This window comes from Hibiscus syriacus, unplaced genomic scaffold (assembly GCF_006381635.1).
Source record: "Hibiscus syriacus cultivar Baekdansim isolate YM2019G1 unplaced genomic scaffold, ASM638163v2 tig00110503_pilon, whole genome shotgun sequence".
Lineage (NCBI taxonomy): Eukaryota > Viridiplantae > Streptophyta > Magnoliopsida > Malvales > Malvaceae > Hibiscus > Hibiscus syriacus.
In genome coordinates this window covers 3,746,121-3,818,209 of record NW_024062764.1, presented here as the reverse complement: position 1 = coordinate 3,818,209, position 72,089 = coordinate 3,746,121, and the positions used below count along the sequence as shown (strand labels likewise).

The 72,089-nt window shown below is 34.4% G+C and overlaps 2 protein-coding genes and 2 pseudogenes across 3 annotated transcripts; 3 read left to right on the top strand and 1 right to left on the bottom strand.

Annotated features, from left to right (window-relative positions):
- Positions 1-16,922: 16,922 nt before the first annotated feature.
- Positions 16,923-36,327, top strand: LOC120129716 (annotated as a pseudogene).
- Positions 36,328-39,676: 3,349 nt separating this feature from the next.
- On the top strand, positions 39,677-40,000 carry LOC120129715 (non-specific lipid-transfer protein 1-like). Its single transcript, XM_039147153.1, has one exon. It carries the CDS (start codon positions 39,677-39,679, stop codon positions 39,998-40,000), a length of 324 nt encoding a protein of 107 aa, XP_039003084.1.
- A 4,476-nt stretch (positions 40,001-44,476) lies between these two features.
- On the bottom strand, positions 44,477-54,191 carry LOC120129714 (annotated as a pseudogene).
- On the top strand, positions 47,588-48,713 carry LOC120129826. Of its 2 annotated transcripts, XM_039147233.1 has the most exons (3): positions 47,588-47,742; positions 48,038-48,556; positions 48,671-48,713. In XM_039147233.1, the coding sequence occupies exons 2-3, from the start codon at positions 48,039-48,041 to the stop codon at positions 48,681-48,683; spliced, it is 531 nt and encodes a 176-aa protein (XP_039003164.1). In that variant the 5' UTR covers positions 47,588-47,742; position 48,038; the 3' UTR covers positions 48,684-48,713. The 2 variants fall into 2 exon arrangements, with proteins under 2 accessions (XP_039003164.1, XP_039003163.1); XM_039147232.1 differs by lacking the exon at positions 48,671-48,713 and having other exon boundaries at positions 48,038-48,659.
- Positions 54,192-72,089: the final 17,898 nt, after the last annotated feature.

Here is a 72,089-nt window from a genome sequence, read left to right as displayed (position 1 = left end):
ATGTTTATATTGAAAAATGCATGAATAAGATAATGTTGGTCACTTTGGTGGAGTTAAATAATTTATACACTTGATATGATGTGGTAGAAATTCAATAACTGATTACGGATCGAATGACTAATATAAGAGATTGAGAAATTGTTAGATTAAATTACAAGTTTGTGATTAGTGATAAAGAAATCAGCCCTGTATCTGCAACTTATAATTTATTTCATCAAAGGTTAAATGTTAAAGGTACTTGGATGAGAAATTATGAGAATACTCTGGTAGGGTAAAATTACGAAAATACCCTTATGTTATAAAAAGACAAGATTTGAATATGGAAGTTAAATAAGAGGATTTTACAGACATATTGATCTGATAAAATATTGATGTGAATAAGAAATGTTAGTTTTATTTGGAAATTATGGATAACCGGTTTTTAATCATATGAGAGTTTGTGAAGAATACTAGAAGTTTGTTAAGAGAACCGTTTCAAGATCAGAGAGTATTCAAGAAAGCAATTAATCATAGGATCTCTGAATTATATTATTTTCGTTAAGAGCTAATATCGAAATTATCTGGTTAAGAAATTACGAAAATGCCCTTGAGAGGTAAAATAGTCAGACTTGACCCTGAAGGAGAAAGCACTTTGAGGATTTGTACTTAACTCGATTAAGTACAAAGTTAATTATTAATATTCTGTCTTTGTAAAGAAAAATTCATAATATTGCGTTTGTAAAATACGAGAAGGCACTTGACCCGAAAATATCCGAGTTATGAGTAAATACCTGAAGAACAATTTATCGGAGGGTGCTCTTTTATCAGAATTGTTCGAACGGACTGGAATAGATGATAAATTGGAATTAAATAATAAGACCGGATGGAGGAAAAAGATTGAAATACAGTGGATCTGTAAAATAACCAAATTACCCCTGTAATGGAAATGACCCATGAATATCACCAAGCTCAGGAATGATGGGATATCCTTGAGCTCTGTTATGATTGGAATAAAACTGAAAACCAAAATGACCAAAATACCCTTATGGCCTATATTAAGTAAATATCTTGGATTAATTAAGGAATCCAAGTAAGCATAGGTATTAGACTACCTTTAAAGGTAATGGAAAAAATAGTTTAAGTGAGTAGATCAACCCTAAAGCTATGTCAATACCTGAATGGCATAGATATTACTGGAACATGTATTCGTCTTCTCAAGTTTGGCTCGATGATAAATTTTGAAAGTATTCAGCTCAGCTCAGCTCTAGATCGTATTCAATACTAAGAATTGGACGTTTGTTCGACAAATCAACCACGAAGACCAAATTAAATGGAATGGAAGTACAACATGTATCTGAAATTCAGGAACGTTTGAATTACTCTGGAAAATACTGAAGTAACTGGAATGGACATGACTGCTAAATGAACTAGGTAACCTCAATGACTGAGGATTTAATAAGTGATTTGGATAAGTCTGGAAACTCTGATGAGTTTACGTAGTGTACAATTACAATGGGTTATGAACAAATTAATCAAGTACGTCAGCATTCCATGATATTGTGGAAACGTGGAAATGAAATAAAGACATTGGAAGATTTATTCAGCGATGATTCCGAAAATGGTCTACGGACAAGAATTTGTGGTATTAAAGAGTAAATACCTTAGAAGGAAAATGAATTGACCAGTAGACATAGATTGTTAAGGTTCTGAATCTTTGTTCTCAAGTTGTTCGATTATCCAATCAATTGACATGGATGTATAGGATTTTGAATACCCTTCTGATTACGTACAACTTCTGAAAACTGTCTGAATAAGATAATATCCTGATAATTCACATTCTGAATAACTGATGATTCTGTCTGTTAATGAACTCTTCCAATAGTGATTCTAAATTCCAACATTCTATCGGCATACTGAAGAACTGTGTTTCTCTGCCTGATACGGTACCTCTAAACAATACCTGTAAACTCTGGTGTGTTCCCTACTCACATGAATATTTTATCTGATTTTCGATTTGAATTATGATCTGATACTTGACATGGATTCTGATCTGATATCTGACATGGATTCTGATCTGATACTTTACTTGGATTCTGATCTGTTACTTGACCTGATTTTTGATATGATACTTGACCTGATTTATGTTTTGATTTTTGATATATCCGTTTACGGACGAAAAATGTTTTAATTGGGGGGTATTGTTGAAGGAAGAAGTTTCGCAGGTTCCTCGGCTTTGTGTTCAGGGCCTTATATGATGTGTTGGGTTGGGTGTATGGTTCTGGGGAACCTACACATTATGATGTGTTGGGATGGGGGTATATATATATATATGTTTTAAAAGATCTGAAAAGTTACATGGTTTTTGGGAACACACTAGATAACCTATTCTGATCTCCTGAACTCAGTCATCCGAAATATTTGTCTGAACTGAAAGCTCATTGTCCGTTACCATCTGAAATATCAGTAGAATCTCTGCTCAGTATAAAAATCTATAAATGTTCAGAAATAATAAGGATATGTATGTTTATCTGTATCTGCACGTTCTTCAACATTATCTGGTAGTTCTGTATTACTGAGCTTTTCAAAGCTCACTCTATTACTCACATTTTCAGGTTAAAAGAATTGTACCAGTGCATCTATCGACTTCAGTAAGGGAGTTTTTCCGGCGTTGTTGTAGAGTATGGTACATGTGATTAGGGGGCATGTAATTGTATTTTGATTTATATACGAGTCTGGAAATCTGTTTTATTTTTAAATAGTGACAACTGATTTTATTAGTTTACATGTAATTTAAAAAGTTTTAAATTTTCCACTATTTTTACAGTGGGTCACTCCGGTGGCCCAAATGTGACACCCCGGATCGGATCTGGTTACCCTTATCGGTCTCTGGAGGGTTACATTTAGTGGTATCAGAGCTTTGGTTTGAGTCAAAATTTTCAAGTTAGACCGGCCGGTCGAATGTCAAAATATGTCTGATCAATACATGCCCCTAGACTGCAATCGTACCTCTCTGAGCCGAAACTCCAGGCTGAGTCCCTATCTGTAACGAATAAACCGAAGTCTCTATCTGTTAAGGTTATACTTGTAAAAAAAGGAATACCAGTAACATCTGTCTAAACGCTATGAAGTACCTCACGAGCCATATGAGAGTTATTCATCTGAGAAATTTTGACCCGACTTCGGAAATGAAATTGGGATATGCTACTGCTTTATGAGCCGATTCTCGTGACAAAGACTAAATTGATTATTCAAGGAATTTTTTGTTCGGATTCTTTTATTGAAATAAGGAAAAGTTCTGATAAGAATGTATGCTCAGCTGATTAAGGATTAGTAGAGAACACGTACTTTTGTAAAAGCTACTTGAAGATATGAAAGAACTGATGGAAGTTTCATTTATGCAATTATGTGACACGAATGAATTTCAGGGACGAAATTCTTTTAAGGAGGGGAGAATTGTAACACCCCAATTTAGGGGCTAAATTTAAGAAATTATAAAGTGGTGGATTTAATTTGGTATTTTGAAAGAAACTGTGGGTTAAATTACAAAATTTTAAAGTTAGTAGACCGTTTTATGAAGTGCAGGAAGTTCAGTGGCTAAACTCTTGGTTTAGCCATTTTTAATTATGAGATGATATAAACCCCCAATCTCCCGTATGTTTCTGGAAATTTTTTCAGTTTTCCCTCTCCCGTCAACCCTCCTTCCAACTCCGATCTACTCGCCGTCTGACCTCCGATCGACGAGCCGAAACCACCATCGTGCTCGTTGTCAACCGAGGAACCAAACCCCTCAAACCTTTCGTCGTGAATCATCACCGCTCGTCGTGAATTTCAGTCAGAAGTATCGTCGGTAATAACTCAGTTTTTGTTGGTTTTTCATCGATTCACGACGATCGGGTCATCTGTTTACGACACCTCCCGCACCATCATGTTCCTTGTGCCGTTCCGAGTCCACCGGTGTCCTCCCTTTTCTCCGGCGGCGGTGGCGCGTGTGGAGGTGAAGCGGTCAAAGTTTCCGATTCGTTGAAATCGAGCCCTCCGCCGTTCAAAAATTTGAACCAAGCTTTGTAAGTATCTCGAAATCGCTTAAAATAATTTTTAGGAATTTTTCCAGGAATTTTCCGATATCAGTGCACTGTTCACGCGCCCCCACGCACCGCCACTGCGCGTGGGGAAGGAAAAATGACCGGTTTGATCGGTTTTGTAACCCATTTGACCGGTTTGACCGGTCACAACCCGACCCGACCTGTTGACCCGACCCGTTAACCGTTGACCAAAAGTTTGACTGGATTTGACCGGGCATTAAACAACCTTTGACTTTGACCGAGTATATCTATCCTGACATTTTTCAACGTTCCAAATTCAATTTCGTAGTCCGTTTCTCGAAATTTGAACCCGAAGGCCTTGAAATTACCGGTCAAACCCGTTGACTTTGATTTTGATCGAAGATTCCAAATTTTCGAAAAGCCATATTTTATGCTTTTGACATCTTGAATCCGAATTCGAAGTCGGTTTTGCCAAATTCGAACCCAATAATCTATTTTTGACTGATTTATCATCCGATTCGATCCGTTTTTCAGAATTAAGCTCCGTTTTTGATGTAATTTCTGTTTATATGGATCCGAGGAAATATTGGAAGTTGAATTGAAGATCAAAGATGTTCGAATGGAATTTTTATGGTCGATCAGTATTGCACGGAAATCGAGGTAATACTTTACTACCTCTTTATGCTTTATGGAACATGTTTATATTGATAAATTCATGAACAAGATAATGTTGGTCACTTTGGTGGAGTTGAATAATTTATACACTTGATATGATGTGGTAGAAATTCTGTAACTGATTACGGATCGAATGACTAATATAAGAGATTGAGAAATTGTTAGATTAAATTACAAGTTTGTGATTAGTGATAAAGAAATCAACTTTGTATCTGTAACTTATAATTTATTTCATCAAAGGTCAAATGTTAAAGGTACTTGGATGAGAAATTATGAGAATACTCTGGTATGGTAAAATTATGAAAATACCCTTATGTTATAAAAAGACAAGATTTGAATATGGAAGTTAGATAAGAGGATTTTACAGAAATATTGATATGATAAAATATTGATGTGCATAAGAAATGTTAGTTTTATTTGGAAATTATGGATAACCGGTTTTTAATCCTATGAGAGTTTGTGAAGAATACTAGAAGTTTGTTAAGAGAACCGTTTCAAGATCAGAGAGTATTCAAGAAAGCAATTAATCATAGGATCTCTGAATTATATTATTTTCGTTAAGAGCTAATATCGAAATTATCTGGTTAAGAAATTACGAAAATGCCCTTGAGAGGTAAAATAGTCAGAGTTGACCCTAAAGGAGAAAGCACTTTGAGGATTTGTACTTAACTCGATTAAGTACAAAGTTAATTATTAATATTCTATCTTTGTAAAGAAAAATTCATAATATTGCGTTTGTAAAATCCGAGAAGGCACTTGACCCGAAAATATCCGAGTTATGAGTAAATACCTGAAGAACAATTTATCGGAGGGTGCTATTTTATCAGAATTGTTCGAACGGACTGGAATAGATGATAAATTGGAATTAAATAATAAGACCGGATGGAGGAAAAAGATTGAAATACAGTGGATCTGTAAAATAACCAAATTACCCCTGTAATGGAAATGACCCAAGAATATCACCAAGCTCAGGAATGATGGGATATCCTTGAGCTCTGTTATGATTGGAATAAAACTGAAAACCAAAATGACCAAAATACCCTTATGGCCTATATTAAGTAAATATCTTGGATTAATTAAGGAATCCAAGTAAGCATAGGTATTGGACTACCTTTAAAGGTAATGGAAAATAGTTTAAGTGAGTAGATCAACCCTAAAGCTATGTCAATACCTGAATGTCATAGATATTACTGGAACATGTATTCGTCTTCTCAAGTTTGGCTCGATGATAAATTTTGGAAGTATTCAGCTCAGCTCTAGATCTTATTCAATACTAAGAATTGGACGTTTGTTCGACAAATCAACCACGAAGACCAAATTGAATGGAATGGAAGTACAACATGTATCTGAAATTCAGGAACGTTTGAATTACTCTAGAAAATCCTGAAGTAACTGGAATGGACATGACTGCTAAATGAACTAGGTAACCTCAATGACTGAGGATTTAATAAGTGATTTGGATAAGTCTGGAAACTATGATGAGTTTACGTAGTGTACAATTACAATGGGTTATGAACAAATTAATCAAGTACGTCAGCATTCCATGATATTGTGGAAATGTTGAAATGAAATAAAGACATTGGAAGATTTATTCAGCGATGATTCCGAAAATGGTCTACGGACAAGAATTTGTGGTATTAAAGAGTAAATACCTTAGAAGGAAAATGAATTGACCAGTAGACATAGATTGTTAAGGTTCTGAATCTTTGTTCTCAAGTTGTTCGATTATCCGATCAATTGATATGGATGTATAGGATTCTGAATACCCTTCTGATTACGTACAGCTTCTGAAAACTGTCAGAATAAGATAATATCCTGATAATTCACATTCTAATTAACTGATGATTCTGTCAGTTAATGAACTCTTCCAATAGTGATTCTAAATTCTAACATTCTATCGACATACTGAAGAATTGTGTTTCTCTGCCTGATACAATACCTCTAAATAATACCTGTAAACTCTGGTGTGTTCCCTACTCACATGAATATTTTATCTGATTTTCGATTTGAATTCTGATCTGTTACTTGACATGGATTCTGATCTGATATCTGACAAGGATTCTGATCTGATACTTGAGTTGGATTCTGATCTGTTACTTGACCTGATTTCTGATATGATACTTGACCTGATTTATGTTTTGATTTTTGATATATCCGTTTATGGACGAAAAATGTTTTAATTGGGGGGTATTGTTGAAGGAAGAAGTTTCACAGGTTCCTCGGCTTTGTGCTCAGGGCCTTATATGATGTGTTGGGTGTATGGTTCTGGGGAACTTATACATTATGATGTGTTAGGATGGGGGTATATATATATATGTTTTAAAAGATTTGAAAAGTTACATGGTTTTTGGGAACACACTAGATAACCTATTCTGATCTCCTGAACTCAATCATCCGAAATATTTATCTGAACTGAAAGCTCATTGTCCGTTACCATCTGAAATATCAGTAGAATCTCTGCTCAGCATAAAAATCTATAAATGTTCGGAAATAATAAGGATATGTATGTTTATCTGTATCTGCACGTTCTTCAGCATTATCTGGTAGTTTTGTATTACTGAGCTTTTCAAAGCTCACTCTATTACTCACATTTTCAGGTTAAAAGAATTGTACCAGTGCATCTATCGACTTCAGTAAGGGAGTTTTTACGGCGTTGTTGCAGAGTATGGTACATGTGATTAGGGGGCATGTAATTGTATTTTGATTTATATATGAGTCTGGAAATCTGTTTTATTTTTAAATAGTGACAACTGATTTTATTAGTTTACATGTAATTTAAAAAGTTTTAAATTTTCCACTATTTTTACAGTGGGTCGCTCCGGTGGCCCAAATGTGACACCCCGGATCGGATCTGGTTACCCTTATCGGTCTGTGGGGGTTACATTAATTTTGTTACTCATTTGGTAAACCGGAGGTTAAATATTGCATCATTTGTAGCTTTCACTTACAGATTTTTGAGCAATAAGCATTCATAGACTTTTGAAAACCTTCGTTATAATTTTCAAATTTCAATATATTTTATGTAATCGCCAAGTTTCAGCCACGTACGAGGCCTAAGGTTCGACCCGAAATTGACCCGACCCGATTGGCCACCGATTTCTCCAAGCCACCAATTTCTACACCAACCGACATCCACAATTGGATCCACAAGGCACAAGTCAAAAAATACACAATAATTTCAAACATTTTGAAAAAAAACAAGGAAAACAATATGTAAATCGGGCTATATAAATTCGAATAAAAAATGTAAAAAGGGACTCCAGATCCAGAGAAAAGCAATAAAAATTAGATTATTCCAAGGTATTTCGAGTATTTTTTCGTTTTCGAATCGAGTATAATTTGTTTTCGAGCTTTGCGTGTAAAATAAAACAAGGGAAAGAGAGTGAGTAGATCCTTACCTTAGAAGAGTGTCGATCGGGGCGGTTCGCGGTGGTGGCCATGGTGGTTCATGGCCACCGATAGTTTATCTTCCACAAAGTAAAAAATGGAATAGAGAAAAAGAGGGAGAGAGTTGAGAGAAATAATAAAGAGAAAAGGAAGGGGGAAGTTTTTTTTAGCTTTATCGTGTTTATGGAAAATTTAAAAGGGATGATTTCATTTTAAGTTCTTTTGGGTAAATCAAGTTTTAGGTCCCTTTGTTTTATTGTTCATGATTTTGTCACTAGACTTAAGGGTTAATTACCCACAGGTCCCCATATGTTAGGCTTTTCGTGTTCTGGTCGCCCAAATAAGATCTAATTTGGGTTTCGATCTTCCTTTTCAGCCTGTTATGTGTTTTAGCCATTTGTTTAAGGAAAAATATGCTTAGACTCCCTTAGATTTAACGTTTTTGCATTATGGTCACTTGCAGTGGTTATTTTGTTTTATTTTAATTTTTTTTGAGTTGATTCTGTTTTTTTTATTTAAACTTGAAAAATGAATAATTGTCGTTTAATTACTGTAGTTTTAATGTGTTATGGATTTTAGTCACTAACTTGCTTTTTTTTTTGTTTTGGATTTATTTACTTAATCTTTAATTTAGTCATTTGTATTACATGTTTTATTAATTTTGTTTTTAAACCCCTATAATTTAATTGACAATATGATTTAGTCCCTTTATATTTAATTTGTGAGACCTCAATTAAAATTAATTTTCGCGTACTTATTTTTTTTGGTTGTTTTTTTTTAATATTTTTACTATTTGTTGTTTTTAATTATTTTAATTTAGTTCATTGCTTTTAATAATTATTAGGGCTTAAACCTATAGATTAATACTTTAAACTTTAATATTTATAGGTTTAGATCTTTAAATTTTAGGATTTTAATTTAGGTCTCATAATTGTAGTTTTTTTAAATCCTTTGATTATTTAGTCCCCATGCTTAATTAGAACTTTAACATTTACATAATCAAATAAGATTAATATTAGAGTCTACGTTTTTAGATCTGAACCTCTAGGTTTCTTAACTTTCATAATTTGATACTTTAAGCGAGAAAAAGCCTTAATTTACTTTTAGTTTAATTAGGATAAATAAAATTGATTTGATCACATTTTATTTTACAAGTCAGACATCTGCCTACTGAGGTAACAAGTTGGACTCGAGACGATTCGACGCTGAAGCCAACAATTGAATATCATGAACCAGCTCGAAATATTTATGGAAGTAGTAGATCGAGTAGCGTCAATGAAGAGTTTACATACTGAGAAGTCGAACGTATACCTGCTGAGGTAACAAGTTAGACTCGAGACGGTTCGACGCTGAAGTCAACAGTTGAAGATCATGAACTGGCTCGAAAGATCTCTGGAAGTAGAAGATGAAATAGAAGCTTTGAAGATGATAAAGTACCCAGATGCTCACAGGAGCTAGGCGACATACAGATGGTGTAACATCTTTAATACCGGGTTAGTGATCAAATTATAATATTTCAGAATTTGGTGATTAAAGTGGAATTGTTGAAAAGTTTAGTGATTTATTTGAAAATATTATATTGCAGATGTTAGTAATTATTAAAGGTATTAAAGGGAAAAATGGTCATTTGACCAAGAGATGAATAAAATAATGATATATATATATATATATATATATATATGGATAAGGATGAGAGATTTTTCCAGAAATCTCTTATCTCTTTTTCTTCTTCATCTTCTTCTTCCTCCCGTGAAAGCTCCAAGGCAAAGGTAAGATTCCTTGTAGCTGATTATTTGTTAATTTTAAGAGTGAGTTTTGATCCTTAGGTAATATTTAAGCTTATGGAAAGCTTAGGTTGTCCTAAAATCAAAAGATGAAGAAGTTATGAAAGATTAAAGAAAATGAGTTTTTAAAGGAAATGTTGGAAAAGAGTTAATAAGTGAATTTTGAGAAGGAATTTGACTTGTTATCAATAAAAATAAGAGATTTATGAAGTTAGAAAGGATTTATGAAGTTAGAAAGGATTTATAACAAAGTTGAAAATTTAGTAAGATTCTTAATTTTAAGAATCATGATGAGATATGGAAGATAAATATGGTTTATATGGATATAAGTTGGTTTAAGTAATGGTAGTTGAGTTTAAGGACATGATAGGGGCTTAAAATAGAAGAATTGAATGAAGAGTTGAATAATTTCGTGCTTAAAATGGAATTTCTGGGTTGTGTGCATCGATGCATATTCAATGTGCATCGATGCACTCTCAAAATACAAACATCGAATGTATTTTATGCACCGATGCACAAGTAGTGCATCGATGCATCGTTAGGGAATGCATCGATACACTGTGCAGTGCATCGATGCATACCTTCATTAAAAGATGAAATTGGCTTTTCTCTTAGCCTAAGGAGTGATAGTTTCGAATATATCAATTAGTATACTGATAAGTATAAATGTATTATTATGTAGATATAGAATGAAAGCTTGTTCCAGAACAAACTAAGGATTAGGATTGATTCAAAGCAAACGAGGCCCAGGTGAGTGCAAACAAGTTAGTTTATGATGTTTAATGGAAATAAGACTTGCGACGAGTCTATTTCCTATATTAGAATATATGAATTTATGATCATATATATATATGTTTAATTTGAGTATATATGATATAAATTACAGTAGGTGTTAAATGATTTGTGTGAATACATGTAGTGTGATTAGTTATATGATCTAATATGAATGATCTATATGATTGCATAGGAAGTGAAATAAGTTATATGATGGATGACCATACATGTTACAGGGTATAAGTGATTAATTATGAGAATCAGTATAATATATTTATGACTACATGAGATGGATGATGAGTTAAATAAGACCAGACTATAGAGTAATATGAGAATATTTAAGAGAATAATATATAAATCAGAAGATAATAAATTAAGAGACTTTATGAAAATGATATATATATAAATTAGGGGACATGAGCATAACGATGATACGAACCTATAGGATAAACACTATAGGAAAAAGTGATATGCTTAAAAGAAAACTATGATATAGAAGTTATAAAATGAAGAACTATAAAACCTTATGAGAAGGTTATAGGAGCTATATAGAACTAAATTAAATGGATAGAATAATTCATAATTAAATAACGTGAGATAAGTGATAAGGGTTATATGTTATTGTACATGTTAGTATAATAAATCATGTAAGCTGATACAAAGGGAAAATGAGATAAAGATAAATAGCTTTTGCCTATAGGATTGATATAAGATTATATGCCGGTCTGATAACATGTACAAGGGAACTAAGCTCTATGATATGGATCCATGTGAGTATAAGTAACGTGATTGCATAAACTATATATATATATATATATGATTTGGTATATGCCATTTGATTCCTGGGTATACATGTAGATAATATATGTGGATATAAGCTATGCAAAAGTGATCTATGTGACTAGATGTATATGAAATCTAAGTGATATGACTTATAGGTATTTCTATTATAATGTACATGATATGTATGCATGTTAAATGAATTATGTGATGGTATAAGAAATGATATGAATTATATAGGCGAAAACATGTATATGTTATGAGATAAGACATATGACTATGAGTTATGTGAAAATCTATGTGATACGTGATATGTGAAAGTGAATTACATGTTTATGGGAATTTTTGAAATGAAATAAATGATAATGCCCATGTTATGTGTCATGAGAGCTAGGAGTATAGTTGGCATGCCAAGAGTCGAGGGTCTACGCGGTCCTTCGGGACATATGTATATTCTTTGGAATATTTATGAGGTCTTTGAGACACATACTTGGTCCTTGGTATATGTATATGATTCTTAAGGAATTTCTATGTGGTCCTTATGGATATTATATGGCACTACGGTGCATTTCTACGCGGCACTTCGGTGCAATTCTACGTGGCACTACCGTGCATTTCTACGCGGCACTTCAGTACATTTATACGAGCTGTGGTGACAACATTAGTGCACAACCTATATAGACTCACATATCTATAGTTCTCACAAGTGTACCATGGGCTAATCAAAGAGATAACATGAATACAATATATATATATAATGTATGTGCTTTTGGTTACAAGAACTATGATTTATGGGTGTTTCTTGGTGAAATGTTATATGTGTGATATGATATACATAAATGATAAGTACAAGATCAGGTGATAAATAATTGGATGATAATGATAGAAATAGTTATAATAATATATATGATAATGCTAAGAAAGTAGATGATGATATATGTACATGAGTGTATTTGTTATATAAAAAGGTGTGATTTTGTATGAAATTGTTATATGATATTGTATGGTAAGTTAGTATTAAATGTTCATGTGGTTTGTTATATGGAATGTTTTATGATTTCTATTATATGTTTTATTTACCTCACTAAGTCATTGACTTAGCGTGTGATTGTTTCACACGTAGGTTCGAGAAGAATATAGAGAGCATTGGGGAGCAAGACAGGTCAGTATCTCCTTTACAAAGTTCAGATCAGAAAATATATGTATTTGGCATGTAAATAAAAATTTGAATTTGATGTACTCGAATTGGTTTTATAAAATCATATGATACTAATTTATATAAATTAGTCAATTGTATTTATTAAAAGTTTTAAAATTATTCACTATTTTGTTCAAGTAAAGGTTTTGAAAAGTCAATGTGACATCTCAGACTCGTAGCCGGGTTGGGTACGAGTTGGGGGTGTTATAGATGGACCAGATTTTTACTTCCCTAGTGTACCGAGACATTCTCAGTTTTTCGAGAATTGTTCTAGGAACAATTATTTTGGGATCAATTCCTTGTTGCATATGCATCTCGCATTATGCACTCCCATTTTTTTCATCTTTGCATTTTCATGTACATCTTTGCATCTTTTGCATTAGTATAGACACATTATGCATTACATGGTATATATTTCATCTCAACATTTGCATTAATCACGGATCCCGAGAGTAATTCGTGGAGAATATTGTGATAAAGGTTTTGAGGTGAGATGAAGTCACCCCATTTGTTCCTAGAAAAGAATTGAAATTTATGGACATGATGCTATCACCATCTGAAGATCAAGGCACCTCACTAAGAAAATGGGGCATTGAAGCGCAGGGTTCAAAATTTAATCGATTCAGGGGCATGGACATTCGAAGGATAATAGGGCATTCTGATGCAAACCGAGAAAAATCACTACAACCACTAGAAACTTTTGATGCACTTGCATATTGTCTTGTTTGAATTTCTTTTCTTTATCTTTTTGTTAAAAAGTTTGTAAGTTACTTGACAATCAAACATTTTATGTAAAATGCTACCTTCTGAGGTTATGAGAAATGAATAATTTTCAGACTCAAATTTTTTTAAATATCTACTAGATTAAAAGCTCTTTTAAGAATCGGAGTTATAGATCTTTGACAAAATGAAAAGATTTAAAACTGATAAAACAAGGACCCTTGACCTTACCACAGATGATACATTCGAACCCCATACCCTTTTCTTACAAGGACCACTATAACCCTCTCCTCTCATGAGAAAACGACCAAAGGCTTGACATTTAGGTATGAATAGGAGCAGACAACATGGGGCATCTCTTGTGTATGACATTGTAAAACTACCTAGACTACACTTCTGTTGAAGACGTTCAGTGATGATATTAATCTTCGCAAATGGAATGGTGGAGTAGATGAATTTAATTTAGGTTAGTTTGTTTGGGGAACTGAACTTTAAATGTGAGATTTTCTGACCATCAAATACACCTAGACTATAACAGGTTCTTCTCGATGAGCTTAAGAAATTCTAAATCTGAATGCTCGAAAGGCTAATAAATTATTACTATATATTATAAAATAAAGTTGAGCTATTTTGCTAAAGCAATTGGTTATAGAGACAACTCAAAAACCCTAACTTTATGAATAGATTATGAATATATCTTGTGATGAAACGAACCCTTCAGCTAGCCCAATGAGGGCGATTATAAGGTATATACAATAAAGCTAAATTCAGCTAGCTAGGCAATGGAAAATTAAATCAAATTGATATAATAATGAGTTTCGATGAAAATGGACTAAGGGAATCGAGGAACACTTGTTATAGTCAACCTCACACAAGCACACAAGAATTTTTTGTTTAGACTGATGTCCCTGCACTACCTTTGTTAAAGGAAGTCTTTGAAACTTGAACAAATGAAAGATTTCAGAGAACCGAAACAGAAGTGTTCTAGAAAGTCTAGTGATTGATTATGCTAGTTGCGTCATTTTGTCTGCATCTGATTAAAATGACAAGCCAAAGAAGAGGGACATGTTGTAAGGTTCACATGGACCGAAAAAGAAATAACATTTCGATGACTGAAACCTTAGAAACTTTAAGGAGCTAACCTGAAACCAACCCATCAATTTTGACACCTGTCAAAGAGGTATAACTTTGAAAGATTAAAAGAGTTGTTGATTCTCTTGATATTTACCGAACTCATGTTCTGTGATTTGCTTCAATTGTGAGGCTAAAAGAATGATGTTTTTCTTAAACGAACTTTCCATGTTGAAAATAAAAAGAAAGAAAACATTTTCAAACAGGACAATCTCTCTGAAGAATTTAGCCTGGAAATTGACGGAGGTCCCTCAGACCTAGAAGCTCAGAATCAGAAACTGAGGCAAAGAATTTGATTGTCAGGGAGCCAGGAGAGCAGATGTTTGCAAAAATACGATGGTACACCTAGGTGTGAGAGAAGAATGAAGACGAACAAATCAAGAGGAGAACTAAGATTGCTTGAGCACATTTTTCACTACTATTAATCAAGAAGAACATACATTATACATACATGAATTTGTATCTTTGCATCAAACATCCATCATCAGGATAGTTACATCCAGTTACATTTTATAGATCTTTCAGGAGAAGATGAGATTAAAAGACAACAAGACGTCCTCAATAAGAGGGAACAATCATCTTCAGATTCAATATTTCCAAACAAATTTTGCCTCACTTGAGACAATCTCATTTAATACAGAGGATTTATCTCACTTGAGATTATTTTTCTTAAAACAAACTTTGTCTCACTTGAGACAGTTTTACTCAAAAGAAGATATTTCACTTGACTCAAGATTTTTTTTCTTAAAATAATATTTGTATCGCTTGGGACAGTTTTTACTCGAAACAAGAAGATTTATTTCACTCAAGATTATTTTTCTTAAAACAAGATTTATCTCGATTGAGATGATTTTTACTCGAAAAAAGACATTTCATTTCACTGAAGATTGTTTTTAAAGAGGATTGTATCTCGCTTGAGATAGTTTTCCTTGAAACAAAATATTTTGTCTCGCTTGAGATAGTTTCCCTTGAAACATAAGATTTTATCTCGCTTGAGATAGTTTCCCTTGAAATATAAGATTTTGTCTCGCTGGAGATAGTTTCCATTGAAACATAATATTTTGTCTCGCTTGAGATAGTTTCCCTTGAAATAGAAGATCTTGTCTCGCTTGAGATAGTTTCCTTCGAAATAGAAGAGTTTGTCTCGCTTGAGACAGTTTCCCTTGGAATGAGTTTTGTCTCTTTTGAGACATTTTCCCTTGAAACAAATTTTGTCTCGCTTGAGACAATTTCTCTTGAAACATAAAATCTCTGAATATGTTTCTCTTGAAAAAAATTTTGTCTCCCTTGAGACAGTTTCTCTTGAAACAAAAATCTTTGGGATCATTTCCCTTGAAACGAATTTTGTCTCACTTGAGACAGTTTCCCTTGAAACACTGATCTTTGAGATCATTTCCCTTGAAATGAATTTTGTCTCCCATGAGATAGTTTCTCTTGAAACACAAAAACGTTGATTATGTTTTCCTTTGAAATAAGAAATTTCATTTCACTTGAGATGGTTTTTCTTAAAACCAACTTCGTCGCTTGAGACAGTTTTCCCTCGAAATAAAATTTATCTCACTTGAGAGAGCTTCTCTTAAAACAAGTTTCTTATTCATTTTCATCTAGATGTTGAATATTTGACAGGAATTCCAAAGTTAGCAGAGGTTTCATTTCACAATTCCATGATTGAAGAAGAAGATTTCAACAAAAAATAATTCACGTCTTCATTTTTGAAAGAAATGGATCTCAACAAAATTCGATGACCTTTGGGTCAATACCTTCGGGTACTTCAAACACAAATTACTGACACATGATAATCTTTTGCAGGTTTGAAAATCTTCAAAGAAAATATAAACCGATCAACATTTCTAGTAGAGAATTCATAATGAAGAGATTATTCAACGTTTTGCTCGATTCTATCACATAAGGAGGTAGATCAACACTGAGATCTTGTTCGATTCCATCACAGAAGGAGGTGGATAGACATTTTCATCCAGCACATAAGGAGTTGAATCAACTTTAACTTTTTGCTCGATTTTATCACAGAATGAGGTAGATCAACACCAACATCTCGTTTGATCCTATTACAGAAGGAGGGGGATCGACATTTTCATTTCACTCAAATCTATCACAGAAGGAGGTAAATCAACACAAACATCTCGTTTGATTTCATCACAGAAGAAGGGGGATCGATATTTTCATTTCACTCGATTCTATCACAAAAAGAGGTAGATCAACACCAACATCTTGTTCGATTCCATCACAGAATGAGGGGGATCGACATTTTCATTTCACTCAAATCTATCACGGAAGGAGGTAGACCAACACCAACATCTCGTTCGATTCTATCACAGAAGAAGGGGGATTGACATTTTCATTTCACTAGATTCTATCACAGAAGTAGGTAGATCAACACAGACATCTCGTTCGATTCCATCACAGAAGAAGGTGTATCAACATTTCAATGGAATGGTTCATGATGAGAAGAACTCATCTGAACAGAAGAGTGAAAAGTTCTTAATGAGAAGAACTTGGACCTCAAAATTTCACTGACGGACCAAACAGATGAAAATTGGTGCTTTACGTCTTTGCTCTATTCCTGTTTCACAGCAATAAGCAAAGAGGGGCAGTTATAATCACTAATTTTCAGCCCCCGTACCAGGCCCAAGGTTCGACCCGGATTCGACCTAGAACTTACCCAACCTGGTAGGCCACTGATTTCTCCAAGCCACTAATTTCTACACCAACCGACATCCACAACTGGATCCACAAGGCACAAGTCATAAAAATACACAATAATTTCAAACATTTTGAAAAAAAACAAGAAAAAATATGTAAATCGAGCTATATAAACCTGAACAAAAAATGTAAAAAGGGACTTAAGATCCAGAGAAAAGAAATAAAAATCAGATTATTCCAAGGTATTTCGAGTATTTTTTTCGGTTTCGAATCGAATATAATTTTTTTAGCTTTGCGTGTAAAATAAAACAAGGGAAAGAGAGTGAGTAGATCCCTTACCTTAGAAGAGTGTCGATCGGGGCAATTTGCGGTGGTGGCCATGGTGGTTCATGGCCACTGATAGTTTATCTTCCACAAAGTAAAAAATGAAATAGAGAAAAAGAGGGAGAGAGTTGAGAGAAATAATAAAGAGAAGATGGAGAGGGGAAGTTTTTTTTAGCTTTATCGTGTTTCTGGAAAGTTTAAAAGAGATGATTTCATTTTAAGTTCTTTTGGGTAAATCAAGCTTTAGGTTCCTTTGTTTTAGTGTTCATGATTTTGTCACCGATTTCTCCAAGCCACCAATTTCTACACCAATTTCTCCAAGCCACCAATTTCTCCAAGCCACCAATTTCTACACCAACCGACATCCACAATTGGATCCACAAGGCACAAGTCAAAAAATACACAATAATTTCAAACATTTTGAAAAAAAACAAGGAAAACAATATGTAAATCGGGCTATATAAATTCGAATAAAAAATGTAAAAAGGGACTCCAGATCCAGAGAAAAGCAATAAAAATTAGATTATTCCAAGGTATTTCGAGTATTTTTTCGTTTTCGAATCGAGTATAATTTGTTTTCGAGCTTTGCGTGTAAAATAAAACAAGGGAAAGAGAGTGAGTAGATCCTTACCTTAGAAGAGTGTCGATCGGGGCGGTTCGCGGTGGTGGCCATGGTGGTTCATGGCCACCGATAGTTTATCTTCCACAAAGTAAAAAATGGAATAGAGAAAAAGAGGGAGAGAGTTGAGAGAAATAATAAAGAGAAAAGGAAGGGGGAAGTTTTTTTTAGCTTTATCGTGTTTATGGAAAATTTAAAAGGGATGATTTCATTTTAAGTTCTTTTGGGTAAATCAAGTTTTAGGTCCCTTTGTTTTATTGTTCATGATTTTGTCACTAGACTTAAGGGTTAATTACCCACAGGTCCCCATATGTTAGGCTTTTCGTGTTCTGGTCGCCCAAATAAGGTATAATTTGGTTTTCGATCTTCCTTTTCAGCATGTTATGTGTTTTAGCCATTTGTTTAAGGAAAAATACGCTTAGACTCCCTTAGATTTAACGGTTTTGCATTATGGTCACTTGCAGTAGTTATTTTGTTTTATTTTAATTTTCTTGAGTTGATTCTGTTTTTTAATTTTTATTTAAACTTGAAAAATGAATAATTGTCGTTTAATTCCTGTAGTTTTAATGTGTTATGTATTTTAGTCACTAACTTGCTTTTTGCTTTGGATTTATTTACTTAATCTTTAATTTAGTCATTTGTATTACATGTTTTATTAATTTTGTTTTTAAATCCATATAATTTAATTGACAATATGATTTAGTCCCTTTATATTTAATTTGTGAGACCTCGATTAAAATTAATTTTTGCATACTTATTTTATTTTTATTTTTGGTTGTTTTTTTAATATTTTTACTATTTTTTGTTTTTAATTATTTTAATTTAGTTCCTTGTTTTTAATAATTATTAGGGCTTAAACCTATAGATTAATACTTTAAACTTTAATATTTATAGGTTTAGATCTTTAAATTTTAGGATTTTAGTTTAGGTCTCATAATTGTAGTTTTTTTTAAATCCTTTGATTATTTAGTCCCCAAGCTTAATTAGAACTTTAACATTTACATAATCAAATAGGATTAATATTAGAACCTATGTTTTTAGATTTGAGCCCCTAGGTTTCTTAACTTTCATAATTTCATACTTTAAGCTAGAAAAAAACCTTAATTTACTTTTAGTTTAATTAGAATAAATAAAATTGTTTTGATCGCATTTTATTTTTAATCATAAGACAATGTTCACTTATTAGGAAATTAATGGTATATCTCTCGCGATCATGCTCACGGGGTGACTACTGGTGATTACCTAAATAAGTCGACATCCTTTTCAAAAGAACACCATGTTTTTTTCTAAAAAGGAGGCAATGTTCGGTTATTAGGCACAATAGCTGATCTCCGTATTTACGCTCGGGGGCGGATGCTATCAGTCTTGATAAACGAATACCCTTTTCAACTTTGCATCCTTAATGATTTTTAAATTAAATAAAGATTGAACTCAAAATTTCTGATTTTAAATATAGGGTAATCAACTAAATACCAATTTTTGGGCGCTTGTGGGGGTGTTAATCCTTCCCCACGCGTAACTGACTCGCGAACATGATTTCTGGATTTTTTGCAGACCCCAAAACTTGGTATTTTATTAAAATAAAATATTTTATTAAAATCACCTGGTTTTTACGGTGTTCCAATCGCACCTTAAATGATTGGGGGTGACTCCTCACATTTCGAAATATTTTCAAAGAAAAAATCCTCGAGTCAGTATTGATCTTTCCCGCCCGGGCGAAAAACGGTGTTGACATTTTCCATATTCCTTTCTTTTTTCATTTTTTGGGGAAGTAGAAGGTTAGGTTTCTGTTATTCCGTTAAATTTTCTTAGTTACCAAACACGTGCTTGACATTAATCTCCCTACAGTGAATTCAATTCTGCTACTCATTCCTTATACAGAAAGTTAAATTTTCTAGTTTGTACGTATAGATTTTTGCTCAAAACAGAAAACATCTCTCTTAACATTTCAATTCTCACATATTAATTATGTCAAGTGATTGCTTTTAGTCAAGTTTATATATCATTTTGGGTTTGTTTTCTCAGCAACCAAACACATTATTTGTTAAATTTATACCACAAGGAGTTGGTTAAATCGATAACCTCTTATTCATATATTCTCAAAAAGGTATGAACAGGATCTATGGACATACATAGCCAGATTTTTGGATGGACGATCGTTAGTGATGCTGTCAGCTACGAATAAACGGTTCAACAATGTTATCATGCAAAAGTGTATATGGAAGTTCACATGCTTGCGGGACCTTCAGGGTCCTGATCCTGGTCACGGCATTCAGTTGGTCCAAGCTCTACGGTTCAGTTGTTGGGAAATATCAAATCCCTTTCGATACCTTACACGTGTGAGCATTAACTTTTTGATATTAAAATTCCATTGGGTTTTGCAGATGGAAGTCTCTCCTACATTTTCCGCCAGCAGCAGAAACATATTGGTTATTTGTCTATGTTACTCAAAATTTAGAATTTTCTTAGTTTTTGCACATACTTGGAGGGATTTTAGATGGTCATATTCAGTGATGGACCGAGGCCCGACTGTTTTTTAAAATTTCAAAATTTCATATACTTTAGATATTTCTTTTTATATTTTCTATTGATAATATGTTTTCTTTATTAAAATTTTATAAGTTCATCCCGTAAGATAGTATAGTTGACTCTCTAATATAAAAATCATGTGCCCGTCATTTATGCATGTGCTGAATATTAAGTGCTGATCTTAATATAGTGATAATTTCCTAGTGACTGTATTTTGTTTGTTCTTGGGGAGTAATCAGATTGGATGTGTATCGGTGCGTTTTCGTTCGATTCAGAAGTAGCATTTCTTTCCCAAAGGATAGTGAATCCACCTGTGAAACCCCAGAACTTGGAAACATAGATGACATGTTGTAGTCTTGCGGCTCATGTTTGCTAAGGAAAATCAAAACCGGAATCTGGATAGATGGTACAGTTCAAATCTTATAAAATTTTGCCTCGCATTTTATTTAAGTTGTGATCAAATTTCCAACTAAACTCGAGGTTTAACACGGATGGTTTTCTTTTTAGATTTACAACTTGTTCGATGTCCGGTATGTGACCTTGAAAAATGTGAAGGTGAGCTCTTATTTGGTAGATGCAAGTAAAGATTTAAGATATGGGTCTATTCAATTTTCTTGAAATTCTTCTTGTATTTGAAGGGTTCTTAAAGAATCTGTCATGGAAGGAGCTGAGATAACAGCATCAAGGAATGAGAATGAATATCTAGGAGGAGCTGGCAATGCAGAAGCAATAACCAAGGACAACTGAGAAATTCGCAGAAGTTTGAGAGAGAGAAAGACACCCCAGGCGTTAACATATTTTGTCCGCTACCGAGGATTTTAAAAAATATAAATAAAGCAGCATGTAAAACGTGAAGGCATCTGTAATCCTTGAATTTTATTTCCAGCTTAAATCTACTTTCAATTCCCTCTCTTCCTTCTCTAGTTTGATTCATAATAATTTGGTGCTTTCATTGAGTTCAATACCATGGTGAGTAACACTGAAGCAATCAAATCCTTGCAGGAGACATGTGCACGTCACGATCAACTGCTGACCTCTATTCAAGATGATACAGAGGAGCAGAAGAACTGGAACGCCTCCACTCAAAAAAACCCTTCAGGAAGTCTTGCGACAGTTGGCGATGATTTCTGCACGGTTGGGCACTACGACAACTACTTTTGCTGAAGGCGACGGTTCTATGGATATCGGGAGTACCCGAGGCAAATCGAAAATACGAGCTGAATTTGAGGACATATTTTCTTTCTCGCCAAAACCGGTCCAAGTAGAATTACCCCTATTCAATGGGAAAGACCCAAAGGAGTGGTTGGCATCTGTAAATGACTTCTTTGAATTTTATGGCACTGAAGACCATCATCTGGTAACAATGGCGTCCTTCAGAATGGAATGAACTACCAAGAAATGGTTTCGTTGGGTGCAACGCCAAAGACAACTGGTGGGTTGGCACCATTTAGTCGGCACGATTCGACGACGATTCGGAGTAATGGAAATCGAATCGCCAGAAGGGCAGTTGTCCAAGCTGGTTCAAATCACGACAGTGGAAGATTATCAAACACGCTTTGAAGATATGGCTCTGCGCATAACCAACCTCTCGGATGAGTTCCTTACACAATGTTTTGTGTCTGGGCTTCATCCAGATATTAAAAATGAGGTCTTGGGACATCGTTCTAATTCAATGAGTGAGGTGCTAGCTTTGGCTCGATTTCATGAGGCCAAGTTCAATGAGACACGGAAGGTAATGAGCCGCATGCCAAATATAAAACTACCTCCTCTTTTACCTACGCCAACAACATGTCCATCAACGTCTAAAGCACAAACAAGTCGTTCACTACCATCAGAACACTATACAGTGTCTTCTACTCCTATGCAACCTCGTCGGATTTCTGCCGCTGAAGCTCAATCACGGTGTGAGAAAGGGTTATGTTATTATTGTGACGCTAAATTCGTCCCAGGCCACAAGTGCAAAGATCTTCAGTTATTCTTGTTGGATGATGAACTGGAGGATGAATAACCAGTTCAGACCATTGTGGTGATGAAAAATGAGAGCAATGAACTAGAAAGCTCCAATGATACTACAAGCGAACAATCTTTAGTTTCCTTCAATGCTCTTGCAGGCTACTTAACTCCTAATACTCTTCGCGTTATGGGGGAAGTTCATGGACGCCAGGTGTGAATTTTGATTGACGGTGGAAGTACCCATAACTTTAACCAATCTCGAGTAGCGAAACATTTGGGTCTACCAGTGACGAAAGCGTCGAATTTTAGGGTATTGGTGGGAAATGGAGAAAAATTACAGAATGAAGGTTGTGTTCGCGATCTCAAATTGCGAGTTCAAGGTACCGAATTAACAACTGATTTCTACGTGCTACCATTGGAGGGTACTGAAATGGTCTTAGGCGTCGCTTGGATGGCCACTCTAGAACCGGTGACTATGGATTTTGCAACGTTTTTAATTTCGTTAAGGGGATAAGGAACATCGTTGGCAAGGGGACACGGGGTTAGCTCCTCAATCCATACATTTGCATTTATTACGACGTATGACAAACACCAAAGCTATTACTGAGTGTTATTTATTGCAAAGCGATGTACAACTGGCTACACAAAACACGTACAACATAGAGGATATGGAAAAACTATTGTCTGAATTTGAGAAGGTTTTTGTAGCTCCACACGGTTTGCGCCGATGAGAGAAATCGATCATGCTATTCACCTGCAACCTATGAGTAAACCGGTTAATGTCAGACCATACAGGTATCCTTATTTTCAGAAAGAGAAAGTAAAATGTCAGGTTCAGGACATGTTGGAAAATCAGTTGATTTGAAAGAGTAATAGCCCTTTTTCTTCCCCAGTGCTGCTCGTAAAGAAGAAGGATGGAACATGGCGGTTTTGCGTGGACTATCGTGTTTTAAATGCAATTACAGTTAAAGATAAATTTATGATCCCTACTGCCGATGAAGTATTTGATGAACTGGGTAATGCTCACTTCTTCTCTAAGTTAGATTTGCTTGCTGGATATCATCAAATCCGAGTCAAAGCTGAAGATGTTTCGAAAACGGTATTCCGAACATATGACGGACATTACGAATTTCTCGTACTGACATTCGGATTAATAAACATGCCATCCACTTTCCAGGTAACAATGAATGATCTTTTTCGCCCATTTCTACGTAAATTTATTTTGATTTTTCTGGATGAAATACTTCTGTATAGTCGAAATTGGCAGGAACACTTAAACCATGTATGACAAGTTCTACAAACGCTGCAAGATAATGGTTTTGTTGCAAAATGCAGCAAATGTACATTCAGACAAACCTCAGTTGAGTACCTGGGTCATATAGTTTCTCGAGAGGGTTTGTCAGTAGATCCTTCAAAGGTTGAGGCAATAAAAGCATGGCCGATACCTACAACGATCAAGGATGTGTGAAGTTTTCTGGGCATCGCAGGATATTATCGCAAATTTATTAAAGGATTTGGAACCATTGCACCGCCAATCTCTGATTTGCTTCGCAAAGGACAAACATTTGAATGGACTACAGCAGCTCAACACGCCATGGATAAGTTAAAATTATGTCTTTGTTCTGCTTCAGTGTTGGGATTACCACAATTTGACAAAGAATTTCATGTCGAAACTGATGCTTCTGGAACAGGGATAGGAGCTGTTTTAACCCAAGAGGGTAACCCTTTGGCATATTTTAGACAAAAACTTAGCCCAAGAATGCAAGTTGCTTTCACTTACAACCGTGAAATGTTTGCCATCACCTAGGCAGTAGGGAAATGGGGACAATATCTGGTCGGACGAAAATTCAAAATCATTACTGTTGAGTTAATCGATCGACGAAATCAGCCAAGAGGGGGTGAATTGGCAATTAAAATTTTGGTGGAAGCTTTTGCAGAAAATTGAAAGTAATTGCACAACGATTTAGAGTGGTTCGACTTTCTCAATCAAAGTCTACGTCCACTACCTTAGCTATCCACACTAAGGATTTTCCAACAAATTCACTAATTTGTTCTTTCTTTTGAGGCCAAAGAGATAACCTTATAACTCCCTCAAGAATATACCCCAATTCTTGAGAACACTCTTTCTCAAAGAGAAGATTACAAATTTGCAAACTTACAAGGAAATCCTCACAAGGTAGATTGTTTGCACAATTCTAGAACAAAGAAAATAACATTAAAAAATGAATACAATTGAGTACAAGTAGTGTTCTTGAAAGAAAAATGAATATTGAATGAAAAATAGGCTTGAAATGCTCAAACTTGAGGTTTGATGATTTCTCTTTGATTCTCTCTTGATTCTAGTTGCTTGTTGTTTCTTGTTGTTGATCAATGGCTTCTAAGCTTGTTTAAATACACCTTCAAATGATTCTGAACGTTGGGGATGCTTATTGGAGTCAATAAAGCTGTTTAAGTGTGAAAACAATTAATAAATTCAGTTGGGAGCGTCAGTGCATCGATATATACCCACGGTGCATCGGTGCATCAGTGTAAAATTCAAATATTTTGACTGTTGAACCCTTAGTGCATCGGTGCGCTAAGAGTGCATCGATGCATCAAGTGCATTCGATGTTTCAAAATAGCCAGAGTGCATTGATGCATGGCTGGTGCATCAAATGCATTTGATGTTTTCATAAAATCCTCAGTGCATCGGTGCATGGTAAGTTCATCGATGCATGAAATGCATTCGATGTTCAATTTAATTCATGGTGCATCGATGCATGGATTGGTGCATCAGTGCATCACTTTGATAAATTGATTTTAGGCTTGATTTTGGTTCAAAATACTTTATGAAAATTGTTTCAAAAATAGTTTAAGTATAAAACACAATTTTACACATTTAGTAAGGTTTGAATTTGAACTTGAAAGACTTTGAGTAATAATTTGATATTCAATTAATTAAATCGAATATTCTTAGAAAATCATTTGTAAAATCTTAAAATTCATTTAAACTTAATTTGTTATATCGAAACACAAAAATGTTTTCAACAATCTCCCCCTTTTTGATATAACAAAACATTTGTGTTATTTTAAGATTTTCTAAAAATTTGAAATCAATTTTGAAAAATTACTCCCCCTTACTATAACACTTCTCCCTTTTAACACTTAATATTTCTCCCTCTTTTTGTTAAATCAAAAAGATTTAAAAATTGATTTAAACAAGGTTTTAAAAAACATAGCCAATTGATTAAATATATATATATATAGCTTAAGCTGCTAAGATCACAATCAAAAGGGAGATTAGCCATTAGTTTCATAAACAATATTCATAATTAAATGTGAAATGGCATAATTGGTCAACATGAACTAATAAGATGCAAAAATTAATAATCATTAAGCTCAAAATAATAAAGATAAAATCAAACTAAATATATATATAATAAGTTAAAAATCCATAAAACATCCAACTCCTAACAAATTCAAACATTTATCAATTCAAAACAAACAATTTAGAAATATCAAAAATTAATCCAAGTTTGAAAATCCAAGAAAACATAACAAGGAAACAAATTCACTCCATAGGAGGATCGGGAGAAGGAGGATAATGAGCTCGAACTTCAAGAGTGAGAGTGTCCATGCGCTCACACATCTCCCGCTAAAACTCAGTAATCTGAGACTCCATTGAGGCAAACCTCAGATCAAACGACTCCAAGAAGGATCAAAAATATGGTGGCATTTGATCTTCTTGCCGTGCCGGTTCCGGTGCAGGCTCATTGTCTGGAATGTGATCGTCTATATCTTGCATAAGTTGTTGAAACTGAGGATCATAATCAGCAGCCGGAGGAGGAAGAGGAGCACGAGAAGAGCTAGGAGCAGCTCGTGAAGAGCTAGCTCCCGGGGTTTGCTTATCGGGTCGAAATACCCAAAGACCAGTTTCCTCGTCTTGTTTCCAATCCGCTTTCTTCAAGGAAGTAAGATTGATTTGGTTTTGGAGTGGGATAGGATTGTCGAGAGAGATGTCTAGACCAAGTTTGATAAAGAGGTTACTAAGAAAACATCCATAAACTAATGTTTTGACATGTTTTGAAGGAACAATGTTTATGACATCAACTATTTGACTGAAGATAATGTGGGGTAGATTGATTTTGATCTTATTCTTGAGACAGTGCATCCACCACAAATCCCTAATACAAAGAGTGGAGTACCTACCTCCGGATGGTCTAAACCACCAAGAGATCATCAGATGAAGAAAACGATCGTGATGAGATCGTAGAGTACTAACACTAGCGTTTGGAACATAGGGATAATCTACAGTTTCATTCTCATTATATAACCCATCATCATCTAATCCAAAACGTGAAGTTATAATCGCGGGGTCAATATTAATATATTGGCCTAAAAGATATGATCTAATGGCTATAGTCCCACATTGAGTTTCGTTTTGAATACATACCACATTGGAATAGAAAATGCGGACTAACTGTTGGTAAACGATAGGTTTGAGCTGAAACATTTTATCAAACTTCCAAGCTTTAAGAATCAGAAGGTATTCAAAGTCAATATCTATCATAGCTTGAAGAGAAGGAATACGCTATTCCATGATTCTATAAGTTTGAAAAGAATTTCTGTACCTAGAGTACAATTCGTCTCTACGATGCTCAGGCATGTTAACACAAGATCCTAATAGAGATGAAGGTGGAGTAGGAACGTGATTAGGAGGTTGGTTTGAACGAAAACGACTCGATGAAGTTCTAGAGCGTTTGGGATTAGACATAGTTTAGGAATCGGAAAAAGGAATATAACTTGCATATTGAAACACATGTATGCAATTTAATCAATCCCAAAACTCAAATGAGTCTGGAATAATTCAAGGTTCTCTAAACCAAATTCTAATGGGCATAGTTTTTGAAAAACTATTTAGTAAACAATGTTTGAAAATTATAATATGTATAGTTTTTCATGAAGACAACATAATTAAATCAAAAACATCAAATTTAAAAACTAAAATCAGATTTTCGATTTTTTTTTTAATTTCGAAAATTCAAAAATTTATTGAAAATTTGTGAGTTTTTGATGAAATTGGTTGCAAAATCTAGTTTATAATCATCAAACAATCAATGCCCGATATAATGTTCATCCTAGAACTAATCTAAACTGGTCCTAAGATCAAAAATCAATGAAATAGAGTTTTTGAAATATTACCTTGAAAATTTTTGGATTTGAGGGAATGTGATGTTTTGCACGATTTGATGATAAAAGAAGGATTAGGAGTTGAAGAGCTCGAAGATTCTGACAAAATTTCGTTGATTTTGAGCAAGAAGAGAATTTAAAGAGTGAGAGGGATGAGTGGCTAGAGAGGTTTAGTTTTTAGGGTTTAAACCAAATAAGAAAAATAAGCCTTTTAAACCCAAAACCCAACGGATGCATCGATGCATGGCCCTGTGCATCGATGCACATTCAAGGCGTGCATCGGTGCATCAACATGATGAATTGATGCACATTCAAAGGGATGCATCGATGCAATGTTAGGTGTATCGATGCATGAAGCACAAAAATGTCAAAAAATATGTTTTAAACACTCAAAATGCTAAATTAATTGGCTCTAGTGGTATTGGTAACTCATATATTGAAAATTAATCATGTTCAATCAATCAAATTAATCCTTAAACTACTTTTGAACATAAAATTAATTTTCATCAAGCAACATAAACTCCCCCTAACTAATAGTAAAGAATGCAATCAAAGATTATTATTATAAGCATTTTTCATTTATACTTAAAAGTGATAAGATTATTTTAAACACTAAGTGAAGATAGATCAGTTAAACCTAATTCTCTCCTAAGTGTCCAAAATCTTTCTTTGTCTAAAGGTTTTGTAAAGAAATCCGCTAATTGATGCAAAGTATCAACAAATTCTAGAACATCTTCCTTAGCGACATGGTCTCTAATGAAGTGTTGTCTAATTTCAATATGCTTATTTCTAGAGTGTTGCATGGATTTTTAGTGAGACAAATAGCACTAGTATTGTCACACTTGATAGGAATGGTACCTACTTCAATTCCATAATCAAAAAGTTGTTGTTTCATCCATAAAACTTGTGCACAACAACTACCGGCTGAAATATATTCCGCTTCAGTGGTAGATGATGTGACACAATTTTGTTTCTTTGAAAACCAAGAAATCAGCATATTTCCAAGGAATTGGCAAGTAGCGGAGGTGCTTTTCCTATCTAATTTGCATCCTCCATAATTCGCATCAGAGAAGGCATGCAAGCTAAAGCTAGAGTCTCTAGGATACCAAAGTCCTAAACTAGGAGTGTCCTTAAGGTATCTAAAGATCCTCTTAACAACTAGTAAATGTGATTCCTTAGGGCATGATTGAAATCTAGCACATAAGAAAACACTAAACATAATGTCCACTCTACTTGCAGTTAGATAAAGCAAAGAACCAATCATTGACCTATATAATTTAACATCCACACATTTACCTCCTTCATCTATGTCAAGCTTTATCGATGAGCTCATTGGAGTGTTGTGTGGCTTCCCATTTTCCAGTCCAAACTTCTTGAGCATATCTTTGACGTACTTAGCTTGATTGATGAAGATGCCATCTTTTCTTTGCTTGATTTAGAGTCCCAAGAAAAATGAGAGCTCCCCATCATGCTCATCTTGAATTCACTTTGCATTAACTTAGAAAATTCTTGGCAAAGAACATCATTAGTATAACCAAATATTATATCATCAACATAAATTTGAACTACTAATAATTCTTTACCTTTATGCTTTAAAAACAATGTAGTGTCAACATTCCCTTTTGAAAAGCCTTTTTCAATTAAAAAGTTTGACAATCTTTCATACCAAGCTCTAGGAGCTTGTTTTAAACCATAAAGTGCTTTTGTCAATTTAAGAACATGATTTGGAAATTTTAAATTTTCAAAACCTAGAGGTTGTTCCACATACACTTCTTCCTTTATAAAACCATTTAAAAATGAACTTTTAACATCCATTTGATATAACTTAAATTCATAAAAACATTCAAATGCTAATAACATTCTAATTGCTTCCATCCTAGCTACGGGAGCGTATGTTTCATCCTAATCTATGCCCTCTTCTTGAGTATAGCCTTGAGCAACAAGTCTAGCCTTGTTTCTCACTATATTACCACTTTAATCAAGCTTATTCCTAAATACCCATCTAGTGCCTACAGTAGATTTATTACTAGGCTTTTCAACTAATGTCCATACTTTACTTCTCTCAAATTGATTTAACTCTTCTTGCATAGCCATAATCCAATTTTCATCTTTTAATGCTTCTTTAATATTCTTAGGCTCTATGCATGAGATAAATGCAACATAATTACAAATATTTCTAAGAGAATATCGAGTTGTTACCCCTTTTGATGGATCACCTATAATCTCACCATCCTTGACATAGTTGTACTCTCTTAGGTAAGATACTTCCCTTTCTTCAATGGTTGGATTCTCGAAAGGATCTTGAGTTTCCTCATCTTTCGTTTCTTCATTTGATGATGGTTCTCAAACGTCATGTCCAACGTCATTTATATTTATAATACCTACATCATCATTGAAACAAGAATCCTTCCTCGGAAGGGGATTATCATCAAAAACAACATGTATAGACTCTTCTACAACTAAAGTTCTTTTATTAAATACTCGATAAGCTTTAGAATTTAAGGAATAACCCAGAAAAATTCCTTCATCACTTTTAGCATCAAATTTGCCAAGATTGTCTTTACCAGTGTTTAAAACAAAACATTTACATCCATTAGTTTCAAACATGACATTGAATCCTTTATCACATAATTGACTAATACTTAAGAGATTATGCTTTAATCCATTCACATATAAAACATTTTTAATTTGTATGGAAGAGGTATTACCTATGGTACCTATACCTTCGATGTGACCTATTGAATTATCACCAAAAGTCACTTCTCCTCCATTTTTGGCGTTAAGCTCTATGAACCGGCTTTTGTCTCCGTTCATATGTCTTGAGCATCCACTATCAAGGTACCATGAGTTTGAATTTATTTCTCATGCCTTGTAGCAATGCTCCTTTTCCTACAAACATAGATTAATTTCTAATTTTTGGTACCCAAATTCTTTTGGGTCCATATTCATTAGTTTCCAAAATCCGAGTCCCCTTAGGTATCCATTTGTGTAGGATATCTTTATCTTTAGTAGTAATGAGTCCTTTAGGAACCCATATACTTCTAATGATTTTTTCATTAGAGGTTCTTCGGGGACCTCTATGATTGTAGTTTTTAAAACTTTTTCTAACAAAGTTGGATTTTGAATTTTCTCCACTTTCAAAACGTTTTGTTCCAACTTTATCAAAAGAAGCTTTAAGATCATCAATTTTCTTTTGATGATCAATATTGACCTTTGAAAGTAAATTTTGCAAATCCAAAATTTTCTTTTCAAACTCTTCTAGTTTGATTTGCAAATCTTTGATTTTACTTTCAAGATCGTTGTTGGTTTTGGATATGAGTTTATTTTCATTTTTCAATTTTGAAACATCATTTTTATATTTTAAAAACAATTTCTCATAATCCGAAGCCAACCCATTATATTCCTCTAATAGCTCATCATAAGATATATCATCAAATTCAGATGAGTTAGAGGTTACATTAGAATCTTCCCCGAATGCCAACAAGCACAAGTTTACTACTTCTTGTTCCTCTTCATCGAAACCCTCTTCATCGCTCCATGTAGCCACATGAGCCTTGTGCTTATTTTTTGATTGACCCTTTCTTTTCAATTGTGGGCAATCATATTTGACATGCCCCAGTTTTTTGCATTCATAGCAAATGATAGGGTCCTTCTCTTTTGGTTCATTTTTGAGGCCTTTATTTCGTTTGAAGGTCTCATCATTTTTCTGAACCGTTTGGCAAACAATGTCATTTCCTCATCATCGTCATCTTCATCCGAATCACTCTCATATTTTGTGGATTTGAGAGCAACTCCAATGTTTTTCTTCTTCTCCTTCTCCTTTGGTGTCTCGTCAATCTTATCGCGGTCTACCTCATCTTCAAGCATCATTTCATGAGTGATGAGGGAACTGATTAGCTCTTCAAGAGTTAAGGACTTTAGTTTCTTAGCCTCGATGATTGCCGTCTTCTTGGATTTCCATGATTTTGGAAGTGAGAAAACTAACTTCCTCACAAGCTTTTCGTTTGGAATGATCTCTCCATATGATTTGAGACCATTAACAATCACTGAGAATCTATCCGTCATAGCTTTGATATCTTTGTTTGGTTTCATCATGAAATTTTCATAACTATATGTTAGAAGACTAATTTTAGATTCTTTTACCTCGTCGGTGCCTTCATGAGTGACTTGTAGTTTATCCTATATTTCTTTGGCAGTTGTACAAGATGAAACTCTTCCATATTCATCTGGTCCAAGAGCACAAAATATGATATGGATTACTTTGGAGTTGAGCTGGAACATTCTTGTCTCTCCTTTACTCCATAATCTTGGATGAGTGAGGGGCTTGATATATTCGTCTTCTACAATATTCCGTGCTCCCATGTCACTTGCTTTAATGAAATACATCATCTTATTCTTCCAATAGGCATAGTTAGCTCTATTGAAGAAAGGAGGCTTGTTGACAGGCATCGAATCGAGACCGGAGTCGACATTTGAAGTATAGGCCATTGATTACTTGATAATCGATGTAACTCTTCACGAATCGACTCAAGAGGTGATTAAACCTTCAAATGAGTGAGGCTCTAATACCAATTGTTGAGTTAATCGATCGACGAAATCGGCCAAGAGGAGGGGTGAATTGGCAATTAAAATTTTGGTGGAAGCTTTTGCAGAAAATTGAAAGTAATTGCACATCGATTTAGAGTGGTTCGACTTTCTCAATCAAAGTCTACGTCCACTACCTTAGCTATCCACACTAAGGATTTTCCAACAAATTCACTAATTTTTTCTTTCTTTTGAGGCCAAAGATATAACCTTACAACTCCCTCAAGAATATACCCCAATTCTTGAGAACACTCTTTCTCAAAGAGAATATTACAGATTTGAAAACTTACAAGGAAATCCTCACAAGGTAGATTGTTTGCACAATTCTAAAACAAAGAAAAGAACACTAAAAAATGAATACAATTGAGTACAAGTATTGTTCTTGAAAGCAAAATGAATATTGAATGAAAAATAGGCTTGAAATGCTCAAACTTGAGGTTTGATGCTTTCTCTTTGATTCTCTCTTGATTCTAGTTGCTTGTTGTTTCTTGTTGTTGATCAACGACTTCTAAGCTTGTTTAAATACACCTTCAAATGATTCTGAACATTGGGGATGCTTAGTGGAGTCAATATAGCCGTTTAAGTGTGAAAACAATTAATACATTCAGTTGGGAGCGTCAGTGCATCGATGCATACCCATGGTGTATCGGTGCATCAGTGTAAAATTCAAATATTTTTACCGTTGAACCCTTAGTGCATCGCTGCACTAAGAGTGCATCGATGCATCAAGTGCATTCGATGTTTCAAAATAGCCAGAGTGCATCGATGCATGGTAAGTGCATCGATGCATCAAATGCATTCGATGTTTTCATAAAATCCCCAGTGCATCGGTGCATGGTAAGTGCATCGATACATGAAATGCATTCGATGTTCAATTTAATTCATGGTGCATCGGTGCATCACTTTGATAAATTGATTTTAAGCTTGATTTTGGTTCAAAATACTTTATGAAAATTGTTTCAAAAATAGTTTAAGTATAAAACACAATTTTACACATTTAGTAAGGTTTGAATTTGAGCTTGAAAGACTTGGAGTAATAATTTGATATTCGATTAATTAAATCGAATATTCTTAGAAAATCATTTGTAAAATCTTAAAATTCATTTAAACTTAATTTGTTATATCGAAATACAAAAATGTTTTCAACAATTTCTGATAAAAAAACATTACGTGAATTAAACCAGCAGACTATACAGACTCCAGAACAACAAAGATGGTTGTCGAAATTAATTGGGTACGTTATCGACCAGGAAAGCTTAATAATGTTGCTGATGCATTGTCTAGAGAAATCGAAGCTACTCTCATGGCTTTCTCTCGTCCACTATTTGGCATTATTGATGATATACGAGCAGCAAGTCGGCAAGATGTTGAATTCAGCATATTCGGGATAACATTCTAAAGGATGGGACTAACTATGCTGGTTATGAAGAACATGAAGGTTTGATGTTGGTTCGAGGATAAATTATGGTTCCTCATGGGGTGGTATTGAGATCTCTATTATTAAGAGAATTTCACAGTTCACTAATGGGGGGACATGCTGGTATTACTCGTACATTTCAACGATTAGTTGCCAATTTCTACTGGAAGGGTATGAGGAGAGACGTTTGTCAGTTTGTCTCTGAATGTCAAGTTTGCCAACGTATGAAAAGCACTAGTTTGGCTCCAGCTGGTCTTCTTCAACCATTTCCCATTCCCAACCAAGTATTTGAAGATATTTCTTTAGACTTCATTGTAGGCTAGCCGAAATCTAATGGGAAGGAGACTATATTAGTGGTGGTCGATCGACTCACTAAATACGAATATTTTTTTGCACTACCGAGGTACTTTGATAGCAAATATGTGGCTAACATTATGGTTCAAGGGATCGTAAAACTTCATGGAATACCAAGAACAATAATCAGCGATAGGGATCGAATTTTTGTGAGTGAATTGTGGACAGAAATAGCCAAACTACAGGGGACTGAGTTGTGTTTAAGCTCATCTTATCACCCACAAACTGATGGGCAAACCAAAGCTTTGAATTGGTGCCTCGAGATGTATCTTCGTTGTATGGCAGGGGATGATCCGAGCAAGTGGGAACAATACTTAGCATGGGCTGAATACTGGTACAATACGACTTATCAGACCTCAGCTGGTATGACTCCTTTTCAAGCTTTGTATGGGCGTGAACCTCCCACCATCGTTCACTACCTAGAAGGAAGTTCTCCTAATGCTCAGGTAAATCGTGACTTGCAAGAGCGTGATGCGTTACTTAGGGTCTTGAAACACAATTTAAGTCAAGCACAAGGACGTATGAAAACTCAGGCGGATAAGCATCGACACGAACTGGAACTAAAAGAAGGTAGTTGGGCTTTTGTGCGTTTACAACCTTATAGACAATTGTTGTTACGACTACGGAAAAATCAGAAGCTTGGTCCACGACTGAGTTACAAAACGCATTGGATCTGTCGCTTACAAGCTAGAACTCCCAGAGTCCGCTCGTATCCATCCAATATTTCATGTGTCCCAACTCAAACCTTGTAAGGGCCAGCCTCTTTAACAAATCACTCCTTTGCCTTTGATAACAAAGGACTTTGTTCCACCTGCACCAACTGAGAACCTTGAGGACAAGGTCATTCTTTCAAGAGGGGGTACTGTATGGAAGGAGTTGAGATAACAACATCAAGAAATGAGAATGAATATCTAGGAGGAGCTGACAATGCAGAAGCAGTAACCAAAGACAACCGAGAAATTCGTAGAAGTTTAAGAGAGAGAGAGACACCCCAGGCGTTAACAAATTTTGTCCGCTATTGAGGATTTAAAAAAATATAAATAAAGCAGCATGTAAAACGTGAAGGCATCTATAACCCTTGAATTTTATTTCCAACTTAAATATACTTTCAATTCCCTCTCTTCCTTTTTTGGTTTTCTCTGGTTTGATTCATAACAGAATCATATATGATGTTTGGTTATACATTGATTATGAGTGTCAGATACAAATACTTTATGAAAAATGAAAAATCTGAGTAATGTAAATTGCCAAACATTTTTTGTTTATGTAGGAACAATGCAGATGTTAGATGCAAGGCACATTGAGTTGTTCCATAGCCAGGGGTACCAGGATAGAAGTTGGGACTATGAACTCATTGGATCACATGAAATCAAAAAGGCAGTACGAGGAGCTTATGGGGCCATTTTCGACTTCAAATACCTCACAAGAAACTCAACAGCCGGTAAAATTTTATTCTTATGCCTTATGTGAAATTTGTGTATGTCCGACGTGGACATCTTCAGTTTTTTTAATTATTTGCTATATATAGAAGATCTTCGAATCCGAACACAGATAAATTATGACTATTCGAAATGGAAAAAATAAAAAGTTTGGGGATCTGATTCAGTTTTGCTAATGAACTTAACAGGGATCTTCGATTACAAGTCATGGATAGGACAACCCAATGATTTTCAACCAAAAGCGATAATTGCTCTTCATGCAGTTGCAATCAACACCAATTTACAAGAAAATCAAGGTAAGAAGTCCTCAATATGCAATTCTTGTATAGTTTAGAAAAAGGTAAACTACAAGTTTAATACACGACCCTAACTTTCACTTTTGTTTTGTTTTGATCAATCAACTATTTTTTTAAAAATCATACCTAATATTACGTTTTAGTTTCATTTTAGTCACTCACCGTGAAAAATTTAACAGAACTGCTAACGTGATATTTTCTTTATTTTTTTCAATGATGATTGACATTGCCTTATGGTAACAAGTCAATATCTCTGTTACAACGGGTGACCAAAATGTAATAAAATCTAGATGTTAGACATGATTTTGAGAAAAAAATAATTGAGTGACCAAAATGGAACAAAAGTGATAGTTGAAGTGTTAAACATGCAGTTTACCCTAGTTGATGTAAAGTTTGAAACATTGATATTTTGTTTATCCAAGGAGTTCTAATGAAGTACCATGCCATGAGAGCCGGAGCTGAAGCTGAAGGGGAAGTAATTTCAATTAGAATCTCACACAAGCTCTTCTGAACCTGAATGAACTGCACAACTTAGTGGTTGTTTGTTTGTCTCTTAATGGAACCATTCAAAGCTGAATATTGAGCCGCTCAACATTCAGTGCGTTTGTTTTGCAGCTCTGAATGATTCAGTGCTGACTGATTCAGCAAAATAGTGTTGAATGATTCAGCACAGATGTACATTATGATTGATTCAGAGCCATTATCAAACAACATGTCACATTCAGAGCTAATTCATACAGAGCCTCTGAATCATTCAGTATTTGAATCATTCAGCGCTTAATCATTCTGAAGTAAACAAACAATCCTTTAGTTTCTCTCCTCATCATCCAAAACTGGTTTGTTTCTTACTTCTAACCCTTTCCCTTTTAATAATTAAAAAAAGAGAGAGATCTCAAGCCATAGGATTTTGCTTTGATATTGTTTTTTTAATGTACATTGTTTGTCGAGTTTAAGAGTATTTTAATTTTTGTTTTCCCCACCAACACGAAAATTTTATTTTATTATTTTAAAATTTAACCAAGTTATTTTTATAATTAAATTTAAACGAAAAATAATTTTGTTAAATGAAATTACGAAACTGACTTGACTTATATTTAAAGGCTATTTAATCATTTCGTTTGGTCTCACAGTATTTCAAGCTTGGTCTATTATATGTTTTCACGTCATTTCCATCGTGAGTTTCCTCATCTGAATGTTTCAACCAGTGACGGATTCATAAATTTAAAAATGAGGGTCTAAAATTTTAATTTTTTTTCTTAAAAATAACGGGTATGCAAAAATTGTAATTTTTTTCTTTTTTCTTTTAACACATCAAGTTAAATTTAACACGAGACTTTCATTGCGGAACTCAATAATATTTTAAAATAACTAGAATTATCTCATTTATAATATTAAAGAAATTATATATCTTTTATAGCTAAAAATTAATATTTAGATATGCATAGAGGAACAATAATATTTTTTTTTTCAAAAGAATAAAATGATAGATAATATTATGAAATCAAGAAGATAATGTTAAGCAAACAAATAAGATTATAACATAAAAATACAAAAATTTACGTGAAAAAATTTAAACACAAAAAGTATGTGTAAAAAAAATAAATTTCATAATATTAAAAAATAGATTATAAGAGAGATGACATAAATCATACCAATCGTGATACATGAGCACTAATATGTATTAAATCACTTTTTTCCCTCACATAACCTCTAAAAACTCTTGAAGTACATATTTATAAGTATACAGACAAAAGAACCGTAGAAAATAAACTTGTATTGTATCACAAAGGCTTCTCTCGGCAAGATCAACGATGGGTTACGATCTTAGATCCAAGAGCCTTTGTGTACATCATAGATTTTTCTTTTTTAAATTTTAAATTTTCAACTAATGAGTTTTACCGTAAATTTTTTTAGATCGAATTAAATAGAATTTGAATAATATTTTTAACATATTATTTTTAAAAAATTTAATTGAAAGTTTACGATATATATATATATATATATATTAAAATAATAATAATAAAATCTAAGAATGTACATATTTTTAAAATTTATTAAACCTTGTTTGGTTTGTCATTTTAAAAACATTTTTAATTAAAAATTTCGTTTTGACTGTGAAACCTATACTAAACGGGTAAAAAATGGGGGGGGGGAAAACAATTGCGTTAAAATGGTGATTTCAAACCAATCGCAAAAGCTAGACCTTTTAGTCTTTCTATTTTCAATTTTACGTTTGGAAGCAAATTATAATTTTACCCTAATACATGGACTCCACTCAATTCTGTATTTATATTTTATTTTATGATTTAATAGTAACATCCTTAAATAAATAATTTATTACTTAATAATTTATTTTAATTACTTAAAAATAAATAAAATTCATGATTTATATATTAAAATATTAATAGTGAGTTATTATTAAAATATTATAAAAATATTTTTATTATAAATATTTATTTTATTTGTATTTTTTATATTTTTTTATATTTTAAAATTAATATATTTTATATATAATAATAATTTCTCAAACGATTAAATTTTAAACTTATTTTATCTTTTTAGACATAATGTGTATAATGAATATTTTATCTTTTTAAATTATTTTTTAACAATAATTTTAAACAATTAAATTTTAAATTACACTCTTAAACAATACTTTTAATAATTCTTTCCTACTACCTTATAAAAATATTTTCCAAAACCCTGCCAAGTTAGGCCTTAATCATTTCGACAAACCTATGTTTGGCATATTTCAAGATCGAGTAGGAAGTGTGACAACGGCAATTAAGTGCTTGGCCTACGTGTCCACGCAACTCCGACCATGGATTTTATCTTAATATTAGATCTAATGTGCCGCAAAACATGCAATCACGAGACTTGCATTTCAAAAAATCTAATTTTTCATCTTAATCCAGTTGATAACATTGTTTCTATAACATTAAAAAAACGTATGATAACTTTTGATTTAGAGATTTATACGTATCATCCACTTATATAATATATTTTCTTAATTTTACATAAATTGTTAAATGAGTAAAATAATAATTATGATTTACTCATTTTTTCAGTTTTTTTTGGAATGTTAATATATTTCCATTCATCAAACGGTTCTAAATATGTGTAAAATAAAAAAGTTTTAAATTGTGTAATTGGATCACCTTACCCCTACCGTAAAACTTTTAGTTTTACACTCTTTTATAATCGTTAGATGAAGGAAATCAAAGGGTGAGTTTTCCTCATCCAACGATCTTAAAAGGGTGTAAAATATTTTACTTTTACAATATGTAATTGAATCCTAGTCCATATATATACATGACCTGAACTCGATGGATTTCGATCTGACATGACACTATAATATTGAATTTTTAAATTTGAGTTCGTGAATGATTCTTTTAAAAACAATTCAAGTTTGGATTGAATTTAAGTAAAAATACACAATTTAATATGAGATGGTAAGATAATTATCATTTAAATATTTAGAGATAATTACAATAATGCTCATCTCTCTCTATTTTTTTAAATTAGGTCCCTATTTTACCTAATAAATGAATTATATATAAGTCCAATGATTAACTGAGGGGAAGTTAGAGGCGATCGCCATATATTTTAGTTTTTTTTATATTTTTATTGATAATTTGTATTTACTCCTAAAATTTTATAAATTCATCATCCACAAAATATTATTAATTCACCTTTAGCATAAAATATTATGCTCGTCCCGTCAAAACCCAACTCAATCCATACTCATTCATATATATATATATATATATATATGGGCATAGGCTTCAAAGTAAACAACAACAAGATCAACGAAAAAAAATAGATTTGCCATCATGTATCGCTCAATCAAATTTGTAGCCATGTTCGTCTTTCTCATAACTACGCCGGATTTTATGAAAATCGCAGCCGCACCTCCGTGCAACAATGTTGTAGCGTCATTAACCCCGTGCCTCGGCTTCATCAAGGGCGGAGCGGCTCCTGTAGCGGAATGCTGTTCCGGTGCCAGAAACCTTGCTGGGCAAGTAAGTGGCGAAGAAGATAGACAAGCTGTATGCGAGTGTCTTAAAGGAGTATTGCCCAGAATTGGGCCGTATGACCCTAACCGAGTGCCCCTTATTGGCCAGGATTGCAGTATCGATATTTCAATTCCTCCTATTGATGCCTCTACTGATTGTTCCACGTAGGCATTCTCTTCCCTAATCCCCCATCTTTCACTTATAATTCAATAAATTTTGATTTGAAAACGCACCCTACAAACACAGCTGTTCGAACTCATAACCTCTAATGAAAACAAAACTCTTTTTAACCACTAAGACCACTCAAATGAGTTAGTTATATCTCTACTCTTATGTGTTGAAATGAGGGGTCGTTTTATAAAGTATGGTGGACTTGTATAGTACATGAGATCGAGTAGTACTTATATCATGTCGCGTATGATAATTGTGTATGGTACACGTGATGATTGATCTATTAATTTTTTTTTATGTTCAATTCAAGTAGTTAATGAATCTAATCAAATTTTATTATTTTTAATTAGTAGAGATAATTGATTTCGAAATTAAGAAAATGAATAAATTCATATATAATTAAATGAATTTGAGTAATTTAATTTTTATCTCGAATCAATTCCAAATATCATAACATCAGTTGTTGATGCTTTTTCTTTCTTTCTTTCAGGGCATGAAGAGGTAGGGTTGGGAAATGAGCAAATCAAGAGGATGCCTAATGAATAAGAAACCCTAATAATGGAGTAATGGACATTTAAGCAATGAAGCGCATTGCCTTACAAATTTTCATAAAATTATCTATAATAAAGCCCTTGTATTTGATTGCACTAAATAAAATACATGCCTTCCTTTTGATTGAATTTCTTGACATTAAACTCTAAATTGAGTATTCATGAACTTCATCTATCTTTTCGAGACAAAATTCGAATTCAATCCAACCCCAAACAAATATATTTATAAAATTATTATTTTTATTTAATAAAAATTAGGCCTTCAGGCAGATCAGGTCAAGTATATTTCACTCTAAATCTAAACCTAATTCGACCTAATTTTTTTTTTTTAAACCCCACCCAATAAAGCGAGACTGGATTAAAACCCATCAAATTCGGATCCTATACCTATCTAGATCACGTACCTATCCCTACTTGTTAGGTATGACTCATAAATATACCGGTAACAAAGAAAGTCTTGTAGTGGGGGTTACGATTATATGGGTTGTGGGTTCCCGCAGTACGGTTCAGGGTTATTTTTGTAAATATGTATCAGAGTTTATTTATTATAAAGGAGATGTAACCAAAACCTGTGACATATCAAATGAAAAATCTAGCACCACCCAGGGCACCGAGGACATAAGTACATTGCTAAACCTCGTTAAAATTGTTATGTTCTTTTCGTTTTCTTTACCCCATTATTCAACACTACTCATTGTTAGTTATAAGTCTTGTCATAAACCATCCACAAGAAAAATTTGATTCGTTGTGGTCTTCTATATCGTCAAACACAACATTATCTCGTATCAAGATTTAACTCATGAGTATGGGTGTAAATCAAATTTGAACTAATAGAATTATGTTTGTGTTTGTTTGTTTACTTTTAAAGGTGTTCAGTTTCGATTCATGTTTGTTTAAATTTTTAATATCATGTTCGTATTTGTTTATTTATTCTTAAAGGTGTCCGTTCGTTTAGCATTTGCAAACATATTCATTTATATATTCAAAAATTAAACAAAACCAACTAAATAAATCTTATATAACATCCACAACAACAACAACAAAATGCAATCTTTAAACTCTAAATTGTATCACGTGTTTAATTTAGTCCCTACATTTACCAATATATAAAATGTAAAAAGAATAAAAAGTAAACTAGTTTGTTCATGAACATAAACGAACAAGTCAATAAACAAGCTCATAAATAAGTTTGTTCATGAATGTAATCGAACAAAATACACCTTTGTTCATATTCGTTCGTTTATTATATGAACATAGTCGTTTATTTAACTTAACAAATAAACATAATCGAATGTTATACAAACAGTTTACTGAACGCTCTGTACATTTGCACACATACTCGAGAGTACGAGACAATATAAGAGAATGTGGTAAATAATATTGCTTATTTGAGAATATTATGAAACCCGAAGACACATGTACTTTCACCGTGGTCTGTGTGGTCGTATTACATGTTTGGAGATGATGTAAAATTTTGTATCGTTGATTGGATGAACCAACTTATTGGAGAGAGCTGAAGATAATCACCAAACTTTAAAATTTGGTAACCGAAGGTTGAGTTGAAGAAGCAAAAATGGTTTAGATTTATTACTGTTTTGAACGTTCTTCTTCTCGCATACAAAGCGAGCGCTCTACCATTTGAACTACATCCCAATTAATTCGATGATAAGAAAACATTATATTAGAATTAAATGAATAATGAAACTTACATTGAAAGGCGTTTCTTACTGCCAATATTAAATATATTATCTTTCATGTATCCTAACCAAATTAATCTTGATCGTGTGATTTGTAAATAAAAGTTGACATAGGAAACTCATCCTTTAGTTTTTGAGTTCTTGAATGGTCAAAGCCCCACCAAAAAATCTGAACGGTTAAACGTAAAGAAATAACGAGAAAAAGAACGTGCTGATCAAATATAACAAGGTTTTGATTAAAAAAGATGGATTCCAAAGGCTTATGGTTCAATTCAAGTGGTGGTTCAACCATAAAAATGAATGAGGAAACAATGGCGTTAGATTCATGAACTTTGAGATGGTTTATGGTTAAACGTATATTGAATTCGTGTTCATAAGGACAAAATGTGTTCGGTGAAAAATTTTGGGATTCATTTATCGCAATTGACGATGATCGATATGGTGACCAATTATAGTAAGCGGTGGTCAAGATTTAGACAAATAAAAAAGAAAAAGAGAGGAAAATATGGAAATGAAAAGAAGAGAAAAAAAATTAAATTTTATAGAAATAAAAAATGACTTTTTTCATTTCGTATGTTATGTCATAACATCATTAATTATTTAACTGTGGAGTTTGTATATGCCAATTTTCATCCAGAGTCATTAAATAGTCATGTACTTCTTAAATCTATATATAATGTATAAGTGTTTTAAATATATAAGGTTTTGAAAATTTATACATTTAAAATTATACTTTATATATATAGTTTTGAATTTATAATATATATAGTTTTAATATAAATACATATATAATATATAATTTTGAAAATTATAATATATAATATGAGAAATTGCCACTCTACTTTATATTAGGTGGTGATCCTCTTTGATTCGAAATATTAAAATATTGACAATTTAATTTTAAGATCTTCTAAGGAAAATTAATGATTCATAGTTTTTGGTCGAAAATGAAAGGGATTCCACCCTATCCTATATTAGGTGGTCTACTTTCTCTGGTTATAAACACGAATTGTTAACCTTTTTCTTAGATCATAATAGATTAAGTATCATCGTGTTTATTTAAATAAAAAGGGATTATTAGTTAAATTCAAATTCATAAATTGCATTACAAAGACAGTAATTAATTGAATAGGTATCGATTTCTGAGTGTTGTGGGACGCTAATCCTTCCCCACACGTAATCGACTCCCAAACTTGTTTCTCTGGAAAGTAGACCTAAAAGTCGTTTTAATAATTTTTAAAATTAAATTTTATTAAAATGGAAACATTTTTTGGGCGATCCAATCACACCCTAAACAAAGATTGGTGGCGACTCCCTAGAACCATGTTTTATTTTAAGTCAAAACGACCCCCTAAAATTAATCCCTCAATTTTTCGGGACTTGCGACAGAGTGACCATAACCGGAGCAATTTGAACATTCATTTAAATGGAAAATTTTAACTTTAGTCACCCAAAATGAGGGTGCAAAGAAAGTTAAATGATGATTTCTATAATTTACCTAGTTAATTCATTATTATTTATTTTTATTTTGCATTTTATAATTTTAATTAATATATTTATATTTATATTTATATTATTTGATATTTTATATATAAAGGTGAGAAATATGTTTATTAGATTGACTGTTTAGTGTTCATTCAATTTGAATGAATGATTTCAAACCAATCTAATTTTAATTTAACAGAACTTTGGCATAATTCTGAAAGTTCTAATAAATACGAGCCAAATTTAAATAAATTAAAAATAAAATAAATAAATAAATATTAAAAAAATAAATTCTATTTATTTACAATTCCATAAATGAAAATTACTTTTTACATATTTGTACTGTTTTATACTTTATAATTTTTTTGTCCGGCAAGAACATTTTATTCTTTTACAATTTTATTTAAAATATAAATTATTATATTTATATAATTCCATACACTAATAATTTGAACTGATTAAATATAAATTTCTATAATATTGAAGATATCATTCCAAGGCAAGAACCATCTAGTTTTTGTTTCTTTGATCAACTCTTTTTTTTTTTTTTACCATGTAATTGTTATTAATACAATGGTAACTTTCAACAAGAAAGTTTAACAAAATTGATAGCTAGTTAGACTGAATCTATAAAGGTAAAAAAAAACCTATTACCATGATGGAAATAAATCCTAATCACTAGGGTTTATAAATGATAGATAGAACTGAGTTGTACTACGAGAGAGACCCTATTTCAGTTACAATGTGTAGAACCCTAAATTAAAACACCAACTACTGTTCTGAATCCTGCATTCCTTTCGTCGTTACCCCGCCACTGTCCTCGAAAAATCGAGCATTTTCGAAAACGGTTTTTGACAGTCATAGTGTACAAACAAGCACAAGCCAAGAAGCATGGATGACACCATCTTGTGAGGAAAATCCACTAGGAATCATTGAATCAGAAAACCCACTTCTTGCTTTAATGAGTGAGATGAGAAGAAAAACGTGATAAGGGGAGGTTTTCACATTATTCGTATTGCCCTCATCGTATGGAAAAGCAAGGGCTCGGGAATCCTCACCTTTCGATTGCGACTCTTCTAGGATATGGATCCAGCAATGAGATCAAAATACGCCGTTAAGATAATAAATGGGAGCGATAGAAAACAATCAGATCGAAACAAATGGAAGAAGAATAAAATCAGAGTATTGAAGGCAGGCAGTCAGACACTAGCATACATATGTGCAGAGAAGTTTTTAAGCCGACTGGTTTGCTACCTTTGGAGATAGGCGAAGGTTGGTCCGGAGATGACCGTTGTGCAGAGCAACCATAAAACCTTTGCTCATCATACACTCCAGTTGAGCTACTTCCATCACTTAGCTGTGATACTTCATTCATGCCGGTGAAACCCCCAAGAGAGCCAAATTCAAGTTGTTCATCAGGGTTATCATAACTAGAATTATGATCATATGGATACATCATGACAACAGATGGGATGGTACTAGGTCCATTAGATGACACCCCATTCGAGTTCATGGATGGTAGTGGGTACATGCCATATGGCATGCCGGCAGAACTACTTTGTGAAGAGCTTAAGCGGACCAGTCCATTCCGAGACTGGTACGAAGTAAATGAATCATGTCTATGTGAGCCCCAAGACCGCTCAGCTCTGCTCTCACCAGCAACAGCTGCAAATTGGTCAAATATGAACCTTGACTTTTCATTTTGGTTGCGACCATGGCTGTGCCCAGCAGCCCGCGACTTGGTATTGGCATTCCAGTTCCCTTCTTTATCACCATGGTGGTCATTTCTGTCATAATTATATTTCCCCCTTCTTGTGTTGGCAGAATAGCGTTCTCTCATTGAGAATCTCTGAAGTAGAGAAAATTCATATACAAAGTTATTGAAGGCTCGAGTTCTCGAGGCTGAATGACACAGAAATGGGAACTAAACAATATTAAGATCACTTCAAAATAATGATGAAACAGATTAATGTAGTCGTATCTTATGGCCAATATAGCTCTGCATTCAAATGATTGTTCACTATGGCCATGCATACCCAATTAATGAGGAATGGGAAAAACAGGACTACGTAACCAACCTTACTCTCAAAGCATGCAAAGTTCAGGGCAGATATTTAAAGTAATGAAGAAACATAACAGATTGTCAAAGTCACTTACAGGGTTTGGCAGGAATGTCCCCGTTCCACTGCGATATCTTGGCATTCCATCAACATACCTTGGGAATACATTGGAAGGTCTGTTCGAAACAGATTGGAGGGGAGTAACAGGAAAAATGCGAGGCTCATAACTTGTAAGTTGAGAAAAGAGATTCATGTTGGAGGAAAGAGGTCTCCCGGGCCCATCCCATGGGAAATGACCTTGTAAATAGACCGGTGGCACCACAATGGGTGAAGGATAAATCAAATTTGGAGGATTTCTAAAATTTTGGCAAAACTGTCCATTCTGCAAATTTTGCCAATGCGTAGCAATGTCACCGTCAAGAATGTCAGACTTATGCTCTGATGGCTCAAGAGATGAAACCTTTCTCATAGAACTAGATGTACTTAACACCGCAGACTGATCAAGTCCCTCAGATGATTCAAAAATTTTACCAGAACCGTTGTTATCCAAACCTTCATCCCAACTAAAAGGGCTTGTTGATGCATCTGGAGTTCCTGTTTCTTCTGGAATGTTGTACACAGGACAAAACAAAAATGGAACTGGTGGTCCTGCTATCGTGAAGGCCAAGGAGGGTGCTCCAGAATTATCCACTGTTCTTTGGCCTGAATCTGGACCTAAGAGGAATGGAGCATTATGTATTAGTGGATCTGATCCGTTCGTCTGAGCTTCCTCAAATCCAAGCATTTGTTGCTTTTGAACAGGCAACACACCACCCAGTTGAGATCCAACAGTTCGTTCAGCCATTTCAGTGCCCACTATTGATGGCAGATTGTCATCATCTACCTGTGAGGAATGTTCAGATACACTCTTACCATTCCCACATGCTACAGAAGGAAGCACAGAAGCAGCTGGTTTCCTATCTCGTTCCTCCCCAGCGGGCTGAGAGACCCATGCTGATGAGCCTTCCCAACAATTTTCTGGTGAGGTTTTGCTTCTGATTGAACTAATATGTGAAGCAGGCATGTATCCAGAACTTGCAGTTCTTTCATCTAAACAAACATCAGCTCTATTATCTTGATATTGGAAAACATCTAGATGATCTTCTAGTCTTGATACTCGAGTTTCTTTAGTAAACTTCTGTTGGGCTTTAGTAGAACTACCGGAGATATCAACCTTAGAGCCTGCAGAAGTTGAAAGCTGCTTATCATCTGACTGAAGCATGTCAAACCTTCTATTATCAAGATCAAAATCACCATTAGAGCATCTTTCCTGTTCAAGCCATAACTCATCTTCCACTTCCCCAGGATTAGTTTCTTGAGAACCGAAGTTACTCCTAGGCTCAATTGGATCATCACATGAAGATTTAATGTTATTGATCGCCACAGTAATAGATTCCATGATCTTCCTCCCATTATCATCTGATCGCATCTTAGTTTAAAAAAGCGCCGCTTAAGCACGATTAAAGCGCTAAGCGACTCGAGCAAGGCCTCTGGCGCTTCAGCATAGCGAAAGCACTACGAATTCATTAAGCGGTAGTAATCGGCGCTTTTACAGCGCTTTGCGCTTAATCGCGAATTTAGAAGATAGGATTCTGGGCTTTAGCATATACAATTTTTGGGCTTGTTTAGGGTTTAGCGGGCTATTAGATTATCAGACTTAGATTGGCTTTTAGTTTAGGTGGGCTAGGGTAAAAAATGTGATTGAAATAAGCGGTAATATAAGAGTTTAGAGAACGATTGAGGTTGAGCTTGAGCGGTAAAAAATTCACAGAGAGCGATCATCTTCCACGCCTCTCGCCTCTCGCCTCACGCTCACGACTCCTGACTCACGAGACACGACTCAAGTTTTGATCATCATCTTCCTCTCATCTCACTCGAGTCACGCTGCTGCTGCACTTCATCAACCGGTACGTAATTCTGTTGTTTATATACATATAGTTTATTGCAAAATTGTGTTTTATAGTTTATAGAATACTGTTCTTCTTTATAGCTTATTGCTTTCTCCTTCTTTAAGTACTTAGTATTGCTGAATTTTACATGTAGACTAAGGCAAGCAAAATGCTTGTTAAACTGTTTTATAGTTGTTACTGCCTTACTGGTATAGTTTGTAACTTTGTATACTGGATTACTGGTATTGCTTTCTGTTATTTTAGTTTGACTTGTTATTTTAGTTTGACTTTATGTTTAATTTATCTTTTATAGAATGACTTCAATGGCGGGTAAGGCGGGTTCTTCAAAGAACGGGTCAGAAGACCCGGTTAGGAAATATACAATACAAGATCCGAATAATAAAATCAGCTTTACATGCTCTTTTTGTGGACAAACATTTAAGGGAGGTGTGTTTCGGATCAAACTGCATATGATTGGTGGTTTTAAGGATGCTCGTAAATGTCCAAACTGTCCGGAGCATGTGCGGGAAGAATTAAATGTGTTCATGATGAAGAAACAAACGGCAAAGGCAGAACAACATATGCAAGCAAAAAACTGGATGCACCAACAACAAGATGATGAATACGATGGTGAAGAAGAAGATGTTGAAATAGGCGGTCGTAGTAGCAAGATGCCCCCACCCAAAAAACCAAGGCAAAAAGGTCCTATGGACATGTACTTCACTCCTAATCCTCGAGAAGCAATCAAAGCTAGGAAGGAAGGGAGACAACAAACCATCAATGAAACATGTCGAAAGGACCTTAGGGATAAAGTTTGTCATGAGATTGGGAGGTGGTTTTACGATGCAGGTATTATAAATAATTAAATATTTAATGTTTTTTGAGTTTTAAGTTGCTGGAAGTCTTTTTTATTTGTTTATGCTGATGGAAATATTTTTTTATGTAGGTATTCCTTTTAATGCCGCAACATATGAGAGTTTTTAAATAATGATTGAAGCAATCGGACAGTTTGGCCCCGGGATGAAAGCACCAAGTATGTACGAGTTAAGAGTTCACATACTTAACAAGGAAGTAGAGGAAGTTCAAAACCAAATTGTGGAAAATAAGAAAGAATGGGCAGAAAAAGGTTGTTCAATACTATCAGATGGATGGCGTGATTCCGTTGTTCAAAAAGATATCATCAACTTCTTGGTAAACTCCCCAAAGGGTTCGGTCTTCGTGAAGTCACTTGATGTATCTGATGTTTCAAAGGATGCTGATTTGTTGTTTCATGCTCTTGATAAAATGGTGGAGGAAGTTGGTGAAGAGAATGTGGTGCAGGTGGTGACTGATAATGCATCAGCTTATGTGAAGGCAGGTAAGAGTTGAGTTGCAACTTTAGTCTTTTGATAATCTTTTGTCTAATGTCATCTACTCATCTTATTCCTCTAACTTTGTAGGGAAGTTGTTGGAAGCTAAAAGACCACATCTCTATTGGACACCATGTGCTGCACACTGCCTAGACTTGATGTTGGAGGATATTGGCAAACACATTCCTAGGGTTAAAAATGCTTTAAAAAAGGCCATTTACTCAAATGGATATATATATAGTCATGTTGGTTTGGTGAACTTGATGAGAAAGTTCACAAACCAAAGAAACTTGCATAGACCGGCCATCACAAGATTTGCTACTTACTTCATCACTCTTGCCCAGATCCACAAACAAAAAAAACAATTTGAGGAAGATGGTGACTTCTCAAGAGTGGGAAGCGAGCAAGTGGTCTTAAGAACCCACGGGTAAGAAAATAAAGTCTTACTTTTTGCAAGAAACGTTTTGGAGGAATGTACTTTATTCTCTCAAGTTGACGGGCCCCTTAGTGAAAGTTCTTAGACTAGTTGATGGAGAAAAAAATCCAGCCATGGGGTACATCTATGATGCAATGGATAGAGCTAAAGAGGCGATTCGTGATAGTTTTCCGAATCGAGAGGATGATTACAAGAAAGCTTTTGAAATTATAGATCATAGGTGGGAATGTCAACTACATAAACCTTTGCATGCTGCGGGACATTTCTTGAACCCAGGGATCTTTTATGATGAAGTTGGTGGTGTGCTTTGTGAAGAAGTTGAAAACGGTTTTTATGAATGCATGTTGAGGCTTGTTCGCGACCAAGAAACTCAAGACAAGATTTCAGACGAGTTAGTTAAATACCGAAAGGCAGAAGGTCTCTTTGGTATTAGCTTGGCTGTTAGGCAAAGGAAAACAAAATCACCAGGTAAAAAAATGCTACTTTATATTTTAAGTTTTAAATTATATTAATTATTCTCTCAAATATAGTTTATGCTTCATGTTCATTTTACATTTTTTTATAGCTGATTGGTGGACAATGTATGGATCTTCGGCTCCTAACTTGAAAAAGTTTGCTATACGGATTCTTAGTCTCACTTGTAGTGCTACAAGTTCTGAGAGAAACTGGAGTGTTTTTCAACAAGTAAGTTATTTTTACATGTTTTTCTTAATAATATTGCTGGAATATATATATATATATGCATAATGTTGCTAACATCCAGTTTTGGTTTTTTTCTTGTAGCTTCACACTAAGAAACGAAATAGATTAGCACAGTCTAGATTGAATGACATGGTGTTTGTGAAATTCAATCGTTCCTTGGAGCGCCGAGCTAAAGTAAGGAGATCGATCCCATTCTTTTGCAAGATATTGATGAGAGCAATGAGTGGTTGATGGGAAGAATGGAAGATGATGATGAGGCGATGTTTGTTGGTGAGGATTTGACATGCAATGATGTTGCTAACGCTTCCGGTGCATATGAGCCTAGTTATCTAACTAGAGCATCAAAAGTAGTGAATGATGGAGCTGGACCATCGAGAAATGATAAAGGAAAATCTCCTGCTCATAATCCTATCACTAGTAGACCATCTCGTAGATGCTTAGTTGATGAAGATGAGATGGAAGAAGATATTGGAGTGTCTAGTGATGAAGGAAATGGTGTTGACCGAGTTGATGACGATTTAGAGGATTTTTAGTTATAAGGAATTGAGGGTTTAGAAAAATACTTTTGTTCATCTCACTTTAGACTACTTTTGGTGTAGACCATCTTTTGAGATTAATATACTCGTATAGTCGTATGGTTAATGGTATATAAATATTTAAGTGTTTATAACTTATAAGTAAATTGAGAATTATATTTTGGTGTTTAAGTACTTATAAGTTTTGAATATATGCATTGACACTTTGATATTTAAGTATTTATAAGATAATTTATAAATATTATGTATTTTTTTGTGAATTTCGGCCTTTTTGGCGCTTCGTGTGCATAAAGCGAGCGCTTTCGCTTAGCGCTTCGGCGTCTAGGACCCTAGGCGCTTTAGGGCGCTTTACGCTTTAGGGCGCTTTACGCTTTTTAAAACCAAGGATCGCATAGAACCAACCTGTGTTTTCCCACTCTCTGGCATCCTGTTCTGCCTTCCTTGAGAAGTAGCTTCCCCATAAATTTCAGTAAGCTCAGGACTGGATCGTGTCCTTGGAAATAGATTTTTTCCTTGAAAATCAGTCACCAAATTCTCTGCTTTAGAAATTATCTGGCCTCTATCATTAAGCATATTCTGATTAGAATTACTTTCCCGCCTAACCTGATCAGAGGTCTTTGAGTTGCTCATGCTACCATAGTTCTTCTGGCTTTTTGCATGAAAAGCAATAGAGACATCAGTAATTGTGCTTTCCAATGGATGATTGACATTATGTAAGGAAACACCACTTGATACTTGAACTCCTTCAGCTTGAACTTCATGCCCTGGGGAAATACGGTTTCCATTGCTGCTTGAATTGTTCCTGAAATTCTCAGATCCATGAGTGTGGTCCGAATTTAGAAATCTCAAGAGACGCAAATCATTCCTTGGTGCATCCGGACGTTGGCCACAGCCATGCCTTTCCCATGTATTCATAAAGAATTGATTTACTTCATAATACAAATCCTCTTTGGGACAATCAAGTAATCTTGACAACTTTTTAGCTCCAAATGAAAACGCACTACGTATCCTAAAGAAATTACCTGGAAAATAGAAAATTAATTTTATGCACGAGATAACCAATTAGCAGTGCATACAGTAGACCAGAAAACCAACAAAACTGTTCTATCATTAAAACTGACAAAAAGGTTTACATAGTTGTACATGCAGAATTTATAGTATCCATCTTTCATTCATGATATGCTTAATTATATCAATTTCCAGTAAGAGCCAAAACTATGAAGTAATCAAAATTTGGATTCTAACTGTTTCCTAGGTAAGTTACCAACACTCTTTATTTTCACTAACGTGTTAACTCATGGGGCTATGATCTCCAAAATATGAAAATCCTTCAAAATGAGTGAACCTAAGTCAAGCACGTGCTCATATAAAACACTCACTCCTCCTGAGTCCATTTAACATAGTCTACTACCGACTTCCTTCCCCCCCCCCCCCATTAACAGCCTCTTCACCTTGCTTTTTACCGGCTTAAGTTCAATTTCATAAGTTCTCAATCAAGTGACCCTCTTAAAAGCTCATTGTAATCTACCTTCAAAAGAATTCTATAGTACATACAGAAATCAGATGGGGGAAAAGGACATTTAATATATGAAATATTTGTGCGGAGGACAGAAACTCATGACCAATAAAGCACGGAACATAGTGTTGGATACATAGAATTGCCATACGAGAGAAGATAATATTAGTAAAATAAAAGAAATCAAGAGAATCATAAAAAAGTACAAGGAATAATCACTAAAAAGTTATAGATGTAAATACCTTTACTAACACTGCGTCCAAGATTGTTACTTAAAAGCAAAGGATCAATTACATTGAAATGCTTGGAAACAAAGGATTGGTCCTGGTTTTCTCAGAAAACAGCATATCTTGAATTACAAGTATCAAGAAAATATTTGCTAAGTAACAGCTCTCCACCATCTCTTCGAGGAGGTTCGGCTGCAAAAATAAAAAAATAAAAATCAATGTAACTAAGACTACAGAACAGGCAAAGATTCTGCAAGTAGAAGACTCTTGGTCAAAGTTAAATACTAGATGTCCCATAAATTGTAGTACATGCTATGTCAGGAAGTGAATGAATTGGAACAGGACCCCAGAGGCTAACACAAAACTTTTCCCAATCAAAATTGCTAAAGAACTCAAGAAAACGATACAGGACCTACATAGGAAAAGGATATCAGAAGATAAGCGGATAAAATAAAATAATAAATAAATAAAAATAGAATGGAAAAAATAGCCACCTCAAGTGGTCCAGAAAAGGAATTATTGTAAACATGGAATATGTAAAGAACTAAGGTTTCCAGGGCATATGTTGAGATAAGTCCATGATGGGCACCCAATACACGGCTTTCATAATAACACCATGCCTTTATCAAAATGATGCTACGTTTGAACAAATGGTTCTGATTTATCAAAAGATCAACCTATACACATGGACATTAAGGTAGGTTAAAGCTTACACAAATTCCTAAAAGGTCTAGGTTCCAAAAATGAAGAGGCCACATGCAGTGGCAGGTTTTGCATCACTAACCTCTTCAAGGAAACAAAGAGTACATAATCCACCAAGCTGATTAAATGAAATGTCTACCACAATATTTTCTACAAGACACTTTATTATCTTCACCTGAAAGTGCATTTGCAGAAGGAAAAGAGAATTATCAAAATGATACTGAAAGGTTGACAGACTGGTAAACAAGAGATCCTAAGAAGCAAAACAAAAGCCAAGATTCCTGAGAAAGGCGCCATAGGCAATGTGAAGAAAAGGCATCACTTTAAAAGTTTACCTCGGCTTGAATGTATTGAACTTCTTGTACTCGGAATTCAGCATTCTCATGCTTTTCTTCATTTTGCAGCATATCAAGAACCTGATGAGCCCAATTATCTTCAAATTTCGATCCTTACTGAAAGTGGTCAAGTCGATATCCCCATCTGGTAAATATGTTTTGAGGGGCACAGACACAAAAGTAAAGACCTGCCAACATAAAGTAAAGCAAGCAACTCCAAATCAATACTCTAACTGATAGATGAGTCCAACACCCTCTACCCATCCACCCAAATTCAAAAAACAAATAACGCAACTTATATGAATGTACTTCATACAACCTTAACACTTTGATCGAACAAATCAGTTCGATCATTTCCACGACTTTCAAATAATGGCATTCATTCAGAAAAATGAAATCACAATGGAATGACATTCTATACAACCTAACAAGGGAAGCATTTGGAGATGAGGCGCTGGACATAGTTGGCGACAGCATTCCGGCGACCTTCCGAGACTACATTGGGCTGTATGCAGGCAATGAGTTCGGCGGTTCTTTCCTCGGCCATGGTCCATCGCTCCAAGTCAAATACCCTAGCCATCGAGTCGGCTTCATTCGGCGACGAGCCGTTCGGCAATAGCCCGCCCAGTGCCTGCTGCGCCGCCCACCCTCCATGCTCTCCCATGCAATCCTCTCCACCAACAACTTTCCAAAACCCTCTCAACCGCCACAACGCCAAAAAAATAAAGACTTAAGTTTCAAAACTATTCAACATTAAAAAAAATCCGGGAAAATGGACTGTTTCTCAACATGCAATACTTCCTGGTGAAATCGCCGAATTTTTTCTTCAAAACGGAAAAAATAAAACTTCGATTATCTTTTTATTAATCAAGTAAGAAAACTAGATAGAAAAAAAAACAAAGCGGAAACTGCAACAATCCTGGGAATCGGGAACTATCCCCGAAACAAATAAATACAACAAAGGTGAATAATTCACGAAATACCACATGCAAAAAAAAGCAACGATCGGAGAAGAAAACTATTGAAATGGTTGACCTTTCGATTAAATTCGTGCAATTTAGGGTTTTTTACTTTTCAAAAATTGGGGATTTGAATTGAGATGAAAACAGATGCTGATAGAATCTCTGCCAGAAGCAGAAGCTTAAGAAAACACAATTTAAAATAAAATTTCTGCTACAACAATACAAAATTACAAAAATTAATTAATATAAACAGTTTATTTATTTAATAAATTACCAAAAATGATTATTTATTTACTAAATAAGCTTAATGGTATATTATATAACTTAGGCTTAATATATATTATAGGGCTTAAATTCTATCTCAAAATATAATTTGGTGTTTTAAATTTTTTTTTACTAATATATGTCAACTTTTTTTTTATCATTTGATGATCGTCATTAAAATATCTGTTAAATAATATGTATCACGTTCTGATAATTTTTAAAAATGTATTTAAATACCATTGCATTGTCATCTCCTCCCCCTCCCTCCTCTCCCTCCTCCATTTCTCCCTTCTCCCCCTCCCCTGCAACCTCCCTTGAGTTGAATCCCCCATGAATTCACGGTCTTCCTCCCCCGTTGAATTCTTTTGAACTCTCGATGTCAAACTGCGTTGAATCCCCATGACATTCGGTGTCAAATTGATGGAAAGGTCCTCATTTTTGTGGCATTTTAAACTTAGGTTTAGAGATTAAGAGATTTATGTATTTAGGGGTGTCAAGGATTGTGGGATTCTCATGGGATGGGAATCCCACATTTCCATGTTTGGTTGGCCGGGAATCTCATTCCCGGTAATGTTTTATTGCCAATAGTAGATTTTTTGGAGTATATTACCGGGAATATCATTACCTCCATTCCTTTAGGTATTGTAACATTACTGGCGTTTTGGACTAAAATGCCCTTAAATTTTTATTTTTTTTTCAAAAATATCATTCTTTTATCATTGAATAATAAAAATTCTACGAAGGTTAAATTACACATTTATCCTTAAATTATTTTAGATTTACAAAAAAATCTATAATTAAAATTTTATATGAAGTTCAGAGATTATTTTTTTTTTACCCTTTCATTAAACCTTTTTTATATTTTTAATTTTGTAAAAAAAATTATATAAATATTATGAATTTAATTTTTTAAAGAAAATATATAAAATTTTACAATTTGTAATATTATATAAATATATAATAAGGATAATTTGGTCAAATATACATTCCAATAATCTTTTATTCATTTAACCAAACACGATAATCTTACATTCCTGCTAAACCAACCAAACACAAAATACAACATTCCCAGTAATCCTATTCCCTGGTAATCTTTTATTCTCACTGGTAATCTTACATTCCGTGAACTAAACGCATTCTTAGAGATTTGGGGTAACCATAACGACGATAGTTGGTCAGTGGATGGGCTATGATATGTGGACGGTTGTTTGAGGACGGAGGCGTGGCCAACAACAGCCGATGGTGGCTGGAAATGAGATGGGACTTGTGCAATGAGGGGATTAAAATCAACGTTTTAAAAGTTTTGGGGTTTATTTTTAAGATTTGAATTTTTAGATTTTTTTAAATATATTTTTTATTTTAAATAAAAAATATCAGAATTATCGGAATGTGACACGTGTTACTTAACTGGGTTTTTTTAACGGAGGTTACTTCTGGCACTTAAAATGGTAACGGAATAAACGTTAGAACCCAATTTTAGCAAAAAAAAATTCTTTAAATAACAAATCATATTTTAAGGTATAATTTAGGCACTAAAAAGTATATTAACCCTATAACTTACATTGTTTATAAAATCTAAACAAATTTTCTAGATCTATATTCGTAATAATATTTTTCTAAAGCTGAAATTTTATTTATTGGAGTTATAAAGTTAAATTGGACTATTAACATCTGACAAAGCCCACAAATCATAAGTTTAAGAAAATAAATTAAAAATACAAAAGCAATTAACAAGTGTAAAAAATATAGATTTTATTTTATAAGAAGGATGTAAAAGAAGAAATATGAAAAAAATGCTAATTAAATAATTAATATTCATGATTATTTTTTTATTTTGATTTTAATTGTTTGATGAATGTTTTCATATTTTTTTTAATCTTTCATATAAAGAATAATTTTAGATGAAAAAAAACTCAATTAAACTAGCTTAAAATACTAATAATAAAAAATAAAATTAAAGAGAGATAAATTATCTTAATCTAAAACACCTCCTAGGATATATCAGAAACCCTAAATAAAAACTAATAATTATTATTTCGATAGTAGAAAGAGAAAGGAATAACTCTTTTTATCGGAAAATAGGACTTGTGATTAGGGGTGTAAACGAGCCGAGTCGAGCTCGAGTATTGCTGAGCTCGAGTATTGCTGAGCTCGACTCGACTCGAAAACTCTGAAATGAAGCTCGACTCGACTCGAAAACTCGCGAGCTTAAAATTTTCAAGCTCAACTCGAACTCGAAATCCTGAACTGAAGCTCGTGAGCAGCTCGAAAAGGCTCGAAATGAAAAAAAAAATCTTAAACTTAACTCGATTGAAGCCTCAAACTTAAACTCGAACATAAACCCTTAAATACATGAAATCTTACTGTATTTAAAAAAAATCAATACATAAATATTAATATTATTATTAATTTATTTTTTAAATAAAATCTTAATATATTATATTTTCGAGCTGCTCACGAGCTTTTCGAGTTGAATATCGAGTAGCTCGTTTCAGCTCGTTAAGAACTCGAGTCGAGCTCGAGTCGAGTCCATTTGATCCGAGTATTTATCGAACCTTGATCGAGTCGATCTCGAATAACTCGCGATCTGTCTCGTGTTATTTACAGCCCTACGTGTGATTCGTGAAGAAGATAATATGGAAAGTAGTTATAAAAAAAAGATACGAGAATATGAACATAAACGAAAAGAGGAAAAAAGGGAAGAGAGAGATGAAAATCTAAGGAAAGACGACGGTCACAATTGCTAAATGAAGTTAGGATTTTAGCTTTTAAAGAGAAAATACAAAAAAAATGTTTAGTTTTAAAATTCATAATAAGCATGAATCAATCTCTCTCAATAGTTAAAATGATGATTGTTATTTCTAGATGTTTCGAGCTAGAGCATCAACAACGGCATATTTAAGCATTTATTATCAAATAATTGATAGTTACTAAAACATATACTAGCACTTATAATCACATTCGATTAATCCAAAAAGTAAAATAAATTGACAATAACAAAGTAGAATTTAATATTTCCTTATACAAAAAATATATAACTACCATAATAATTAAAATAATGAACATCGTTAGCGATGACGTTTAGAATGTGCAACGATCTTGTCCTCCAAATGAAAGTTTTATTTTTTTAAGGTTTGTTTGTTTCATATAAAACATTTTAATCGTCGACATGATTTTCTTTACATTTTTTGGAAGAGAAAATCACCTCAGTGACCAAAAAAAAGTTATAATATACGATTTTAACCAACTTTTTTTGGATTTGCCAAAATGACCAACAAAATCGCAACGCGAAATAAAAATCGCAACGCGATCCCCAGAATCGCAAATCAGTTTCCAAAATCGCAACGCGATTCTTGAAAATCGCAATGCGATAGTACAAATTCGCATTGCGATTTTCCAAAATCGCAACGCGAATATGAAAATCGCAACGCGAACACATAAATCGCAACGCGTATCCGTAAATCGCAACGTGTATCCGTATATCGCAACGCGTATCCGTAAATCGCAACGATAATACATAAAATCGCAACGCGTATCCGTAAATCGCAACGCGATATTTAAAGCGCCATTATAATCGCTACGCGTATTTTATTTTCAAATTACAAAAACGAATATTAAGACAAAATCCCGTAATCGCAACTCATAACCTAAAACCTAAAATCACAACTCAGTCCCATCTCCATCTCTCACTCTCTACGGCGAAGAAATCCGTCCCCATCTCCGAAGATTTCCGTCCCCATCTCCGGCGAAATCCCTCACAACCATTCACGGTCAGAAATCCCTCACAATATTCAGAAATGGAAAATCAACCTCCGAGGGTTAGTTTTTTTAATTATTTTTATTTTGAAATGTTTGCATTATTGCAGGTTTTTCATATTGAAACTGATGATATGTTTACTGGTCATTTCAATAATAGATTAACCATTTCACTTAGATTTCATTTCGCGTTACGATTCTGTCGTTGCGATTTTCATTTCGCGTTGCTATTCTCTCGTTGCGATTTTCAAGTTAGTATTTGTCTTTGTCTTTGTTCTGTCTTTTGGTTGAAGTAATGCAATCCATTCAAGTTTCAATTTGCAGAAGAGTCGCAACGAGATAAATGAAAATCGCAACGAGAGAATGACTGTCGCAACGAGAGAAATGAAAATCGCAACGAGAGAATCGCAACGCGAAATGAAAATCGCAACGAAAGAATCGCAACGCGAAACCAAAATCGCATTGCGATTTCATTTCGCGTTGCGATTCTCTCGTTGCGATTTTCATTTCGCGTTGCGATTCTCTCGTTGCGATTTTCATTTCGCGTTGCGATTCTCTCGTTGCGATTTTCATTTCAACCAAAAGACAAAACAGTGTTGCAAATTTTAGTTTCAAGAATAAACTACTACTTTTTATGTTTATTGTTTTTGGTATATCTTCACAGTGTAGTTTTTGGTATATCTAACTTGGTATGTTTATTGTTTTTGTAGAAATTTTTTCGGCTCAATTGACCTTGAGAAATAAAGTCAGCCTGGCCACTACAATTGCTTCGAAGCTTTCACCTGCTCAAAGACAATTGTTTGAGGAAACCTGCTTCGGGCCATGGCTGAGAGTACAGCATCCGGGTGGAGATGCTAATTTGACCCATTTGTGGCTTCAGACCATGACATCAAATCTACCCGACAGTATACAACGTGGTGAGGAAGAGATATGGTTTCATTTTCCACCAGCGTATACTTGTTTTGGGCGGAAGGAGTTCTGCTTAATCACTGGTCTACGATTCGGACACGATGATGTAGGCCGGTACACTCGTCATATCGCCCGACCATCATGGTTATCCCGGGTTTTTCCGGATGAGTCAATGGAGAAGCCGAACCTACATGTCGACGACCTGAAGAAATTGTTTAATAAGAAAGCTGGTTTCACTCGGATGGATGACGTCGATGTTGTCCGAGTATGCCTTCTACTACTTGTGTATGCCGGCTTTTTAGGCAGAGAGGCCAGACAACCTATTCATCGGGAGCTAATAATATTGGTAGAGGACCTGAATGCATGGAATCTGTTTCTGTGGGGTTCGTATATATGGAAAGCTACCTGGACTAAGTTGTCGTCTGCCTTTGATGACCGCAAAAGTTTGCGGGGCGATGGGTCCAAATACACTTTGTCAGGCTTTGTTTGGGCCTTTAAGGTAAGAATTTCTATATAATGTTTCTAAAATTATAATTAATTATTTAACAATTACTAATTTTGTTATTATATTGTTTGTAGATTTGGATATTCGAGGCTTTCCCCAGCATGCGTACATATGCAATAAAAACGTCAAATGATATTCCCAGGGCTATTTCCTGGAAGAGGAAAACTCTGTTGGATTGGGAAGACTTAATACCATATGCGACAATAAATAATGTAAGTTAACACAAATACTTTCATATATATATAAACAAGTTATTAATAGTAGACGTTTAACTTTGTTTGAGTTTTTATATTTTAGGAGGCCAACATTCCATTACAAAGACTGACACCCACGGAGGAAGAGCTTGCCACTGATTGGTGGCAAGCTAGTCAGAGTTTTTTTGATGGCACGGATGATGAGCAGCATCCACTTCCTCCAATTCGAGAGCCATCACCTCACCTAGAGCCATCACCCGATCGACCCGACTATACACCTCTAGAACGAGAGCCATCACCTATCCCGTCACATCATCGAGCCTCTTCTCCACCATCACCTCATGATAGGCGACCGGTAAAGATGCCACGACTCCTATCTCCCTGTTCTCCACCTCCACCTCAAAGGGATGAGTCAAGGGAGTTACGTGATGAGGTCAATGCCTTGCGTGAGGAGATCGGTACTCTACGCGATAACGATGGTGCATGGCGTGTGGAGGTGTCAACTTTACGTGGTGAGGTTGCCGCTCTACGTGAGATGATAGTATCGTTACAGAATGAGGTTCATACTCTACGCAACGAGGTAAGTTTAAGATTTTCCATATTTAACTTAATGATAAATTTACTCGTAATTTCACTTAGATTAGCCATTTCACTTAGATTGCTTAGTAAATTTATTCGGTTGCTGCCAATTCTGCTAAACTGTGTATTCTTTAACACTATGAAATAGTATTTGTCTTTGTTTTGTCTTTTGGTTGAAAGTAAATTTGTTCGGTTGCTGCCAATTCTGCTAAACTGTGTATTCTTTAACACTGTGAAATAGTATTTGTCTTTGTTTTGTCTTTTGGTTGAAAGTAAATTTGTTCGGTTGCTGCCAATTCTGCTAAACTGTGTATTCTTTAACACTGTGAAATAGTATTTGTCTTTGTTTTGTCTTTTGGTTGAAAGTAAATTTGTTCGGTTGCTGCCAATTCTGCTAAACTGTGTATTCTTTAACACTGTGAAATAGTATTTGTCTTTGTTTTGTCTTTTGGTTGAAAGTAAATTTGTTCGGTTGCTGCCAATTCTGCTAAACTGTGTATTCTTTAACACTGTGAAATAGTATTTGTCTTTGTTTTGTCTTTTGGTTGAAGTAATGCAATCCATTCAAGTTTCAATTTGCAGAAGAAGAAATAGTTTACTTTCGCAACACGAAACTTAAAATCGCAACGCGAAACCAAAATCGCAACGCGAAATGAAAATCGCAACGACAGAATCGCAACGCGAAACCAAAATCGCAACGACAAGATCGCAACGCGAAACCAAAATCGCATTGCGATTTTCATTTCGCGTTGCGATTCTTTCGTTGCGATTTCATTTCGCGTTGCGATTCTGTCGTTGCGATTTTCATTTCGCGTTGCGATTTTGGTTTCGCGTTGCGATTTTAAGTTTCGTGTTGCGAAAGTAAACTATTTCTTCTTCTGCAAATTGAAACTTGAATGGATTGCATTACTTCAACCAATAGACAAAACAAAGACAAATACTAACTTCAGGGTATTAGTTTGAAACATATTTTTCTTTGTTATCTGATGCATTTTGTGAACTATGATAGAATAATGACTTGGGTGAATACAATGCAAGTTTGAAACATATTTGTCTTTGTTTTCACTGTTTAAATATCATGTCTGTTTATTTACTGATTTTTGTATTTAATTATTTAGCGGCCCGATAGAGTGGATGCTTTACGTCGGGTTATGCTTGCACGACGGAGTTCACGCATCAGACAGCGTGCACGTGCTATTAAGTCTCCGTACACCCCAATAGTGCGAAGACACCGCAAGAAGAAGCCCGACTCGCCTGTCATCCCTCAAGAGTCCACTCCTATCGTTGAAGAGGCCCCCCCTATCATTCCTCGAGAGTCCCCTCCCACCGTTCAAGAGGCCACTGTCATCATTGAAGAGGTCCCTCCCACCATTCAAGAGCCCGATTCACATGGCGTCATATGTAGGCTTCTTGAGAAACCCTCTGACGTACCGGACATGATGGATTCAAGTTGGCTCTCGTATGAGTTACCGGCCAGTACCATACCGGTATCTGAAGAGGAGAGGGAACAACTACCGGACACAATTCTGGATAACACCCTATGGGCTAAGACCGCTGTTGATTTTTATCTACATGAGCAGAGCCAGGGGTGTTTCACTGACATATGCAAGCTCACCGATGATATCTATTTGTTGCTTGATCGGTCTTGGTGGGGCGTATTATTAGGGGTCGAAGACAATGGCTATTTCGATGGGGGGGTAAGTCTTATATTTTTCTTATATTTCAATTTGATTATTTTTTTTTTAAATTTATGTAAGTCACTAATATATGTCTTTTTTTGTAAAACAGCATATCGATGCGTGGGTGACACGTCTTCTAATAATAAGAAAACTTAAGAAAAATAAAATATACGATATACAATTATGCCGACGTCTTTTCACGCCGTTCACTTGAAGAATGCACGAGATGAATCATTTGATTTGGGCAATGGACAAGCTAAACTTTATCCTGCATGGTGGGAGGTCGATAAGGTTAGTATTTATTTTAGATTGAGTTTAAAGGTTTTATGAAATAAGTGCGCAAATGAATGAATTATTACTTATGATTGCAGGTGTTTATCCCTGTTTTGGAACGTAAACATTGGATTCTCGTCGAGCTTCAGCTCCCATCCCTTAAGACAATAGTGTATGACAGCATGATAAATTACATATCATTGGCTGATTTAAGAGATGTTATTAAGGGATGGAGCTCTCATTTGGCTAAATTCTTGGATGCGATCAATTATTGGACTCGTTCTGGAAACAAGAAGCCAAAGAAGCTCAATATTACAGTTATTAGAGACGAGACCGCGCCACAACAAACGAGCGGAGCCAGAGGAGATTGTGGTCCTCTCGTATGCTTGGCGTTGGAGCGTTTGACGACGGGAAGCATCAAGTATCTACCTCCCACCGATAGAGATAGAGCTGCAGTAGGCTTGTGGTTTCGGCATTATATGGCTAAATCGATATATACGAGACGCTGCCTACCTGCATCCGCGTTATAAAAATGTCCATAAACAATTGGTAAGTTTATATACTTTTGGTTTGAAAATGTTTGGTTAAGTACCTAGAATTCAATAATTTGCTGTTTGTAGGTTTTAGATGTGTAGAAAGTGTTGTTTGAGCAAATGTTTGGTTTCTGCAGGTTAATCTCAGAAGTGAACTGCGTGAAAATGATGTATGGCTGCAAAAGTTGATTCAATAGTTTAATTGATTGTTTTTTGATTTTTTAATTGATTTGTAAAAGTTGATTCAATAGTAGATGATCGAAAATAAGAATTATTGCTTATTTTTTGATTGTTTAATTGATTTGTAAAAGATGATTTGTAAAAGTTGATTTGTGTAATTGATGCGAATATAATTCTTATTTATGCTTGTTTAATTGATTGAAATGTAATGGTTGATTTTGTTGATTTCAATCTGCATTATGTTGAAGGCAAAATTGACTATCGCAATGCGAAATGAAAATCGCAATGCGAAATGAAAATCGCAACGAGAGAATCGCAATGCGAAATGAAAATCGCAATGCGGAAATGAAAATCGCAACGGGAGAATCGCAATGCGATTTTAATTTCGCATTGCGATTCTCTCGTTGCGATTTCATTTCGCATTGCGATTTTCATTTCGCATTGCGATTCTCTCGTTGCGATTTTCATTTCGCATTGCGATTTTCATTTCGCATTGCGATTCTCTCGTTGCGATTTTCATTTCCGCATTGCGATTTTCATGTTGGGATTTTCATTTCGCATTGCGATTCTCTCGTTGCGATTGTAATTTCCGTGTTGCGATAGTCAAATGCATGCCTAATAGTGATAACAACTGAATAACAAGAGTTGGTTAAGTCAAAATGGTTTGCCTGAGTCATTAATTCAACTGAAAATGTTAAAAGTTCACACATAAAATCCACATAATACAACGTTTGCATTTAAAAATCACCTAAGTTAACAGTCCCAAAAGGTGAAGCCAATTGTGATTGGGATTTTAAAGATGATTGCCTTTTGCTTGACACCATATGAGCTTTGGATTTTGATGAGGATCCATATTTTGGTAGAGGAAAAGATGATTTTGATGGCACTGGTGATCCACATGTCAACCTTGTATGACCACTTTCCTTGCACCGACTACATGTCGATCTCTTCTTCTCTTCACCCTTAGACGGTATACGATCGTGACTTTTTGGTCGGCCAGGTAGCCTTCTGTCCATGGCTGGTGGCAAAACTGTTTGTAAGTCATCTGGTATGTCCCACTCAGAAGGATGTGGAATAGGGTAGACAATCTCGGCATAAGTCTGTCGATAAACTTCTGTAGTGTAGCAATCCATAGCGTATGCGCTTGAATCATCTTGGTTTAAATGAAGAGCAACTTTTATAACATGGCCACACGGATAACCAGATGTTTGCCATTTCATACAACTACACGTCTTTGCATTTAGATCGACTAGCCCATTTAAGTTATTATCCAGTACTTGAAACAAAGTGTTTGAACATGGTTCAACTCTCCATGACGTTGACTTCACAACACGTTTCGTTATCTTTTTTTCAGTCCATGGTGTAACACGATGTTCCAATGTTCCTGTAAATTTAAATAAACAATACTTAGTAAATATATAAATATGATAAGTTACGAATTCAAAGAAATAATACCTGCATGGTTTCTTTTCTTGTAGTACCACTGTTGAATAGAGGCTCGAAAAAACTCCATTAACATAGTAATGGGTAATTTCCGGGAATGACGACTTAGAGCGTTGATTGATTCTGCACTATTAGACGTCATGAAACCATATCTTGCTCCAAGTTGATGTACTCTTGACCATCTTTCAAACCCGACATCTTCTAGTGTTTGAGCACACCGAGGCAAAACACGTCTTAAACAATTTATATGCTTATTGAAATCCACTTCCCGATAAGCTTTTACAGCCTTCCAGTATGTCCATTTGTGCTTTTTTATACCAGCAGACCTTGATTTTAGATTTCTATACAAATGAACACCACAAAGTCCATGAAAAGCATCTGGGAAACACCTTCTAACAGCGTTGTCAATTGAGTTTGCCCTATCGGATATGATTGTCAGATTGCTAATAGGACCTATGCAATCCCTAAGATGCCCCATAAACCATGTCCATGAATCAGAGGTTTCAGATTTGCCAACCCCGTAAGCTATTGGCAATATCCCATTGTTAGCATCCATGGCTACTGCTAATAAGTTTACTCCAAGGTATCGACCTTTCAAATGTGCTCCGTCAACTATAATAACTGGGCGCATGCAAGTAATAAACGAACGAATCTACAAAATAATATACACAAGAAATATAATCATTTAAATGTGAAATGCATGTAACTAACAAAAATGAGTCAACAAAATTATATTGATTTACTAACCGTAGCACCAATGGCGATAAACAGCAACTCAAAGCGTCCATCTCTATCTGTTTTGATATGAGTTACCGACCCAGGATTTTTCAGCTTTAAATTGTGACAATAAGCCGGCAGTTGGGCAAACGATGCTTCTGGCGACCCCCTCAACAATTCCAAGGCATAACATTTGGCTCTCCAAGCTTGAGAATATGATATACTAATCTTGAACCGAGCATTCATGTCAGTCATAATTTCATGTCCCCGATATACCCTGCCATTCAAAAACATTAACTCAGCCAGAAAACCACCCAACACCTTTTTGTTTGCCTGTCTATGGTGAGGAAAAACTTGGGTTCTTGAACATGTATGTTTATCAATAAAAGTCCTAACTTGAAACATTTCGCAATCTTTTATTCTCTTTGCAATCATACGCCACATACAGTTTTTGTCAATCATACACCTTGTTTCGAAACGATCTTTGCTTGATTTGTTAACTTTTAGTTGATAGCCATCTTCCACACATTTCGTATACAAAGCTATCTTCAAGTCTTCCTTTGTATCAAAACAATCATCTTTCTTGATACGAATAACTTTTGTGTAACAATCAACTGCTTTCTTTACCAACTCTTCTTCCGGTATCTGAAGTAATTCTGGCATATTCCAGTTATACGCCCGTGGCATTTTCTTTTCTTCGGGGATTTTTTCTTCTTCTTTTTCTTCTTCAGGATTATATGAATTACAGAATGGATGTTCAACATGTTCATTCACAATCGTAACTTCCTCCTCATTATCATCAACAATACATTCTTCGGCAACGGCTGTTTTATCATCAAAACTCGGGTATTGACCAATATCAAAATCATTACACGCAGGGTCTGTTTCTTCTTTTGAAACATCATCAAAATCCGTGTATTGACCAATATCAAAGTCCGGATATTGACCAAGACCAAATTTCGAATACTGACTAGTACTCACAATTTTTTCTGTTGGCTCATCATCATCTAACTGGTCAATACGAAAACCGAAATTTGGTGCTGAAAGTTGATTGGGATTTGGATTAGAGAAAGGTTGTGGGTTTTGAGAAAAACTTAGTTGATTACTACCCGCTACTGACCCAACAATACTACTTCTAGGTTCAACAACATACAATGTAACATCATCTTGTGAAACACTAATGTAAGCAATGAATCGTTCAACATCTTCATTGTCGGTTAACAAATAAACTTTACCATTTCTCTGATAAGATAGCCTAAATCCACTTAGGGGCTCTAAATTCAATTTATTTGAAACACGTAGCATTAGAGTTTCATAAGTTAACTTTTGTAAAGACAATTTTAGTTGAAGATTCATGGGTAAAGGCATATATTGTAAAACACCATGAACATTATCCCATGACCCTCCAAAACACAAATCTATCCAAACATGATCAACATTAGATGATTTCATGGTTGTAAATTAATTTACTAAACAGACGAGCTGCGAAACTAAAACCTGTTGCCGGATTGGGAAGGATGTCGTTGGATATAGGAACGGATGTCGCCGGAGAGAGTGATAGATGGAGATGGAATGAGTTGCGATTTAGGGATTTAGTTTATGATTTCAGTGTTATATACCCAAAATTTCAGTGTTGTGATTTACAGATTCTCGTTGCGATTTACGGATTATCGTTGCGATTTACAGATTCTCGTTGCGATTTACGGATTATCGTTGCGATTTACGGATACGCGTTGCGATATACGGATACGCATTACGATTTACGGATACGCATTGCGATATACGGATACACGTTGCGATTTACGGATACGCGTTGCGATTTATGTGTTCGCGTTGCGATTTTCAAGAATCGCGTTGCGATTTTGGAAACTGATTTGCGATTCTGGGGATCGCGTTGCGATTTTTATTTCGCGTTGCGATTTTGTTGGTCATTTTGGCAAATCCAAAAAAAGTTGGTTAAAATCGTATATTATAACTTTTTTTTGGTCACTGAGGCGATTTTCTCTTTTTGGAAAACGAATTACGGTTTGATTTTTCGTAAGACATTTTTTGAATTTTTTATTTTAAAGCATAATACTTAAAATAATATTTTTATGAGTTAATTCTATCACATCTCAAATTATGTCCTCATTTTAAATTGGTCCCTAAAATTTTAAATTTTCCAATTTCATCCTTAAACTATGAATGATATTCTAAATTAGTCCTTAAACTTTTGAATATATCAATTCCATCCTCAAACTATGATCTTCATTCTAAATTAGTCTCAAACTTTTAAACATTTCAATTTCATCCTAAACTATACATATGTACTAATCACATCTGTAACACCCTAATCTAGTCAAACCCGAATATCACTGGATCATGATGTCACATAGGACCACAGAAGTGGTTAACCTAAAAAATTTTCTTTAAAACTTTGTAAAACATTATATAAAATGTCATCCATAAGAATGTAAATAAAACATAATAAATTTGTTTAACAAGTACAGGGGAGCTCCCAAAATAATACACTGAGTTTAAAACAAATAGAGTTACGACTGAATAAAAAGGATCTACAATAGTACATGCCCTCTAATAATAATCAAGACGTACTCTGAAGTCTATGCTGAGCTGAAACTGCTAGCGACGATAATGTTCATCGACTGTTCCTCTAAGAACCTGTGCACAAAAACACATTCACAAAACACACATGCTAGTGGCACAAGTATATAGACATGGAATTACTGATCTAACATGTTGATGTAGGTATCATGGTGCGATTGAGAGTTCTGCATCTCAGACCTCACACACCTCTCAGCCTTTCTAAAATACCCTTGGGTATTTTTGGTGAGATCTGAAGTTGCATCGGAAACGTACACACGGTCAACTTACTCCATCAAATCTTGGGGCATCTGCACCCAACTAGCGACTGAAGTGCCTTGGCACTGACTGAGATATCTAACTGTACGATCATATCTGCTAAAGTAACTCGAGTGTCCTGACTTTGTCCCGAGCGTCAAACAAGGCTAGTTTTATGTCATCCTAATTGTTATTGTTTCTAACTGTTTTGAGTTTATTATTGTTCACACTTGTAGTTTTACCTCAATTCTAACCTTTAGGTTTCTTACTCAAAACTGTTTGTGGGTGCCGATACTAAGCTCCTCAATATCGATACTGACCTCTAGGTATCGATACTAACCTTTGGGTATCGATACTGCTAACTTGTTAAAGGTTGATAACAAGGGCTAGTATCGATACTCCTTCTTGAGTATCGATACTTTCTTGAGTATTAGTACCAAATTTGGCTTCGATAAAAAGCCTAAGTATCGGTATCCCAATTGGGGAGTACCGGTACTCTACCCTTGGTATCAATACTCTCTTGAGTATCGATACGAATTTAGCTACTAGAATCTGCTAAATGAACTCGGTATTGATACCTCACCTACAATATCGATACTCATTGCATGAGTATCAATACTTCTAGCCCAAAACCCTTTTATTTTTAACACCTAAAGAAGTATCTTGAAAGATTGAAACAACATACTAAAGACCGTGAACATATTTAAACCTATAAGAGAATTACTTGTACAGATATTTGGAGGATACACACTACATAAAAAGGATTCGGACTTGATATCCGATATAAGAATTAGCACAAATATCACAAACAACTTTACCATGAGTCCAAAATTTGATATACGATATAAACAATATAACTAACACATCAAAACCCACAATCAGAATATTGCTATTTGATGTTATGGACATCTATTTTCTTTCAATTGAACTAATGAAGAGGTATCTTTAGAATTTTAAAGGAAGATTTGAAATGGGTATGGCTAAAAAGGTGAGATTTGGTGGAGATTATAGACTATAAAATCAAGAATTTGAAGGAGAACACTAAAGAGGAATTCTATTTTTTCATGGGTTTAAAAGGTTGGTATCATGGAAAGGGAAAAGATGAAAGATAAAGAGTCTTACCCATTGTTGCCACCCTCGGTGAAAGAAAAGGAGAACGTGAAATAGTTGCGTAGAGAAACAGAGGAAGAGATGTGTAAAATGAAAATAAGAGGGTAAGTCATTTCCAATCCCATAGCCAACTCGTTTAATTGGTTCATTGAAAGGGTCCCCCCACTACCAAATGATACGTACAAAACCGAACCGATCCCTTGAACATCGAGCCACTTCATACAATCGGAGCTGTCCGATTCATGACTTCAATCGGCGTTAACGAGTGTACCGACGGGGTAAACAGGTGGCTTAGTCTCTTGCAAGGCCTTTATTTGTCCTCCTTCCAACTCCATGAAGGCTGAAGCTGTTCACCATGATCCCTTGAGCCAACCAATACCTCTTTACGTGATGAAGAAGCCACTTGTATGCGTCGTTTTTCCAGTCTTGTGTCGTTTTTGATCTTTAGAAGGGAAGCCATCGGTGGGGATGACGAAGGTGACGTTGAAGCTGTGTTGGTGAACGAGTCGCTTGGCGAACTCAACGAGTGGAATGAGTTGACCCATTCCAGGACTCGGTAGAATTGCTACATGGGGTGTTTGTGCCTTGGCCATTGGTTTTCTGGTTGAGTTTTAGGTATAGAAAACAAGGAAGAAGAAAGCTGTGATTTATACACATTGTAATATTAGCGTCTTTGTCTCGCACGTGAATTTCATTTTATTTTCAAAATTCGCGCATATTACGTAAAAATTATAGTTTCTGTTGCATTACCTTTTATAAGACAGTTATATTTTAATTGATTAATTTAAATATAGTTATATAAAAGTTTAAAGTTTATAAATGATCATATGATTGTAGGATGTTATTTTATTAAGTTTATCAATTATTAAAAGTTATGAAATAGTCTCCCGATTATAGGACATTGTTTTGTTCAGTTCATCGACTATTAAAAGTTATAAAATGGTCACATGACTATTCATATGTACAAACTTGTCATTTTTCGTTAAAAAGTTAACGACAATTTGAGTTGTACGTTAACCTATTGATTAAGATATGATAGTCTTTTAAGATATGATAATCATACCACAATTAGTAGGTTAACGTTCAGCTCAGACTGACGTCAATTTTTAACAGAAAAAGACGAGTTTGAAACATATGAATAGTCTATGGATATATTGTAACTTCTAATAGTTGAGGGACTCAACAAAACAATGTCCTATAATCAAATGACCATTTCATAACTTTTAATAGCCAGAGGACTCAACAAAATATCACCATATAATCAGGGACCATTTGTATACTTTACCCAAAATTTTAATATTAGATAATTTTTTAATCTAATTTCATCATTTAAATGCTATGATTTAGTTTCGTTATTTTACTTAAATCTAACATCTCATTTCATTAAATCAATTGATAATATAAAAATAATATTTTTCATATGATTATATATCATAATATAATAGCGTCAACGAGTATTAGTACAAGTGGTAGGGATTCAAGAACTTGAGTTTGTAAGGTAAAGTTCGAATCCTACCATCATCACTCTTAGTGGGAAATCTATAAATTCCTATTTAAATCTCAATTCGGTCTTAGGTATGCCCTGACTTTGGATTGGGGGAACCATCCCTGAACTAAACTTTTTAGTATAAAAAATATCATAATATAATAGCTAATAGAATTTAAAATGAAAAAAATAATATAATTTAGTTGTAGTTAAATGATATTATTATAGTTGAAATATATAATAGAATTTGAATAGTAAAAATAGTTATATACCTAATAAAACAAATATGAAATATAAATATGTAATAAATATAATCAGTTGGATGGATTTGGATTTGGATGGATTTCCCCCTATTTTATTCTAAAAGAGTTGTTATTGTTATTTAGTAAAATAATATTAATAAGTAATGTTTTGATTTATTTATAGAGATATCTTAATTACTTTTATTGAGGGATTTTACGATTATTTATGTTGAAATCTCTAACAATAAATGTATTTATTTTCTGGGACGTTTACGTAATATTTTAATCTTATAGTTTTGTCTTCTAAACCTTAAGCGATTTATGAGAGTGCATCGATTAAAAAAAATGAAGTATATAAATGATCTTTGATTATATAATATTATTTTATTAAATCTTTTGATTATTAATAATTATAAAATAGTCATCTGATTATAGAGTGTTATTTTATTAAATCTCTCGACTATTAAAAGTTATAAAATAATCACTCGACTATTTATTATGTTTCAAACTCGTTATTTTTCGTAAAAAGTTATGATTCACCTATTATTGAAACTAAGGATACTTTGAACAAATTTCCAATGCCGTCATTAAACTGAAAAAAAACACGTTTTCAAAGCTAACACAACTATATATATACAACAGTTTACAAGCTTACAAAGAGACTAAGTAATAAACTGTTAATTTAACAAACTTCTAACAAACTAACATTCTAACTACTTTCTAACTTTAACACTACCCCTCAAGTTGGTGGGTATTTTTTTTACCCATAACTTGGAAAGTAAATGTTCATGATGTGTAACTCCCAACTTTTTGTCAAAATGTCTGCTTGTTGCTCCTTTGTTGTAATACACTCGGTTTTGATGAGGCCATTTTGAACCTTTTCCCTCACAAA

Bases quoted from the DNA above. Each gene is read 5' to 3' on its own strand.
- LOC120129826 (XM_039147232.1), top strand. From the start codon at position 48,039: ATGACTTCAATGGCGGGTAAGGCGGGTTCTTCAAAGAACGGGTCAGAA.
- LOC120129715 (XM_039147153.1), top strand. From the start codon at position 39,677: ATGTTCGTCTTTCTCATAACTACGCCGGATTTTATGAAAATCGCAGCC.